The sequence below is a fragment of the Bidens hawaiensis genome, unplaced genomic scaffold (genome assembly GCF_021521415.1).
Source record: "Bidens hawaiensis isolate Kalapana, Puna unplaced genomic scaffold, B.hawaiensis_p1.1 tig00016156_1, whole genome shotgun sequence".
Lineage (NCBI taxonomy): Eukaryota > Viridiplantae > Streptophyta > Magnoliopsida > Asterales > Asteraceae > Bidens > Bidens hawaiensis.
The window spans coordinates 459,045-531,133 of record NW_027492471.1 but is presented as its reverse complement, the minus strand read 5'-3'; the positions used below and the strand labels follow the sequence as shown (position 1 = coordinate 531,133).

The window sequence follows — 72,089 nt, the reverse complement described above, 5'->3', positions numbered from 1 at the left end:
AGTTAGAGTGGCACTTGATTTGGTTATTGAGAGAAGAAAGCTGCGGTATTGTCGGTGCCTGGTCCTATTGTCTTCCTTTGGTATTGATATTATTATTGTTATTGTTTTAGGGTGTATTGTTGCACATGTGTATAATTGTATGTGTAGTTATTGATTGGTTGCCTGTTTGAGTGTTGTATGTTGGAATCATAGATTGATACTTGGTATGATTTGAATGGTAATTTGTAGTTACGGTTAGGTACTTAGGTCTATCGGCTTCCTTCGGTATTGATATTATTATTATTATTATTATTTTAGTGTGTATTGTTGCACATGGTTATAATTGTATGTGTAGTTATTGATTGGTTACCTGTTTAAGTGCTGTTGTAAGTTAGAGTAATTTTTGATATGATTTTAATGGTAATTTGTAGTTACGGTTAGGTACTTAGGTTTATCGGCTTCCTTCGGTATTGATATTATTATTATTATTATTTCAGTGTGTATTGTTGCATATGTTTGTAATTGTATATGTGTAGTTATTGATAGGTTATGTATTTGAGTGTTGGTGTAAGTTAGAGTGATACTTGATTTGGTTATTGAGAGAAGAAAGCTGCGGTTTAGCCGGTGCCTGGTCCTAGTGTCTTCCTTCGGTTTTATTATTATTATTGTTATTGTTTTAGTGTGTATTGTTGCATATGTTTGTAATTGTATCTGTAGTTATTGATAGGTTACCTATTTGAGTTTTGTTGTATGTTGGAATCATAGAATGATACTTGGTATGATTTGAATGATAATTTGTAATTACGGTTAGGTACTTAGGTTTATCGGCTTCCTTCGGTATTAATATTGTTATTATTATTATTTCAGTGTGTATTGTTGCACATGGTTATAATTGTATGTATAGTTATTGATTGGTTACCTGTTTGAGTGTTGTTGTAAGTTTGAGTAATATTTGATATGATTTGAATGGTACTTTGTAGTTACGGTTAGCTTTTTAGTTGTTGATTGTTCACTGGCTATCACGATTAAGATGTAGTTTTGTTATACTGTTGTGGTAGTATCTGACTTTATTAGCTAGTTGGATTTGACTGCCGCTGTTGTCTTGCTCTTTCAACGGTCGTTTGAATTCACATGACGTGCGCACGTTAACATATCGCACCATATGTAGATTAGTGCACGTATTCACAATTGTATGTATAGTTATTGATTGGTTACATGTTTGAGTGTTGGTGTAAGTTAGAGTGATACTTGATATGGTTTGAATGGTAATTTGTGGTTACAGTTAGGTACTTCGGTTTATAGTCATCAATTCTTTACTGTCTAGTTTGATATATAAGATGTTGTTTTGTTATGCTATTCTGGTTGTATCTGACTTTATTAGCTCTTTGGATTTGACTGCCATTGTTTGCTTTTTCAATGGTCGTTTTGTTTGCTTTTGATTTTGCTAAGTTAGGCGGAATCGTTATTACTTATTAGTCACGTTATGCGTTGTTAGCGAATCATATTTGAGATGTTGCTGTTTATAAATTCAAAAGAACGTTTCTTTTCTGGTGGGCCAGTCGATTTTGGAAACGACTTTCGAGCCATATGTAAATTTAAATGCTTTCTGATTCTCGATGTTTTTTTTCTATCTATATTTAATCTCTAGTGACGATGAGGTTTATGGTCGTCGATTCTTTACCTACTCACTTAATGCCTAAGGCTTAGTTTTGTTACACTATTGTGGTTGTATCTGACTTTCTTAGTTCACATTTTGCGTACTACGTGCGTGCGTTTATAAATTCAAAAGAACGTTTCTTTTTTGGTGGGACCGTTGATCTTGGAAACAACTTTCGCGCCATATGTAAATTTATATGCTTTCCGAATCTTGATGTTTTTTTTTCTATCTGTATATGATGTGTTATCTGCTTTGAGCGTTCTTGTAAGTTGGAATAATGCTTGATATGGTTTGACTGGCAATTTGTAGTTACAGTTAGGTTTATAGTCGTCGATTCTTCACTGGCTAGCTCAATGCATAAGATGTAGTTTTGTTATAGTAGTGTGGCTGTATCTGACTTTATTAGCTCTTTGAATTCGTTCGCTGCTATAGTTAGAAAAAAAATATGGTGGTTTGCTGTTTGCTTTTCAACTGTAGTGTTTTTTGGCCTTCAAATATGCTAAGTTAGGTGGAATCGTTATTAGTCACGTTATGCGTTGTGGGTGAATCATTTTCCACATGTTGCGTACTACGAGCATGCATTTATAAATGCATAAGAACGTTTCTTTTCTGGCGGGCCAGTTGATTTTAGAAACGACTTTCGCGTCATATGTAAATTTATATTTTTTTTGAATCTTGATGTTTTTTTTCCTTAACTTTATTTAATGTAAGTTAGAATAATATTCGATATGGTTTGAAAGGCACAGTTATGTTTGTAATCACTGGCTAGCTCAATACATAACATGTAGTTTTGTTATACTATTGTGGTTATATATGACTCTATTAGCTCTTTTGATTGTAAATTGTTTGCTGTTGTAATTAGATGCACTCTATGGTCATTTGCTGTTTGTTTTTCAACGGTCGTTTTTGTTTGACTTTTGAATTTGCTAAGTTAGGGGAATCATTATTAATCACGTTATGTGTCGATGGTGAATTGTTTTTCACATGTTGCATACTTTGTGCACGTGCTTTAAATCTAAAAGATTCTTAATTTGCTGGTGGGCCAGTCGATTTATAGAATCGATATTTGCTGCTATATGTAAATTTAAATGCTTTCTGAATCTAACTGTTTTTTTTTCTCTCTATTTATTATTTTTTTTGGTGCATGAATTTATTTTTGTCAACTATATGTTGCTATATTGCTATTAATAATGTCGACTGATCCTCTAGTTATCTTAGGTTTTATTCTTTTTCTAGCCGAGTTGAAATAACTTCCACTGGTTTAATATGGTTTATTTCTTGCAGGGTGATCAATAAATTAATGTTGGCGATCTGAGGTATCCTTTCATTTGTTGGAAAATTCGTGAATTAAAATTAGGAAAAGTTAATTTATGTCGATATGAAACTGTGATTTGGCTTTTTATTGATCTAAAGAAGTAAAATTTAAAGAGATCGCTTCTCTGGAAGCAACAAAAAAAGGTTTTCTTTTACTCTTTTCACAATGATGATGTACATGATCAGTGATGATTTTTTTGTTGCTAATTTTTTTCATTTGTATGCAGACAAGTGTTTGACAGTGAGAGTTATTGTTTATCGTGGTTGACTGACAACTATATTAACGTTGGTATATTTCCCCAACTTTGTCTTGTTTTGTATCACCTTGTTAAATTATATTTTTATTGGTTATGTATTATTTTTTGATACAGAATAGGCAAGTTTTTTAAGATACGGCGCTTGGAGATATGCATGGAGCGGTGCAGACTGGAGGCCGGTCTCCAAAACCCTTGAATAGTCCAAATGGGCCAGCACAATTAAAATCTAGTTCAGATAATGTACAAAATATTTCATCACATGCAAAGAGTAAGAAGAGAGAGCATGTTCACAATTCAGAATCCGTGAAACGTGAGCGTTTATCTAAAGGTGATGATGCGGATTCTGGTCAAGTTAGACCCGGACATTTATTGAAAACAGAAATTTCCAAAATTACTGATAAAGGAGGATTGGTTGATATTGGTGGAGTTGAAAAACTAGTACAGCTCATGCGACCCGAGAATACTGAGAAGAAACTAGACTTGGCTTGCAGAACCATGCTTGTTGATGTAATATCGGCTACTGACAGATTCGATTATTTAAGTCGCTTTGTTCAACTCAAAGGCTTGCTAGTCTTAGATGAATGGCTTCAAGAAATCCACAAGGGCAAGATTGGTGACGGTAGCCCTAAAGAGAATGATAAATCTGTTGAACAGTTTCTCTTTTTTTTACTTTGTGCACTTGACAAATTGCCTGTGAATCTTCATGCTTTACAGACGTGTAATGTTGGGAAGTCTGTGAATCATTTAAGAAGCCATAAAAACTCTGAAATTCAAAAGAAAGCCATAAGTTTAGTCAGCACATGGAAGAGACGTGTTGAAGTTGAAATGAATATTATTGAAACAAAGTCTAGTACACTTAGAAGTGGTTCTCTTCCAAATAAGCCAATTACTCTAGAAGCTGCTCATGCTAGTGGCACTAGACGTATTGGTGGCAGTTCTTCTGAGGCGGGTCCCAAGAGTTCTACTTCACAACCTCCGTTAAAATCTCCACAACCAAAACAAAGCTCAGTTGAACCTATCACCAAATCACCAACATCTCCTGGGTCCAGCAAATTGTCTCAGTCATCAGCTACTAAAGAGGGAAGAAGTTGCAGTTCAAGTCAATCTCCAAATAATAGTCAATCATGCTCTAGTGATCATCAAAAGCCCGGGGCTTCAAGTGCAAGTAAGATTTCTAGTAGTGATCTTCAAAGTAAAAACCCGGGCAACGGTTTTCATGGGTCTGCAGTCCCGGGATCTCAAAAGGAAGCTGGAAAAATTGGTTATTTGAGTCGGAATCTTGCATCTGAAAAGGGATCACCAGTTAGAAATAATACAGAAAGAGTATCTGATGTGGCTCCTGTAGATAATGGAAACAGCTCAAGTCTCGTTGTGAGGTTGCCAAATACTGGTCGAAGTCCTACAAAAACCGCCAGTTTGGAATCACCTGAAGATTCCTCTATGGCACCTGGGAAGGGCTCTCTTCCGGTACCTTCCACAAAACAAGATCAAAAAATAAGTGGGAAAATTGATTCTTTACAAGGAAATGTTATATCAAGCCCAAGCCCAAGCCCAAACGTGGGTAATGATTTGTCTCGGGGGAAAGAAGGGCTGATTGTCCATGATGGAGAACATGGTAAGAAAGATGCAACCTTTGGCAGTGATTCAGCATCAGGGGTTACACCAAAGTCAAGTAAGCTATATGAGCCTTCTTATAGTTCTATAAATGCATTGGTGGAGAGCTGTGCCAAAATTGCTGAAGCTAGTGTGCCTCCATCAATTGGTGATGATGGTGGAATAAAGCTTCTTGCCAGCGTGGCGGCTGGTGTAATGTCGAGATCTGATGTGTCACCTGCATGTTCCCCTGAAGAAGGTAATCTCGTTGTGGCTATTGGTGACAATAATAATAGTAGTAATAATAATCATAATAATGATACAGGGTCAGTGAATATGGAACCTGAGGTAAAGCCTGCTGGTTTGATGGACGATGCTAAAAATATAAAGCCTAGCTGTAGAAGCTCAGTAGAAGAAGACAAGTGTGCCGATATTAAACCGGTGAGAAACACTGTGGGCCCGCTAGATGCAGCCGCCTCAAGTGTAAAAACCGAGACCAGACAGATCAATGAAGAAACAGATTCTTTGCCATCTTCAGATGTGCACGAGGATGAAACAAAATTGGTGCAAACACGGTTAACCGATCAACCCGTACCCACCACTTCTTGTGGTGATGTTTTGTTAAAACCAAAGTCTGAAGAGGCTGAAGACAAAAAAGCCAGTGAAAATATGGATTCCGGGACATCTGTTAGTAAACGTGTGCATGAAAATATGGAAAAAGACGATAAAGCCCCTGTAAAAGAGGCCACTTGTGTTGAAGACCGTGCAGTAAAGTTGGACTTTGATCTGAATGAGGTTCTTCCTAGTGATGATGCGATACAGTATGAATTTGAAAATGCTGGTGTTCATGCACCCAGCCCGTTACATTCTAATAATAAAAATTGGTCCGGTTTGATTACCGTAACTGCTGCTGCAAAAGGACCGTTTTATCCTTCCAAGAGCTTATCAAGAGGTAAGCCCGAGCTTGGTTGGAAAGGGTCTGCTGCCACCAGTGCATTCCGTCCAGCAGAACCACGAAAGGTAGACGTTCCGGTTCTTGATGACCGTACCAGTAAACCGGCTCGTGCTTTCTTTGACTTTGACTTGAATGTTGGCGCCGATGATGCGGGTCCACACAATGCATCATCGGGACTGGATCTTAATCTGAATGCATGCGAGGAGACTCCTGAGGCTGCCCATTTGTCTGTCAGTACCAGCAGTAAACCTTCCAGGTCAGCGCTATCTGGCTTTGACCTAAACGGTCCGGGCACGGAAGAAATTGGTGGTGAATCGGTAACTTATTCTAAAAACAGTATGCAGTTTATGCCCGGTGTCCCAAATGTCAGAATGAATAATATGGACACCGGACACTTTTCAACTTGGTTTCCACCAAACAATTCGTACCCAACAATTACAATCCCGTCTCAAAGAATGTTGACACCTGTAACTTCCACCTCATCACTCAATCCTGAAATTTTCAGAGGGCCCGTTTTATCATCATCTCCAGCGGTTGCGTTTCCATCTACCGTGCCATATCAATATTCAGCTTTCCCATTCGAGACCAATTTCTCGTTACCTTCGATTTCAAATACATTTTCTTCAGTTTCAAATGCTTACGTCAATTCTTCGTCATCTGGTGGTGGGCCCATTTGTTTCCCAGCTATCCCCTCGGTGGGACCCAACGGTGTGGTGTCAATGCCTTACTACATGAGTCTACCTGGCGGTTCGAGTAATGTGGGTCCCGATGGTAGAAAGTGCGGAAGCCAAGGGTTGGATCTAAACACGGGTCCGGGAGATGATAAGGTGTCAACCACTTTGAGGCAGTTACCTCTCGGTGGGGCCGATGAGCAGTTAAGGATGTTTCACCAAATGGCGGCTAGTGGTGGTGGTGCACCAAAGCGGAAAGAGCCTGATGGTGGTTGGGACGGTGATAATAGGCTTAGCTACCAACGCCCACATCGGCAGTAGGAAACATGTTGTAATGTCAGGTGAGTTTTTTTTTAACCTTTTCTTTTCTTTCTGCTCATTTGTGTCGATTGTTACGTTTTTTCAAGTGTTTTGATTGAAACTAGTAAATAACCAGCGCGTTGCGACGGAAGCGTTGATACACGTTAACCAGCGTGGCGTAATGAAATGTTGACAAAGCATAAAGTTACAAAAGTTTGTCTACGCTTTATGGCATATTTGGTTTTAATAAAATTCATATCAAAACGTAGATAGAAATAAGGATGTATCTATACAAAAGTAAGTTGTCGTGAAAAAACATAATTTATATATATTTAACCATATGTTTTGGTCGCACATTATATATATTTAGAAACATTGGCGTCTGTATTTAAAATTTAGAGTACATTACGATGTGAAAAAAAAAGTTAAAAATATGTTACATTTGACCTAGATCGGTTTCGAACAAAACTTATACCGACACGTAAAGATAAATGGTCACGTTGCAATGGTATATTCGAAATTTAAGAAACATATTATTTTCAAAAATAAAATATCTGTAATATTAATTATAGAAATAATATAAAATATGCCATAATGTTGAATAACTCTTCCAAAAAATAGAAAATAATAGAATATGACAACATAAAATAATACTAAAATCAAACTTTAAAATGAATTAAATTGTAACTAACTCAAGATGCTTTGTACACTTGTGAAAAAGTAATTGGTTTATTTCATGAATAGTATATTTTGTGAGATAACTACCATATGATTTTTAATATATATATATATATATATATATATATATATATATATATATATAATGCTATTTGCAGGAAATCAATGTGGCTGGAAACCGCCCTCAGAGGTTTTATCGAGGGAACCGCGTCGGCTTCCTGCATATATTCCAGCAGTGTTGTTTATGGTTGTAATGCATAGGGTTTGAAATAGTTTTAACAGAGTGTGGCCTGTGTTAGTGTTTTAACTTGTTGCGAAAAGCGTTTGCCCACCTGAAACATAACCTGGGAATTGGTTATAACCGATATATGTAGAGTTTCTTCTGGGTTTAGTTTATTAAATTTTATTCTCCTGTTGTTTCTTGTCAAGTAGTTTTTATTCATTCGTAACCATTGACTTGCGATCGGGTTTGTAACTATAAGACCGAGCTTCTTTCTTTGGTCCGGGCTTTTATCAACATAACCTATTACCTAATATATCCATCAGTCTTATAAAATATAGTTTTCTCTAGTGGTGCACAAATCAGGTTTTTCTAATACCCGGTTCCTGGTGTGGAATTGGGTTCGGGTACGACTGATTATTGGAAAATCGGGTATTCGACATACCCGGGTCAGGTTCGGGTCCGAGTATTGTTTCTAAAACCATGTTGTATGCATCGGGTTGGGGTCGGGTGTAGAACCGGGTATTCTAGAATACGGTATTTGAATGTACTAATTTCAGGTATTGAAAAACCCCGGGTATTTTTCCGGTATAGATTGAGTTTTTTTAAAGGGTCGCACTTTTTCGGTGTATTTTTTGCGTTTCGGGTATGGAACCGATTGCGGTTTCTAGGCACAAATCGGGTCCGGGTTCAGATTTTGGTACTAAAATGCATAATCTATCGTACTCTACGGGTAGGGTCGGGTACGTGTTTGGATAGTAAAAACCTGGTTCCGGTTTCTTTAGACTCGGTTCCGGGTTCGTGTTTGGATAGTAAAAACCTGGTTCCGGTTTCTTTAGACTCGGTTCCGGGTTCGGGTTTTTTTGTACGCCTCTGGTTTTCTCATTATAAAATATGTATTTGTAATTCGCTTGTTGAACGATGTTTCTTTGATGTTCCTTTATACATGGTGTTTACTTATTCGATATTTTGTTTAACCATCCGGTCTGATGCGTGACCTGTATGTCGAAGCTCTCGCCCTTGTCGAGGCGAACTACTAAAAGGCGAGGCGCTGCAGTCGAGGCATGGATCGCACCGTTGTATATAAACTCTCTTTGGACAAATTATGCATCAAATTTTTACACTTAAAAGTTAAATCATTAATATTTACAACAGTATCATTCAACCAGAACATTACAATATAGATGATATAGTTAACGCGGCCTTATAATTTAACTTCTTTCAACGTCCACATTTTCATCGTCCTTGTAATACTGCAACAACGGCGACCTTGGCAATGAAGACGAATCCGAGTTCATAACTTCATCTTTTGTCGCATCCTCGTTTGCTTTGCCCCACATCACCGTGTAGAACCCAATCGATATTATCGTTGCTCCAATCACACTGAATATATATATATATATATATATATATATATATAAAAGTTAATAATCCTCATTAAGTTTGATCATGATTAGTTGATTAACTAAAAGTTCATAATACCTTCCAAGATAAAGGTCGTCCCCGAGGAACATAACACCCATGGCAACCGCTATAGCAATCGATAACGGTTTAAACATGGCCACAAATAACGGCCCTTTTATGCGCAAAGCCCACGTGTGGACACTGTTGTTCAAGCCCGAACCGAGCACACCCTGCATAACTCAAAAAACCAAAAATCCATATCTAGACACCACTAAACCGATTACGAAAAATGTGAATATTGACTCGTTTGGGTACTTACCGAACACAAAATCGAGGCTAAGGCTATATTGGGCTTGATCCTCCAAGCACTTGAATCCGGTTCACTAAATGCTCCCACAACCGCAGCCAAAAGGCTCACTATAAAGTTGTAAAAGAACACCACCGTTAATTCTGCTGGATACTCCTTCATGATTTGTGTCTGCGCGTTATATTAATGTTTTAACATAGTTGCGTCAAATCAGTCTTATTTAGGGATTACAGAAAGTCCCAAACCCGAAACATCCAGGACAACTAATTAGACGTGTATTCAAGTATACGGAAGGGTATGGGATTAACTATAAAAATGTTCACGAGTTTTTGACTCGTATGGTATTTTATATGATACAAGCTTGATTACCTTACACTAGGGGTGCAAACGAGCCGAGCTGCTCGTGAGCTATTCGAGATCGGCTCGTGAAAAAGTTCGAACGAGACGAGCTTAAACAAGCCCGAGCCCAAGATCAAGCCTAAAAGAAAGCTTGTTTAAAAAACGAGCCCGAGCTTGAGCCAGCTCGCGACCCTAAACGAGCTTGTCATTTATATATTTTTTATAAATATATATATATATATATATATATATTAATATATACATATATATTTAACAATAATTAATTGATATATATAGTTTTATGAAAAAAATAACTAAATTACATGTATTATTATATATATAAAGTTATAATGAAAATAAATACACAAAGATAATTATAAATATATAAAAGTTAATTAATAAATACTAAACGAGCCGAGCTCGAGCTTGAAAAACTACAAAACAAGCCGAGCTCGAGTTTATAAATAAAGATCGAAGCGAGCCAAGCTCGAGCTCTACATAAGTTAAACGAGCCGAGCTCAAGCCTGGTCGAGCCCGAGCTTAGCTTTTTTGCACCTCTACCTTAAACTGATCCATACCCATTAACACACACCGAATACATATTATAAATTCTTATAACATTAGAAACTTCAAACTAAGGAAAATATAGAATTACTAGAAGTGTAACTAATATTTAATATTTAATGTCGATTTTTTGGGTGAGTATAAAATCCGAGTTTCGGGTAATGACTAATGAGAATCTCAACATGTAAGATCATAAACGACTAAACGAGTATACCCGATACACATGAAATCGGTCACATACCCGGCCCATTATTGTCCTACTCGACACAACTAGGCGGTTAGTGTAGTAAATAGTAAATACTAAATAGTGAAACTATACCTGCACTATGTACCATAAGGGGACTAATATGTACTCTGAGGTCAAAAAAAGCCCACCAAGAGCCCAATTCGATTGCGTACCACCATGCAAAACTGATGGCGAATTAGCCCGCGACGACGTTTGACCCCAAATAAGCTTGGGTCCTTTGTAAAGTGTGACAACAAATGCACCTGTCACGGAAACAACTGTGCCCACTAACTTTGCGCGACAACTTTTTTCCGCAAAAGATAGCGTCTCCATCCTGTTTTTTACATTAAAAAAAAATGTTTATATTAAATCATTGGACACTAGATAAGCAATATTCTCACAAAAGATAATAAAAGTAAACTTGATTACTTCAAGTTGCATAAGTTTGTATATAAGCAATATTGTCACAAAAAAGAATTGTTATATGTATTATTTTAAGTAACTAAGCAAGTGGGCTAGGCATAAACTTTTTATCCGGACCCACAAATTAATTCAATTATACACGGTCAATTTCAATTTTCAAGATGTGACAAATGACAATACAAATTTAAATTTAAATTTAAATTATTGTTTGTGTAGTAGGATAAAGCAAACCTGAAAAGGACTGCAAGGATGAAGGTAAAAGCAGGAACAAGATTGCTGATGGCGGAAGCCAGCGTTGGCGAACTGTAAATAATTCCGGTGTATCCCATGATTTGTGACGTACACCTGAGTATAAATCATGCATATTAATATTATGACTCCAAAATTTAAAAGAGCTTTTATGTTGATGTAAAAAAAAATATATATTTTAATGATTAAATTCGTTAAAAACAAAAAAAGAAAAAGAAATTACCCGATGATCCCAAGAAGGCCGATTTTGCTAACGATCGAGATATTCACCGGAGGAAGCACTCTTGATCTGTTCATCCTCAAAATATATAAATAATAATAAATTAATAACAATAATATACAAAACAATATTATAGTAAGAGACAATGACAGAACCAGAACTTCTTTATCTTAAGCCGGTCAAAACATATTTTTTATAAAAAATGTCAAATAAATAATAATAATATACAAAACAATATTACTATAGTAACTGACAGTGACATAATTAGAACTTCTTTACCAGATCATAAGCCGGTCAAAACATATTTTTTCTAAAAACTGTCAAATTTTATATATGTATAGAAAAATCCAATAAATTCTCGTGGCACGGTTAGTGGACCCTCTTGACCATTCTCCGGTTCCGCACCAATAATAATAATAACAACAATAATAATAATAATTGGTTAGTAAATAAGTTACCTGATGGAGAAGAAGGGTGCAGGAAAAAGTAAGAGGGCAGCGACAGCATAGGAATAAACGACAAAAACATGGTAACTCATTCCTCGGAGAGTGGCGGCTTTGTACAAGGTGTTGAGTCCAACGTTGGTGCACTCCATGGTGACCATGGCAACGAATGGTAGGACATCATGGTACATGAAGTTTTGTCTTTGGTCGCCAGTCATGGTTTAAGGAGTGTGTCTTGTGTTATGTTGGGAAAGTGGTAAGAGAGCATAATATTATTGGGTGTGTAGTGGTGCTTATTATTATTATTATTATTATTATTATTATTATAAGTTAGAATAAGTAAAGGTTACGTAAGATGTGACAACAAGTTGCTTGTGGGACAAATAAGTGACTATGAAAGTTTGTACAGATGCCACTCAATTATCAACAATGCTAACACTTGCTACAAACATTGATGATTCACGCAACCAAAAAGGCAAAAACTTATTGGTAGATTTTTTTAATATTTTATTTAAACGATAAAATTTCTTTTAGTGTGCGTCAATTGGACTTGTACTTAAGATCTTCATTTTCATCCACAACCCCATTGGTAAAACCGGAAGATGATGAATTTAATTTTGTGATTCATAACTTTCAACTCTCCTTTTTAGTATAATTTCGGTGAAGATTATTGTGAGCTATTTGAGATCATTTGAATAATATCTCTAATTGCATGTTGCTTAAATGAGGTTGATCATGAGTTGAAATTAAATTTAGCCTAAATTTTGTATACTGAGCTTTATTAGGCTGGAGATGTCTAAATGACACTATTGTTTATTATTGTTTGTAAAATAGTTAGTAAGTTTTGAAAGTTTTCTATTTAAATTATTTAAATTTAAAAAGTGTTTCAGTTAAGTTATTTAATTTTTATATTTTATAGAAATTATAGGTTTTAACATGTTATTTTTTCATAATTAATGAGGAAAACTTTTATCTTTAAAAAAAAAACTTTTTTAATGTTGATGTGGAATGGTGACATGGATTATAAAATTGTATTTTTAAAATTTTTAATATAATTACATATATTACAAATCTTGACCATCACATCTTTCTTCCGATCAAAAGTCCTAAAACATTAGTTTGAAATTCAAAAAAAAGTATAACGTCGTTAAGTCCTTTTTAACAGGGACCATTAGGGTCAAATTTTTTAAATTTGGAACCACCGGATACAATAAAATGAATATCAATTATTATCGATCAATACCGGATTATTAAAATCCAATAAATCTAATTGAAAAACTTGAACCGAAATTATACTTGGGTCTAAGTTTGGATTCATAGATCCAGACTTTTAAAGCCCATTTTAGGCCCAAATAATAGATTTTCCTTTCCATGATTATATTCTCATTGTCACAAATTAAGTGAGCAATTAATTATGTATTATTTATTCTTTTCATCAATACAATTTTTCAGGAACCATTCAATTGATAGTTGTTTAACAGTATGATATTTGTCATTTCCAAAGAGAAAGGTGACATGTTTAAATCCTTGGAAGTGCAAGGTCTTTTGAGTAGATTTTAAGTGAAAATTTTAGTTATTAAAAAAAAGGTTATATTAAGTTACTTTTGTGTTAAATTACATTCTTAGATCTTACACATAAGTACACAGCGTGCCTTACCGTATGCACTAGGTCAAATCTCCATATAGAAATATTTTCTTGTACTTGTAAATTACATTACGAGATCCTACATATGTGCCTTACTATGTGCACCATCGACTTTCATATCTTCATGTGAGTATATGTGCACGAGTGGACTCATACCCACCATATTGTAATATAGAAGGCGACAAAACCATATGACATTTTTTAGATCAATTTCACTCGAGGAACTTATTAACAAAGGGTCGTACGAAAGAAACTTATGCAAGTGATGTACACATCTTCTTAAAACAAATGAGCCCGTGCAAATCTATTTCGGACACATGCAATTCTCCACACAATCATTAATTGACAAGTTGTTCTAGACAACGTTGAACTTCACATGCATTCGAATACCTAATAGGTTTCGAACACATACTGACGTGTACACATATATACAAACATGTAGAACACACTAGAGGTAGCAGAGGCAATGTATAATGTATATAAAGGAGGGTGGGGTGGGGTTTATAAGCTATAAGTTATAATTCACAAAGAAAAAAAAAGATTTAGTTACAAAGACTTATTGAATATTGTCAAATTAGTTGTGTCATGACCTGGTGGTCCCCTTCCATTGTCACCTTCCACTAAAGTTTTTTAATAATTTTTTACTTATTTCTTACTTTTTTCACTTTTGTTTCTTATGTTTTATTTTATTTAAGTCAATATCTTAATGTTTTGTTTGTTCTTTTATCTTAATTATTTCACTATTTAACAAGTTAAACATGCTAATTCTTCTTTTATTAAGATCTCCAGAAACTATTTAGAAAATGAAAGTATCAATTTTTAAATGTAAGTATTCCCAACCAATCAATAACCCTTCCATGTTAAAATTTTTTTCATAAAAAAATTGTACAATTTTTTTTCAAGTAAAAGGAAAACTTATTAACATTTAGCTTCTAATTCATTACTATTTACAATGGTAATGTTACATTTTGATTTAACTTCTCTCAACATCCACTTCATCCTCATCCTTGTAATACCGCAACAAAGGCGATCTTGGCATCGAAGATGTATCCAAGTTCATAACTTCATCGTTTATCGCAGCCTCTTTTGCTTTGCCCCACATCACCGTGTAGAACCCAATCGATATTATCATTGCTCCAATCACACTAATATATATAAATTAATTAATTCTCATTAAGTTTGATCATAATTAGATGATTAACCAAAAGTAAATATAATCATGTTACCTTCCAACATAGAGGTTGTCTCCAAGGAACATAACACCCATGACAACTGCTATAGCGATCGATAATGGTTTAAACATGGCCACGAATAACGGCCCTTTTATGTGCAATGCCCACGTGTGGACAACGTTGTTCAAGCATGACGAAAGCACACCCTGCAAGACTCAAGAAAACCAAAAAAGTTAAAAAATAACCTTCTTTAGACATCACGAAATCGATTAGAAAACCATGGAAATCGGCTTTATTAGTGAAAAGTGAAAACTAGGTGAAATATGTATAATATGTAACTCTAATAATAATTCTGTACAAAACTCTTCTATATATAGATAGGAGAGTTATACTGAAATGTATAAGTACTCAATAACCAACGCTCAGTGAACTGTTCGTGAATCGTTTGGCGGGTAGTAAGTTTATGTTCGTTCATTTAACAAACGAACCAACATGAACAAAAAGTTTGTGTTCATTTAACTAAAAGATTGAACATGAACACATGTTTCGTTTGTTCATTTATGTTCGTAAACGTTTATTTATGTTCCTTGATATATTAATAGAAAATAATTAAATTTTATTTGTATATTATAAATTATATCACCCGAATATGCTTTATATTTGTTCGTTTGTGTAAACTTATGTTTGTGTTTGTTTACGTATCTTCATATGCGTTCAGTTATGTTCAACCGTTCGATTAGATTTTAAATTACGAACATGAACATGTTCATTCTTAAATGAACGAACATGAACACAAATATATGTTCGATTAAGTGCTCATGTTTATGTTCCTTTGGCTCGTTTAGAGGCCTATACTCAAAGGTCCTAATGCTTAACTAACTATAGTAACTAACTACTAACTGATAAATGTACTATGCTGATATGTTCTAATAATTTGGTCACTCACCGAACACACAATCGATGCTAACGCCATATCAGGCTTGATCCTCCAAGCACTTGTATCGTGTTCAGTAAACGCCCCGACAATTGCAGCCAAAACGATCACTATTAAGTCGTAATAGAATATCACTGTCAATTCTGCTGGATACTCCTTCATGATTTGTGTCTGCATATTATAACTAAACTTTAACTACTTTTACTTACACCTAAAGATGCAAAAATGGGCCAAGACTAGTTATAATAAATTTACGCGTACCAGCACTATGTACCACAATGTGATCAAAAGGTTCGCGGTGGTTAGTAGAAGGCCACCGAGAGCCCAGTTTGGCTGTGAATCACCAAGGGAATTCGATGACGAATTATCTTGTGAAGACCACTGGCCCCAAATAAGCTCGGGTCCTTTGTAAAGCGTGACAATAAATGCACCTGTCACGGAAACAATTGTACCAACTAACTTTGCACGAAAACTTTTAGTCGAAAAAGATACTGTCTCCATCCTATTTTGGACCATAAAACAAAATGTATCACGATTCGTGTTTTCGTAACTCCACAATCCATCAATTTTTGTTACACCAAACGCAAACCTGAAAACGACAGCAAGGATGAAAGTAAAAGCAGGAACGAGAGTGCCGATAGCGGATGCCAACGTTGGGGAACTGTAAATAATTCCGTTATAGTTCATCATCTGCAACATAAACCTGATCACTAAAAGCTATATTAAGTCAACCAATAAATGGTCTAAAAATAATAATATTAATATTATTGGGCCGGCAGTGACGAATCTTGAAGAAAAGTTGAGAGGTAACGTGGGTAAAAAGTTTTTATTCAGGGATAGCTGATACATAAAGCGACGAAGAAAAAATATTTGTTTTTCACTAAAAACATACTTCGAGCACGGGTTACCCTCAATATATGCTAGATCCGCCTCTGATTAGGCATACTTAAAATTCGTCAACGAAAAGCATTACCCGATGATCCCTAGAAGGATGATTTTACTAACAATCGAGATATTCATTGGAGGAAGCACCCCTGATCTGTTCGTCGTCAAAAACATAATATTATTATTATTATTTTTGAACGGCAACTTTCATTCAACAGGACTAAACTAGCGAAAAGCTATAACCAACATAACCAATTATTATTATTATTATTATATTAATACATTTTCTGCTGAATTAATAAATTGGTAATATTCTAGTCATTAAATAGAATTATTTACATATGAAGGTAAACGGGCAACAAGCTAAGCTGTGACGGTAAATAAATACCTGTTGGAGTAAAAGGGTGCAGGAAGGAGGAGGAGGGCAGAGACAACATAGGAGTAAACAAAAAAAACATGGTAACTCATTCCTCAGAGAGTGGCGGCTTTGTACAAGGTGTTTTGTCCGACGTTGGTGCACTCCATGCCGATCATGGCGGCGAATTGTAAGGCATCTCTGTAACATAAGTATCTTCGGTCGTTGGTGATCATGTTTGCTGGAGTGTGTTATGTTGCTAAGAGGAAGTAGTGACCACTGATTGATGTGTGGTGGTCTGGTGGTTATATAACTTATTTATTTATATATAATAAAGAAGAACAATTATTATGATATATATATAGATGCTTATGTGTGACATACATTTGACAATGAAAGTTTGTTATATATGATGTGACTCAATTATTAATCATGCTAACATACACTAAAACTTTATGATTCACCTAACCTAAAGTTAAACTGATTGGTGGATATAAAATTTAAAAAAAAAACTGGCCAAACTAATAAAAGATACTAACGTTTTCAATGTATAAACTTTTATTCGTTTGAATACGAGAGTGATTCAGGATTTTTCATCAGTGGGGGCAAATTTGGGTTGGTTGAAATGACTTGACCTAAACAATGTTTCACTATGTGTTATCTGATTAAATATGTTGGACGAGTAAACTAAACGGGTAGATGGGGGTTGGATAAAAGAAAAGCCTCCTGATTGAGATTTCGGGAGCGAGTCTGGCTGAAGACTCTTCTGTAAACTTAGCGCTTCTCGGGAGGCAACCCGGTAGTATGTTTTTGTTTTATTTTTATTTTTGGGTTTTCTTGCTTTCTTGTGTTGGCTGTTTCTTGGTTTTCTTTCAGGTTGCTCTAGATGATATTGGATGGTTGATGATACATGGTTTGATTCACGTGTGGGGAGGCTATTTGCTTATTGATTGCCGCTTTCGTTCGTAAGTGAAAGCTTGGTAAAGAGCACTGGAGTGTGAGGCTTTCGTTCGAATTGGAGGGCACGGAACACGAGTCGCAAGGCAATATCGTCATACTTACCAGGGAAGTTTGTTCCACTTTACTTATATTTAAATGTGCTTTAATTTTTTTCTTTTTCCTGTCTCATTGAGGACAATGTGATATTTAAGTGTGAGGATGAGAAACTGACGTTTTCATATTAAAAAAAATCAAAAATTTTAAAAATTTATGATAAAAAAAAAGTTTAAAAAAATATATTAAAAAAAAAGTAAAAAAAAAGTCCCGAAAATTTTTGCAAATAATGGAAAATGATAGAAAAATTTGAGATTGATCTTTTAAAACTACTATTTTATATTATATTAAATAAAGATAACGCACTAAGCTTGGGATGTGTTGGTAGGCCCAACTAGCTTTGATAGTCATCTTTAGCTAATTTTATATATCTAATAATTTGAAAAACGGTGAAACCGAATTTCGATGCTTAGGGAGTAAAAACTTGGAGATGGTAAGACTTAGATGCATTCAAACCAGCACACCACCACATGTCCATCTTTTTACGAGCTTAGACATAGTTATATACTTTAAGGTGATATAAAAAAGAGAAAAAAAAAAGAAAAAAAAGTATATTATGAAAGCTATAAATATTCCAAAAGTTGGTCCGAAAAGCAAAAGAAAGAAAGTTATGTATTGTAAAATGCGAAAGAAACATTCTCAAAAAATAGAAAAAGAGGCCAAAGTTGTCCATACGAGACGGGACTAAGAGTTTACGTGTTACCAAGGGGATGGTGACTCTGAGGATACACTATTGGGGCTCAAGGTTTTTAGTCAATAAATATTTTTTAGGGATATATAGGGTAAAGTCCAATAATATTTAGGGTATGCTCGTACGGCCTCCACATGACCATTCATCCATCAAATTTCACCGAGTGCATCTACTTAGTACCATCAACGAGTTCTTGGCTTATGGTGATTTGTCAAACCAGTTTGCTTTGACTCTAGTTTTTCTAGCTCTCTTTGTCTGAGATGGGGTAGGTGTTGTCGTGGTTTTTGAACTTAAAGCGCTTAATGCAATTGGGGGCTTAATTGACAGGTGGCTGGGTTTAAGTGGACAACCATATCGGCAATCGTGGTTTTTGCGTTTATCTATGCTTAAAAGATAACCAATATGTTTTAAAGATCAGTTTCAATTATGATTTCATTGCAAAATAACTTTTTCAGTGACGAAAAAAGTTTAAGTGTGCGGATATTTGATATGGGCTAAATTATTTATAAATATTATAAGTATTTCTTACACTTTGAGCCACTTTTGGGTTGGTTTTTATTAAGTTTTACTCCTAGTCGGTTCAAATTTAATATATAATAGTCTCGTGAGACAATGAACTAAAATGGAGTATTTGGTTTTTTGCTAAACTAAAGACCAACAAATAATATTAAAAGTTTTATGTATTTCTATTTTCACTAATAATATTAAAAAAAATAGAAATCGATTTTTCCTAAATGTAAAATTTACATTTAATATATTAAATGATCTTGAATGTTAATAATTGTTTGTGTGTATATTGTGATGTAGGCCAAGAGTGGACTCCAAATAAAGTGAATGAATGAATGACATGCCTCAAGTTGTTGGTTTTATTCAATTATTAAATAATTATGCCATGATGAAAGAATCGGATCAATAATTATGCCCTAGCGTCATCCCGGGGCCCGTTCGAAATTTTGCTAGTATTGCCAAAGGGGTATGTACACGAGCCGGAGAAAAAAACTGAGTACGGGTCGAACCAATGAATCAGATCATAATTTCGGTCTTGAAGACTACCATACAATATCTTATGACCCTAGGTAAGAATCGGATCAATAATTATGACCTGACGCTACCCTGGGGCCCGTTCGAAAATTTCTCCACTATTGCCAAAGGGTATGTACACGAGCCGGAGAAAAAACTGAGTATGAGTCGAATCACTGAATCGGATCATAAATTCGGTCTTGGAGACTACCATACAATATCTTATGAACCTACGTATGAATCGAATCAATAATTATGTCCTGACGCTACCCCGGGGCCCGTTCGTAATTTTGCTAGTATTGCCAAAGGGGTATGTACACGAGCCGGAGAAAAATCTGAGTATGGGTCGAACCACTGAATCAGATCATAAATTCGGTCTTGGAGACTTCCATACAATATCTTATGACCCTATGTAAGAATTAGATCAATACTTATGCCCTGATGCCTCCTCGTAGCCTGTTCGAAATTTTGCTAGTATTGCCTACACGAGCCGAAGAAAAACTAAGTATGGGTCGAATCACTAAATCGGATCATAAATTCGGTGTTTGAGACTTCCATACAATATCTTATGACCATACGTAAGAATCAGATCAATAATTATGACCTGACGTTACCCTGTGGCCCGTTCTAAATTTTTGACACTATTGCTAAAGGGGTATGTACACTAGCCGGAGAAAAAACTGAGTATGGGTCGAACCACTGAATCAGATCATTAATTCTGTCTTGGAGATTACCATAAAATATCTTATGACCTTACGAAAGAATCGGATCAATAATTATGCCCTAACCCCACCCCGTGGCCCGTTCAAAATTTTGCCAGTATTGCCAAAGGGGTATGTATATGAGCGAGAGAAAAAACTGAGTATGGGTCGAACCACTAAATCGGATCATAAATTCGGTCTTAGAGACTTCCATACAATATATTATGACCCTACATAAGAATCGGATCAATAGTTATGCCATGACGACACCCCGTGGCCCGTTCGAAATTTTGCAAGTATTACCAAAGGGGTATGTACACGAGCCGGAGAAAAAACTGAGTATGGGTCGATTCACTGAATTCGGTCACGCTGACTTCAATACAATATCTTATTACCCTACGTAAGAATATGATCAATAATTATGCCCTGACGCCACCCCGTGGTCTGTTCGAAATTTTGCCAGTATTGCCAAAGGGGTATGTACACGAGCCGGATAAAAACCTGAGTATGGGTCGACCCACTGAATCGAATCATATATTCGGTCTTGGAGACTTCCATACAATTTCTTATGACCCTACGAAAGAATCGGATCAATAATTATGCGCTGACGCCACCCCGGGCCCGCTCGAAATTTTGCCGTTATTGCTAAAGGGGTATGTACACGAGCCGGAGATAAAACTGAGTATGAGTCGAACCACTGAATCAGATCATAAATTCGGTATTGAAGACTTCCATACTAAATAAAAAATCGAAGGATAATCGACACGAGTGTTTCCACAAAAATAAAATTGCAAACTTATTATTTTTTCAAAAACTGAAGGAAATAAATAATCAATCATGCGTTAGCTACCACTTCATTATAATCGTTTGAATGTTTTTTTATCCAATTTTGAATTCTTAAAAATTACAACAATTCATCCTAAACATGATAATGCATAGGATAGTCGACACAAAGTTTTGATTTAACTTCTTTCCATGTCCACATCTTCTTTGTAATACCGTAACAATGACAATCTTGATATCGAAGATAATTCATAACTTCATCGTTTAACACGGCCTCTTTTGCCTTGCTCCACATCACCGTTTAGAACACAATCGATGATATCATCGTTGCTCCAATCAAACTGAATATATAACAAGTTAAACCCTTACACGATAGGATGGCAGGGTGGTCGGCCTCAAGCCAGATTTTTTTTAATTATGTATATTTTATGATAAAATATTTATTTTTAATGTTTAAACTCGATTACTCAGCTCATTTAAGCCTCTTTTGTATAAATTTTTTTCACAACCCAAATCATAACTAAGTTAGTCAATTTAAAATTTTAACTATTTTACTTAGTGTCCAAATTTTTTTCGCATTCAATCAAAAAAAATTTAAAAATTTTTGAAGACGGCCCTGCTAACACATTAAGTTTGATCATGATTAGTTGATTGACCAAAAGTTCATAATACCTTCCAAAATAGAGGTCATCCCCAAGGAACATAACACCCATGGCAACTGCTATAGCAATCGATAACGGTTTAAACATGACCACAAATAACGGCCCTTTCAAGCGCAATGCCCACGTGTGGGCACTGATGTTCAAGCATAAACCAATCATGCCCTGCAAGGCTCAATAAACTCAAAAAAAAAAACTTGCTTTGACGCCATGTAATTGATCACATAACTCTAAAAATCGGCTTCGTTTGGGCACTCACCGAACACAAAATCGAGGCTAAGGTTATCAAGTCGTAAAAGAACACCACTACTAGTTCTGCCGGGTACTCCTTCATGATTTGTGTGTGCGTGTTATATTTAACTTTTAATGACTAATTACTTACATTACATGTGTATTGTTGATTCTGTTCGCATACTCAATTGGAAATGTCTCATTCCCGTCCCAATACCTATCGGTGTTGGGTAACCCTTAGGTATCAGGTAAGCCAAGCCTGTTAGTTTGTTAAATGTTACTCACTATAATTTTCAAATATACCTTATAATATTTTAATCTTATATAATTTTAATACCCGATGAAACTAGAAATATATAAAAAAAAAGTGAATTAGTATATTATTATATTGATCAAGGACAAATTATAATAAAATGTTTACGGGTATGGTTAAGTTAACGGGTATGCATGTTTTTAGATAATCAGGCATGGGCATCATGATTTGAGTTTGCTAGTGAGTGAAGTGTACGTGGATGTTATTTGATATTTTGAGTCGTTTTTTAGGATGGACTTAAGATCGAGTTTCAGATACCTGCACTATGTAACACAAGAGAAGCAAAGTGTCCTCGGCGGTTAGAAAAAGACCACCGACAGCCCAGTGTGGTTGTGAAGTACCAAGGGAAACCGATGGTGAATTAGACGGAGAAGACCATAGACCTGATATAAGCTTGGGTCCTTTGTAAAGTGTGGCAACAAACGCACCTGCTATAGAAACAATTGTGCCCACTGATTTTGCGCGAAACTTTTATTTGATAAAGATAGTCTCCATCCTGTTTTTGCCATAAAAACAAACTATACACTATATTATAAGCAATATCGTCACAAAATAGAATAAAAATATGATCAACAAAGTCGTTGGTCCAATTTCATTTTTTTCTTGTTCTAGCCGAGACTTATTTACTTCAAGTTGCCTAACTTATGATACGTATGTTTAAGGGTGTAAACGTGTTGAGCTCGACTAGGCTTGAGCCAATGCTTGTTTAAGTTACGAGAGCTCGAGCTTGGCTTGATTCGACTCTACGTACGTGTTTATTTTTTAGGTACTTTTTAAACATTATAGAATCCATTAGATCTGATGGTTGGTTGGTATGAACAGTACCGCCACTACATTTTTATATCTATACTAAAAAAAAGAATTAATAGATTGATACGTTTTTTCGTCAGATCTAATAGATTGTATAATGTATGAAAAGTAATTGTCGACCACCCGATTTAATTGACGGCCACAATTTATAAAAACTAACGAAACACAGATTGCGTGGTTGTGAACTCCGGTCAAGATCTTCACCGGAGGAAGCACCTCCAAAACTCTAGTGGTTGCCCACTCCTCTGCTATACTTGAGAAACCGATTCAAACCAAAGCGATATCAACTGGATTTTGTGATCTTACTCACAAACATTTATTTTATTGTTTTTTTTTTCTTTTTCCTATTCACTCACACAATTATATAGAATGAAGAATAGTAACCCGGCCTCCATAAATAGAGAGTTACTATTACTCTCAAGTTTCCACTGTATATATTAGAGTATAAAGAATGAGGTGTTGAAGCTAAACAAAGAAAGAAAGCTATATTTTTCTTCATATTTTATAGATAGAGGATAAAATAGAGTGTGAGATGTAAAGAAACCCACTTTCTCTTTAAAAATATGAAATAAAGAAAAAAGTAAAACACTCTAGAAGAAAACTTGATTGAAATTTCCTTCCATAAGACAACCATTCATTTTTCCATCGCCACCCCCACATTTACCAATTTCAACCCCACAATCATCACCAATTTTACAAGTTCAACGCCAACACCAACTTCACTTCCACCCACACCATCAGTACCTTCACCTCAAATTTCAGCATTTTCGATTTCAACGCCAACACCATCTTCACTTCCACCCACACCATAAGTACAGCGTCACCATGTGATTCGGGGATTTATCGAGCGCAACTGGCGCCTGATATTCTCTGCCATAGGTTTGGTCCTAGTTGGGTTGATAGTGTGGGGGTGACTGCCACAATAGCTTCTCATCACAACCACCCTTCAAAGCCTACACAGAGTGTGCCAGCGCCATCTGTGCCTGAACCAGACTATTTTTCATCTTTGGATTATCTTACCACTTTTAACCTGACAGTCAGCTACAACCCGGGAGAGAACCGAGGGTTCCCTAACATTGGCATTGATCACGGGATTCAGACCCTCATTCACCGAAGAGGTCTAGATTCTAAACATTCTGAGAGATGGCCGGTGTTCCGCGAGATGCGGGTTAAGGCTATTGGAAGCTGATTTCATAAACGTTGCTAATGCGGAATCCAACTTCTTGCACCCGGAAGTATTCCTTCTGAACTTCCCTGCAACCTCAGTGCGTTTGACTAAGGATAATTTACTCATACTAAATGGAATATTCGCACAACCCGGAATTTATGTTTTTGTTGCAGCTCTTATAGAGTTCACATACGTCCAAGGTGGGATTGAATACCTAGTCAAGATGTACTTCTATCTTTAATCATAGCATGGAAGCTTCCTGGAGCATTCAGAGGGTTTTCAAACCCAAGTTTACAATAGAAGTCCAGCTTGACTGGGGTTTTAACCCCGCCCTGGATTGATATGAACTCAATCTGAGCTTCAACAAAAACCCAAATTTGGGGTTGTGCGAATATTGCTTTTAGTATCAGCAAATTATCCTCTGTCAAAGGTGTGGAGGTGGCAGGGAAGTTCATAAGGAATACTTCCGGGTTTTGCACCCGGGAGTAGGATTCCGCATAAGCACTGTTTGTGAAATCAGCTTCAAATAGCCTTAACCCGCATCTCGCGAAACACCGGCCATCTTCTGTATGGTTAGACTCTTGACCTCTTCGGTGAATGAGGGTAAGAATCCCGTGATCAATGCCAATGTTAGGGACCCGTTCTCTCCCGGGTCGTAGTTGATTGTCACATTGGAAGTGGTAAGATGTGCGATAGATGATAAATAGTTTGGCTGTGGCACTGGTGGTGATGGCACAAGCACAATCGGTTTCGGTTTCGAGTGGTGATGAGGAGAGACGGTGGCGGTCACTCCCCAAACTATCAACCCAACTAAAACCAAGCCTAGTGCATAGGAGATTAGGCGCCAACTGCGCTCGAAAAATCCCCTGGTGAGGCTGTGATGATGATGCAATTGAAAATGTTGAAATTTGAGGTGAAAGTACTGATGGTGTGAGTGGAAGTGAAGATGGTGTTGGCGTTGAAAATGAAAATTGTAAAATTGGTGATGAAATTGAAACTAAAGATGATTGTGGGGTTGAAATTGGTGAATGTGGGGGTGGCGATGGAAAAATGGATGGTTGTCGTGGATGTTGTCCTACGGAAGGAAATGAAGTTGGAACAAAGATATCACTTTCTAAAGAAACAAGATAATCGAGTGCAGCCATTTGTGACGAATGGTTTTGAAAGAACCCGAGTTCCAATGGGTCCTCCTCCAACGTCTCCTTTCTCACCTGTTGATAAAAAAACCGTTAGCTTACAGTTACATATGTTTCAGGAATTATAAGGGTAAACTAGTAATTTTAGTTATCATTAGATAATCGGTTTTACGAACCAGATTTAGGAACTCAGCAGCTAAACTCGCCATTCGTCTTTCACCACCGTAAATTTCATATAAATTTGAATATTTCGATCGATTCTTAACGCGCGTAAAATCAAAGCGGTTTCTTCCGATGTCATTGGGCACAAACCTTCTTTTCTCTTGAAATCAGAGTTGATTTCTTTCTCTTTCCACCATGTATAAGCATGTCTAACATTCGAAAATGAGCAGTTTGATTAATAAAAAAAAAACTGGTTGACAAATAAAATCGAATCTTGCAACAAAAATCACCTCATTAAAAGCGACCTGTTTGAGGAATAATAAAAAAACAACACTTGTCGAGCTAAAATCGAATCTTGTTTCAAAATCACTTCATTAAAAGTGACCCATTTGAGAAATAATCAAAAATACAAAACGGGTCAAAATAAAAATCAAATCTTTTTTTCAAAACTCACCTCATTAAAAGTGACAAATTTGAAGAATAATTTAAAAAAACGGGTCGAAATAATAGAATAAAATCGAATCTTGTTTCAAAAATCACCTCATTAAACTGACCCATTTGATTAATAAGAATAAAATAAAATAAAAACGGGTAAAAATAAAAAAACAAATCATGTTTTCACCTAATTCCTCAATCTGTGGAGTGAACTTCAAGCCACTAAAATTGACCCGACAACGCAGTTTTTGAATCTCTAGAGGGAGACCGTTGTTCGCAAGGCGGGCATCGGTTCTATTTAAGTGTACAACTTTAAACCTTTGGATAAGTGGAAGAATCTGCGGGCCGTTAATAATTTGATACGTTAGAATCATTGTCCGTGTCGAAAAGTCAAACTTAACATGATTATAAGAAAAAAAAACTAAAAAAGTAAACCTGATTAAGATAATAAGAAATGTCAGACCAACTAATCGGTGCTAATGAGCGAAAATTTCCACGTTCGACTCGTCTCTTAAGCCTCGGAGGAAGCTCTTTCAATATCTGAACCTCGTCCCTCAACGATCTAATGAAATGATCAACATCAAAGATGTCTTCAAAGTCACTGGAGATTATAAATTCAAAATCTCAGAATTTATGTAATTACTAATTATTAACTAGTTTGACTAGTGGAAATGGTCAACTTACCTAGGATCCGCCCAAAATGATGATTTATCCAATTCGAGAACAATAAGTGTGACATTTAAGTATCTAGCAACTGCAACCATGTCACAGATCTGCATATCCAATAACAAATTAGCAAGTTGATCACTTGTAATTAAAACGGATTAAATAATAAACTTACGGCTCCTCGCATTTGATTTAGTCCTCCGTTGCAAGAAACCATTAGATAACCATTGTTCTTGTAAGCCCCTGCAATAAACAGAACCAAATATACAGCTTTTTTAACTCAAAATCTATAATTTACCGCCAATTCAACCATAAATTCATACAAATACATAAAAAAGATTACTAAAGAAACCGAAAATCTTGAAATTTGACACAAAAAATAATCATTCAAGAAACTAAAAAGTTTGAAGCTTAACACAAAAATTCATACAATAAACCAAAAATCTTGAAACTTGACACTAAAAATCATTCTAGAAACCGAAAATCTTGAAACTTAACACAAAAATTCATTAAAAAAAACCCTTTAAACTTGACTAAAAAAATCATTCAAGAAACCAAAAATCTTGAAACTTAACACAAAAAAAAATCATTTAGTAACAGTAAAACTCCAAATCTTAAAAAACTGGATTATTCAATGACTAGATGCAAGCATCAGAAAATCATGAAACTTAACACAAAAAAATCATTCAATAACAGTAAAAAAAAATATTTCTGGAAAGCGAAAATCATGAAACTTAACACAAAAATTCATTAAAAAATTCAAAAAATCTTAAAACTTTACACAAAAATAAATAAATAAATAAAATAAATCACCAAATCTAAAAGGCTTGAACTATTCAATGACTTGTTGCAAACATCAATTCACAACCAAATAAGCAAACAATCATAATTCAATAACTTACTCTTGGGTAGAAGATAAACTTTGGTTTCCATAAAAAAATCATTCAAGAAGCCAAAAAGCTAAAAATTTAACACAACAAATCATTAACAAACTAAAAAAACTTGAAACTTAACACACACACCAAAATATAAAAAAAATCATTCAGTAAGAGTAAAACTCCAAAACTAAAAGGCTTAAATTATTCAATGACTTGCTGCAAACATCATTTCACAACCAAATAAGCAAACAATTGGAATTCAACAACTCAATAAACAATCCAAGAACTTACTTTTGGGTGGAAGATAAACTTTGTTTTCCAAGAAAGAATTTGAAGAAGCAGAAGCAGAATGAATATTATTATTATTATTATTAGTATCTCCGTCACCTCCGTCACCTAGATCTGAACCATCACCGCACTTCCGCCACCTAGATCTGAACCACCACCGCACTTCCGCCACTTCCAGTCACCTCCGCCACCTAGATCTGAACCACCACCGCACTTCCGCCACCTAGATCTGAACCACCACCGCACTTAGAGGCGGATCCAGAAAATTTAGCTATGAGGGGCACAAAATGAATCGGGTAAATAATAGCTCTGTTCAAAGAGAATAGCATCAGCCAACAATTCTTAAGGCCTAGGGTTGAATAAACTGGGTTGAATAAGCTTAGGAGGCACATGGGTAAACACTCCTTAAAAGTTAGAATGCATATTATATTATATATATATATATATAGAGAACAAGGTTATATATACATGTATATATATATATTAGCTGGGTGCCCGCACGATGCAGTGGGGGCGCGCGCAACTCCACAGTGAACGCATAGTTTGTGTCGGTACATACGTCACCTGGTGATAGTGCACACGTATCCTAAAATTGGACCACGTAACTCGTGCAAAGCCAGTAGCGTGTTATCAAATATTGAACACTCGTAACCCGGCGGGAATGCACGTTACCGACATGGGAACATGCTTAACCAACACCACGCATGTAATTCATGGTGATTAACAGTGTAGGGTGCTACGTGGGACTGGACACGCATTTATCGGGCCCGGTATATTTAAACAATGGTATCTGCGTAACTTGTAACGAAAATCAAAATGCAAACATTAAATATACATTAATTTGAAATACATCATTTTTCTAAACCAATCTGTTTTAGCCCCAAACCTGTTCTGAGTCGACATCGTTCTGACCTGGCCCTTTTCAACTTGAACCTGAACCAAATTAACCATTTTTTTTTTGTATTGACTCATTCCTACCCTATTGTACTTTTACAAATGACCTGAGCTCGCCCGACTCAACCTGCTACTCGGTGCTAAATCGTAAGCGCGTAACATGTTAACGTTTTAAAACCAAAAAAAATTATAGCAATATCATACTCAAATCAAAGAGAATAAAATGTTTGTTTTTATGATGTACTTTTTTTGAAAAAACATTAACGTGTGAAAAAGTTATGGCCGTTAAAAAGTCGTGGGGTAGTTGGTTTTGATTTAGGGGTCATTTGTGTAACTATTATTAAACTTTACAAAAAAGGTAATGAAGTTGAGGGACTAAGTTGTAAGTTTATGTTAAAAGAAAGAAAGATGTAAAAACTTAATTACCCTTGATTTCTATCATTTTTATGCATCATGTGTTGTATATTAAGCATTGAGTTTGATACCTCTTAAAATTTAAGAGGTCCCTAACTCATGCTTTATATATAGTATAGATAAGTTGCATTCTGTACCCAACTCTTTAATTGTTAAACACACTATCAACAAGAACCGTTGTCACTATTATGACCTTCAACGACGAAACCAAAATCTTCTACTCGAAGATTGACAATATACTTTTTGTTTATAATGTTTAATGAATTTACTTATAGTATAGTTGATAATAATCTAACAATCATCACAATATATTTTTTGTTAATATATATTTCACCAATTTAATTTTGTAACAGTAGTTAATATAATTTAAGGGTCAAAAATATCTTCCAAAACAGACAATTTTTTTACACATAGTAATACTAAAATTAGCTTTAAAAATAAAATCTCTCTATATAGTAAAATAATAGTACATTCTATATAATAAAATTATAACAAAAAAGTATTGAGTGTGCACTCTTTCATCTTCTTCTTTCTCACGTTTTCACAGTTTGCTCAACATTGTCGGACCGCCCAATGTCGGCCGTCGGAAGGTAAGGACCTCCTTGTGAATTCGTTGATGACGGTACGGTGGGCACGGATTGATACTTGAGGAAAACTATACTAATTCATACCCGTAAACGCGGCATTCCCGTAGCCGAACGGTGGGCACCGGCCCACCGTCGTAATACATTGGATCCGCCTCTGACCGCACTTCCGCCACTTCCAGTCACCTCCGCCACCTAGATCTGAACCACCACCACACTCCCGCCACTCCCAGTCACCTCCGCCACCTAGATCTGAACAACCACCGCACTCCCGCCACTCCCAGTCACCTCCGCCACCTAGATCTGAACCACCACCGCACTCCCGCCACTCCCAGTCACCTCCGCCACCTAGATCTGAACCACCACCGCACTCCCGCTACTCCCAGTCACCTCCGCCACCTAGATCTGAACCACCACCGCATTCCCGCCACTTCCAGTCACCTCCGCCACCTAGATCTGAACCACCACCGCACTTCCGTGCCTAAACCTGAACCACCACACCTCCATCACTCTGTCCAATGAACCACCGCACCCCGTCACACCCACCGGCACCACACATGATTCTTGATTTCTTGGTCAATTCTTGAAGAGTAGGCCAAATATGGATGTGGGTTTGAGGTAATTTGATCTTTTAACTTAAAGATTGTTGGTGGGTGTGAGGGGTTGATTAATGATTGGGGTATTGGAGTTCAACTTTGAGGGTTTTTAGGTCTTGGAGGTTTGGAAACCATCTAGATTTCCGATCATGTTTCAAGGGTCCTTTTAGTGGTTGGTTGTAGCTTCGGCATCATTTCCCGTGGTGGATTATTTGATGAGGTTGATATGTCTAAGACCCTAGAAAATTGTGTGGGTTCCTCCCTAGATGCGGTTGTTCGGTCTTCGGGGGTGTTTGGCCATGTTCTTTTAGGGGGTTTCATTGTTGCCCGGATGGACGTGCGGGGTCAAAAGGGATCTCTCGGTTGATTGCGCATATAAAACGACTTCACTTGCCGTCGGATGAGCGGAAAGGGGCCCTATAGGACGCCATTTCCATGGATTGTGATTTATTTATTTCGGTTGGGGAGGCTTTAAAGGCCTCAGAACAGTGGTTATGTGTGGTGTGTATGCGTCTAAATGCTCTTACACGGACATGTCATCATGCTGATGGGGTCACCAAGTACAAAAAGGGGGTGGGTGATGTGGAGGAGTTTATTATGGGGATTGATAAACCGCATGTGATGAGGGATGTTGCTCCCTTGGTAGGGATAGTGGTGGATGAGGTTCTCCTTGACCGCGTGTTCTCTCTTCCTATCACAGTTGTTAAGAACATTCCTCATAGTTGTCGTATGGCGTTTGCTCAGGCTTTGACGTGGCTCTTGTTAAGGTGGTTGTTATGCCAGAATCTGTTGAGGCGTGGGTGAGACTTTTCTTGTTACCGCGGTGCACGTTGCGAGTTTCCGTACCTTCTAAACGTAAGGAGCGCAGGTCCGGCAATAGAAAGTCTTTGCAATGTCATAGTATTCAACATGCACTAACAGCTTGGGGTGCTAACGATGGTTTTGATGCGCTTATTGTATCCCTTTTTGCCACACCCATAGGGGTACTTGAGTCATGAGGAGCCTCTCGCTAAGCACGTTGATGTTGTGGTATGCGCAAATGTGAAACAATGTTTACGAAAAGTGGCTGACGGGCATTTCACTGTCGCCATTAAAATATTATGCTCTTCAGGGTTGTACCTTTCGGCAATGATACTTTGAAATCGTTAGTGGCTAAGTATCCTAAATTTCCCCCCTCGGTTATGCCTGCTTCATTGCTTTCTGAGCCTCATTTTTTTGTTGATGAAGATTGTGTGCTTGGGTGCATTAAATCCTTCCCTAAAGGGACCTCATGCGGACGAGATGGATTTAGGGCACAACACATTTTTGATGCATTTTAAAGAGGGGTCGCCGATCGATTTTGGGTTACTAAAGGATACTACTTCGATGGTTAATTTATGTTTGGGGGGAGATGCCCGAGGGATTTGGCAGAGTTCATTGTGTCGGCTCCTCTCACACCGTTGCTCAAACCAGACAATGAGACTAGACCCATTGTCGTAGGTGTCATTTGGAGAAGATTGATCTCTAAGGTGGTTATGAGGGGTGTTGGGAAAGAAATTACTGTCACACCCCTATCTAAGGCCTAGGAGTATGATCAATAGTTGGTACCACAAGTGTAAGTAAATCAGAGTTGCATTCGTTTAGCGGAAGACTTGTAAAACTTGTGGATTTAAGTAGTAAATATTTGCAATACAAAAGTCGGGATTATAAAAGATTCCCGAACTATTTCAAAAGATTACTTGTTATATATTACAAAACCACCATCGTTTATATATTTAAGTTTAACAAAAGATCCGAGCCATCGGATATATCAATAGCGCTTCGACACTCCAAGCGCTAAACTTGTTCACCTGCAAAATGTAAGAAAATACGTCTGCAACGAATGCTAGTGAACATGCTGACGCAAAATAATTTCTTTTACTTTATTACCCCTCGAGACTACGCCTTTCTCGGCCCAACGTGGCTTAGGAATAACAAAGTCAAACAACACATTATAAACTAGAGCCTCTACGCTAGGTCACCTCACAAACACCGCAGCGTTCGACTTAGTTAAGTACCCGTAAATATACACAACGGTCGTACTCCCTGCAGGAGAGCGTCCTACGACCAAGGGTGGTGCGATCATGCCCATACATCGCATAGTACCACCTATGTAAGGATCCAGACATACGTATACCACAGCCTGAGGGCTAGGTTTATACCCATAGTTATAACGGTTTTAGGAACACATAGTTCCTTGTAAACAATTTCATATAACAAGTTTGACTCATTTGAAAACAAGTTTAAAAGTTTGGGGGCGTATTCACCTTGTCTCTTTAGGATCGGCTTCACTCACCGTCCAATGGTCTTTCCCTTTCTTTATCTCGCACCAATAGTACGAGTATAAATATTTGTTAGTCGGATACACGATCCGGCTTAAGACCTTTAGTCTTCTATCTCAATCCTCGATTGAACCTTTAGTTCAATTCTTTATTTACTTAAAAACCTCTTGTTTAAAAGTAAATTATAAACCTTTAGTTTATATGAAAACCCGACGTTTCTTCTTCTCCAAGAAACGTAATCTTTTCTTTTATTATTTAAGAATACTCTTTATTCATTAAATAATATTCTCATAACAAAGAATATATACATATATACTTGCAAATACGCTTCATCATGTCCATGAATGCGGCCTGAGCATTAGTAAGTCCAAACGACATAACCGTGAACTCATAATGTCCATACCTTGTTCGGAAAGCAGTCTTTGGAATGTCTTCGGACTGAACTTTAAGTTGGTGATAGCCGGAACGAAGATCGATTTTTGAAAAATAGCTAGCACCTTGAAGTTGGTTGAAAATATCATCGATACGAGGGAATGGATATCGGTTTTTGATTGTGACTTTGTTTAACGCACGATAGTCGATACACATTCGCATGGAACCATCCTTCTTCTTGACGAACAAAATTGGCGCTCCCCAAGGCGACGAACTCGGTCGAATAAAACCTTTTTCTAATAACTCATCGAGTTGTTTCTTCAAATTCTTCATTTCGGTCGGCGCTAAGCGATATGGAGCTTTGGCGATCGGAGCAGTACCGGGTATGAGATCGATCCTAAATTCTACTTCACGATCGGGAGGGATTCCGGGAAGTTCATCAGGAAAGACGTCGGAAAAGTTAGAAACAACAGGGACGTCTTTGATTTCTTTTGGCTTAGACTCTTCAGTGACGTAGGCCATGAATGCGAGACATCCTTGATTTAAACATTTGTTAGCCCTAATCATGGAGATTATGCTAACTTGGCCAGCGTCTTTATCCCCTTCAATTCGAATCGTTCGTTTATCGGGGGCTTGAAGTTCAACGGTTTAGCTATTGCAAATGATACGAGCATGGTTATCGGATAACCAATCCATACCAAGTACAATATCAAAACCGGCCAGACTCATGGGCAACAAAAAAATAGGCAAAATATAACCGGCTAGAAGGATTTTTTCCGTTTTCAAGGGCTTCGGAGATCTTAACGATTTCGCCACTAGCAGTCTCGACGCTTAGAGTTTTATCTAATTTTGTTAATGGTTTGTTTAATAGACTACAGATGCTATAATCTATAAAACTCAAATTGGCACCCGAATCAAATAAAACTCTAGCATAGATGTCGTTGACTAGAAACGTACCGGTTATGGTTTCCGGCATGTCAGCGGCCTTCTTTGTGTCGAGCACGAAGACTCGAGCGTTTCCTTTCTTTTTTTGGCCACTTCCACCCGTACCACCAGCAGCAGGTTTGTTCTTTGGGCACTCAAAACTTAAATGGCCCATTTCCTTGCAATTGAAGCAAGTCATCTTTTTCTTCCAATAATTAGCAGCATCATGTCCCGTACGATTACAGGACTCACAAACTTTAGGAGACGGGGCAAAGTTGCGTCTACCCTTGTGGTACCTCCTACAAGTCTTGCATGGCGTAGAGTTGTTTCGGTTTACGCCCCTGCCTCTTAAGTTGAAACTTCCTCCAGTCTTTCCTTGAGCAGCTGTTGGTGTCACCTTTTTATCCTCTTCCTTATTGCGGACCATGCCGCCCATCAAATAACCGGCCAACTCCATAGCCGAGTCAGCGGTTTGAGGTAGGTGAGACCTCACCATGTCGCGGATTTCCCGCAGAAGTCCCCAAATATATCGGGTAACTTTGCTGGATTCCGGACTCACCAGCTGTGGAACTAAACAACAATACTCAAGGAACTTAGTATTGTACTCACGAAGATTTGTCCCTACGACCTTATGATTAAGAAACTTTGTTTGGATCTGATCAGTCTCGTGCATGGGACAAAACTTTCCCATCACCATGGCTTTAAACTCTTCCCACGTTAGGCCGTACATCACATCTCTACCTTTACTCATCAATAGCGCATTCCACCACTCGTGCGCTTCACCTTTGAACATGAGAGCGGAGTATTGAATTTTCTCCTCCTCGGAACACTTGCTCGTAGTCACAATGGTTTCCATCTCCTCGAGCCACCTCATAGTTGTGATGGCTCCCTTGTCACCATGGAACTCTTTCGGTCCACAGTACTTAAAATCTTTGAACGTACACCCACTTATTTTCGACCTCTTAAACTTTTGCCAAACACCTTCGTCGACATAAGACCCATGATCGCTCTCTTCATCACGAAATGGTTTAGGACGAGATTTAACGGATTTCGATGGATGAACGGAAGGGTTAACAGTTCGGGAATGTCTAGATTGTCGAGATTGAGATCTAAACGCGGATTCTTCCCTAACCGCATCTTTAATCATCTTTTGGATTTTATTCATGTATTTCTCGGGAATTTCTTCCTCTCGCTTGTTTTCAGGGCCTTTCCCCTTATCTTTTATCTCTCTCTCTCTTCGAGCGTTCTCATTATTGCCACCATCTTCAGTTCCTCAAGAACTTCTTCACAACCTTCGATATTTTGTTGCATTTTCGAATGAGTGTTTCCCCAACTTTCTTCTTTTTCTTCTCTTCCTCGTCTACCTTCTTCATCCAATCGTCGGTTTCGTGCAATGCACGATCCAGATGTTCTTCATACGATTGAGGGATTATATTGGGGTATCCATACTGCGGAGGTGGGTCACGGTAACCCAGAGTCACCATCTCGTAATGATTCCTCGGCTCTGGATACGGAACATAGTCCATGTTGGATGAAAGGTAGAGGTAGGTCTTTGCAGCTTGATTTTGCTTTCGGATCTCGTCGGCTTGCTCTTGAATTGATGGAATTTCTCCTTGGAATGGTGGGAAGCTTGACGAAGCTTGATTCCTCAATTTTTCAAGATGCTGGACATATGGATCCACAGAGCCATAGCTTGCGTTTTGGGAAGTGAGTGATCCTTCCATTAAGCTTGACGTCTCATGAAGGTTATCAGGATGCTCTTCTTCCGGTTCCTCTTCAGTCTCTTCCTCGGGATCCTCCTCTTCTTCAGGATCCTCCTCTTCATCGGGGTCCTCTTCTTCTTCCAGTTCATCTTCCTCCATGGGTTGTGTGGTTTCATCGTTTATTGATATCATCTGGAAAGTCTCAGTGGGCATCATTATTCTCATCCTGGGTCTTCGGGACGGCCCTTCTCCATTGTTTGGTTGGTAACTAACTTCTTTGAAGGTGGAACTTCCGGCATGCTACTCTTGTTGTTCTGAGAGATATTTGATCCACTCGGAGGATCTTGGGAGTTTGGCAGGTATCCGGCTGGATAGTATTGTGGTATCTCCGAGGGTTGGTAAGTGGAAATCTCCGTTGGATGGTACATCGGAATTTCGGAAGGTTGATACATCGGTAATGTCGGTGGGTGGTAGCTTGAGTGTCTTGATGGCTCAATTCCTTGCTTTGGTGGACTATCGGGAACATTTATTGGGTAGTGCCTGCTTCCGGGATAGTATACCGGTTTGGACAAGTCGTGTTCTACGTCTTGGTTGAAGTAAGCTTCATAATAACCCTCGCTCATGTTGTCTTCAGGGTAGGGTTCGGCAATTCCAGCTTCCTTTGCCTTGCGCACAAAGTCTTCGATTTGAGCTTTGAATGACATCTAATATTATGGGTGGTTTAGAATGTAGAGTGGAAAAAAAAGGTTACCAGCCTATCTTATCCCTAAAACACATAATCAATTATTTCCTATACTTGGATCGAAGTTTGTGTATTGTTTTATGATACCCAATTCGCTAAGATCGATGGCTCTGATACCAACCTGTCACACCCCTATCTAAGACCTAGGAGTATGATCAATAGTTGGTACCACAAGTGTAAGTAAATCAGAGTTGCATTCGTTTAGCGGAAGACTTGTAAAACTTGTGGATTTAAGTAGTAAATATTTACAATACAAAAGTCGGGATTATAAAAGATTCCCGAACTATTTCAAAAGATTACTTGTTATATATTACAAAACCACCATTGTTTATATATTTAAGTTTAACAAAAGATCCGAGCCATCGGATATATCAATAGCGCTTCGACACTCCAAGCGCTAAACTTGTTCATCTGCAAAATGTAAGAAAATACGTCAGCAATGAATGCTGGTGAACATGCTGACGCAAAATAATTTCTTTTACTTTATTACCCCTCGAGACTACGCCTGTCTCGGCCCAACGTGGCTTAGGAATAACAAAGTCAAACAACACATTATAAACTAGAGCCTCTACGCTAGGTCACCTCATAAACACCGCAGCGTTCGACTTAGTTAAGTACCCGTAAATATACACAACGGTCGTACTCCCTGCAGGAGAGCGTCCTACGACCAAGGGTGGTGCGATCATGCCCATACATCGCATAGTACCACCTATGTAAAGATCCAGACATACGTATACCACAGCCTGAGGGCTAGGTTTATACCCATAGTTATAACGGTTTTATGAACACATAGTTCCTTGTAAACAATTTCGTATAACAAGTTTGACTCATTTGAAAACAAGTTTAAAAGTTTGGGGGCGTATTCACCTTGTCTCTTTAGGATCGGCTTCACTCACCGTCCAAGGGTCTTTCCCTTTCTTTATCTCGCACCTATAGTATGAGTATAAATATTTGTTAGTCGGATACACGATCCGGCTTAAGACCTTTAGTCTTATATCTCAATCCTCGATTGAACCTTTAGTTCAATTCTTTATTTACTTAAAAACCTCTTGTTTAAAAGTAAATTATAAACCTTTAGTTTATAAGAAAACCCGACGTTTCTTCTTCTCCAAGAAACGTAATCTTTTCTTTTATTATTTAAGAATACTCTTTATTCATTAAATAATATTCTCATAACAAAGAATATATACATATATACTTACACACATATATATGCATCATAATATTCAATAATCAAACTTTCATTTGTTTCTTTGTTATGTTTTCTTTTCTTTTCTTTTATCGAGGTATCGAGTATAACCTCGACTTAAGGCTTAAGCCTTGAATGTAATATTGGATTATATTGTATTCATTATTACGCCTAACCTTAGTGGCGTATAGAAAACCCTAGAGAAATGAGCAGCACTCCGACGCCGCTTTACTTTTCTCGATCATTTTGATATGCCAACTTCAACACTCGTTAGCACGTCTTTCGGGACTCTTTACCAATACAACAACGCCTTCTTGATGAAAGAGGGTGTAGGGCGGCACAACTTCAAGGAAACATCGGTACACAAACAAGATTCGAGGCATGCTTATCGAGGAAATCGTGGCACGTTTTACGAGGATTTTTAGAGAGAGAGTGGTATTTGTAGAGAGAGGTTAGAGAGCTGGGTTTGGTGTGCAGAATGAAGTGCCCATGGTCGCTATTTATAGACCTCAAATTGGGTCCCATCGCGCTACGCGATAGGTCCCTGGGTAGGCCTATTGCGTACCGCGATATAGTCCTGATGACGCAGAGGTGTAGGCCTGCCACGTGTTGACACGTGGCGGACGCCGCTCCACGTGGCAACACGTGGCGGCAGTGTTGCCACGTGGCAGCACATGGTGCCACCGTGTGCCACGTGGCACACGTGTCACACATTGTCAGACACCCCATCGCGATACGCGATGGGAGTCTCTTCTGACTCATCGCGTAGCGCCATGGGTCAGGAAACCAGAATTTTCATTTTTAACCATCAACTTTGGAATTTGGCAATTTTAGTCCCTATACTTTGGATAGTTGATACTTTGAAATCGAAATTTTCACGGTGTTACAATTACTAAATACCTTTGCGACTTTCAGTTTGGGTGGGAGTCCCTAGTGGTGCAGAGGCCGTTCTTCATAGCGCGAATAGGTTTTTAAGTAAGTTCCATTCTGATGGGTCATTGGCTATGCTTACTATTGTTTATTGTAATGCCTTCAACTTGGTGGATAGGACTGCCCTTTTAAATGAGGTTCGAGCCCGATGCCCGTCTATTTCCTTATGGGTGAACTTTTTATATGGGCAACCGGCCAAGCTATATGTGGGGGATGGCCACATTTGGTCCACCACTGGGGTTCAGCAGGGGGATCCTTTAGGACCTCTTCCTTTCGCCTTATATCTGCACCCACTTGTTCATCTAGTCCAGGATTCCTATAAGCTTCTCTTTCATGCTTGGTACCTAGATGATGGTACAATTATTGGAGACTCTAAAGAGGTTGCTAAAGCTTTAGATATTATCAGGTCGGAGAGCCCCCGCCTGGGCCTTGAACTTAATGTTGACAAAACAGAAGTGTTTTGGTCGTGCAATGGGGTTAAGGTGCGGGAGGGGGTGTTTCCCTGTGAGATTGGAAGACCAGTGTTAGGTGTGAAACTCCTCGGGGGAGCCGTTAGCAGGGATGTCGGGTTCATCAGCGGACTTGCTATGAAAAGGGCTTCGAGGGCTGTGGAGTTGATGAGCTACCTCCCGCGGTTGCGGGACCCTTAATGCGAGCTTATTTTGCTCTGCTCATGTATGGGAGTTGGAAAGTTGGTGTTCGGCCTCAGAACATGCCAACCTGTGTATGTAGGGTTCTATTTTTGACAATGGCCTTCGGGGGGGGGGGGATTGAGGATATCGTGGTTTGTGGTGGTGCCTTCTTTGGAGATTTTCAATGGAGGTTGGCATCACTTCCGACTCGTTTTGGAGGTTTGGGTTTATGTTTAGCTTCAGACGTATCTACATATGCGTTTGTGGCATCGAGGGCGCAATCTTGGGAATTGCAAGACCACATTCATCGAGGTTGTGGTATTGATGGGTGCGATAGATCGGTTGCACATTTCACTTCTTGAATTTGATACTAGCGGTTTCTCTAATAAAGACACCTCCCCCCCCTAAAGCCCAACAGGCTTTGGCGAGTGCCATTTATAGTGGAATCATCCAGAGTTTGGAAATGAAGTTTGATTTATCCCCTCGTCAAAAAGCGGTGTTTGAGTGTCTTCGGGCTCCTCGGGCTCAGGATTTCTTAAGTGTTCTCCCTATTGAAGGATTGGGCCAGCATATGTCGGCTTTGGAGTACCGGGCCATCCTGAAGTATCGGTTAATGATCCCTTTGTTCCGGTAGATGATTCGTGCCCGGTTTTCCGCAAGGTTTGTTTGGATTCTTTTGGCGAGCATGCAGTTCATTGCAAAGAGTTGCCTGGGTTTAAGTACATACATGATTTGGTGAGGGATGTTCTATGCGATGTTCTTAAGCGGGCCGGAATTTCAGCTAAAAAGGAAGCCCGTGTAAACTTTCTTACGGATCCTCTTAAAGGAAGATCCACAATACGACCGGTCGATATTCTTGTGTTTTGGTGGGTAGGGGGAAAACACGCTTGTGTCGACCTCACATGAGTGTCCCCTCTTGTTGGACTTAGGAGCAATGAGTTTGTAGCAGGTCAGACAACATTGAAGGCGACATCGGGCAAGGTTGCTAAACACGAGAGAGCCTGTTTGGAAAATCAAACACGTGTTTATCCCCTTTGTCTTTGACACTTTTGGTTTCTTAGCTCCGAATGCCGTGGACCTTTTGAATAGAGTTCAGAAAGTCGTGGATAGTAACTTATCGGCCCATAAGAACCGAAACTTTGTTTTTACTAGGATTTGGTTTGATATCCAAAAGAGGGTTGCGGCGCAGCTTGTTGCCCGCTTACCTGCCACTTCATTTTAAATCGTTTGGTTGTCTTTAAAAGATCAACATGAATCAAGACTAATGGGCTTGGATCTTTTATGGACATGTTACTGCTCACATTCTAGCTTGTGACAACACATTCAAACTACTACTATTACTATTAGACTTATCTCCACCACCCATATTATTCAAATTCCAACTACTCCTCTATTCTCAACTACTTAACAACATATGATCCAATTCTTGTCAAAACACAAATTAACAAATGGGTATTGGATTTGGTGATGTGGGTATTTGATTATTTGATCAAAAACTCATTTTTTTTTGAAGGAATCAAGAAATGGGTGTTATGAATCTTGTAAACGAGCCAAGCAACGAGAAATTCTTCACTCGGTTTGACTCAGCTCGTGAACAGCCCTACTCCCATGCCGCTCATAAAGAATGGTCTTAGGCCTATTTTAGTTCATACTCAATTACTCATACATTATCTTTAGAAAGTACAAATATAGATAACTCTAAAGATGACCTCGTTGAATCGGGCTTGAACTCGTTGAAGTGGGCCTGGACTCATTAATTTGGGCTTTTAAAATTGGCCTATCACCCACTTTGAGTCCAAATAATGTTTATTGTGATGGTTTGTAGAGCACCTGTTCACGAGCCGAACCGAAGCAAGCGAAGGCTTGCTCGTTGCTTGGCTCGTTTACAACCGAACCAAATCGAACGACTGAAATTCAAACCGAGCAAAACCGAAACGAGCCAAAATCGAATCGAGCATTTTTCGATCGAACATCAAGCGATTTCAAGCATTATTTATTTCTTTTTCACTTTAAAGTTTTCAATAAGAAACAAGTTTAAAGGTTGTAAATTATATATTTTATAAATAAACTAGTAGTTTTTAGACAAACGTGTAATAGATAGTAAATTTTTATTAAAAGTAAGTTTGAAGTGAGATATAATGATCATGCAAATACACTTCTAGTTTTCTAAAAACAAGGAAACAAATAAAACTATAAAATTGATGAAATATGAAAACTTTTAAGCGCTTGAAAAAATTGTAAGCTTATATTTATGTGTATTGTCTATATATTTATGTATTTGTTCATATATAATTATATATAAAATAAATTAAAAATATTCAAGCCAAACCGAACCGAGTAGAACTTTGTTTGTTGCTTGGCTCGTTTTCAAACCGAACCGAGCAAAGCGGCTCGTTTACAATCGAGCGAAAAAACGAGCGAGCGTTTTCCGAGCGAGTTCGAGCGACGAGCGGTTTGGACGGACCTAGAACACCATGAGTCCATGACATTATGAAACGAACAAAATTTGACAAAGTTACAATTACAAAATTAAGTGTAGAAATCATTAATCATTCAAAAATCCTTAAATATTATTATTACTATTACATATAACAAATAAAAAGACAAAATCGCCTTCAAAATAGCAAGTTTATAACAAATCTATTTTAAATACCTTTATTCGTTGGTAAGAGATATAGGCCAAAAGGTTGCCTAAGTATTAGTGTATCGACCACAAAGATGCCTAAGCGTATTTCAAGTTTTTATGGGCAACTTGTTTAGGCTTTAGAATTGACTAGTGGTGCCTTGCCTATTTGTTATTGGTTACGCCTATTTTTGTAAGACTATTTTTTTCATTTGTTTTTATAAAACATATCCCCGGACCCAGATGATACCAAAACTATAGAGGTTTGTTAATACCGAAACTAAGATCACATTAAAAGAACCTGTGTTCCACCACACCTAACCTCAATGCATCATGTGGTTCATCCTTTTCGGATGATGCTCCGAAGTGGAAGAGTTGGATTCACTAGTTTTATTTGAGCGAAACCCCTACAATAATCATTTTTATACACCCTTTTCCAACCTTGTGCACTATTTCCGACAAATGACCAAAATAGCAACATTTTTACGTCAGATTCGACGGAAACAAGATCTGATCCGACGAAATAAATCCGCCATTTATAAATTGCCACGTGTAGGAAAAATCAGGCGGTTCCGACCAATTGAGAAAGTTTCCGACGAAAAAGAAAGCCACTGACGAAAAAATAGTCGGATACGACTATGCAGTTGTTGCTTCCGTCGGATCCGACTATTTTCCCCCGTCGGCAGCTTCCTTTTTCCGTCAGATTTGAATGTTTCTTTATGTGTTGTTTATTTATAATAATGGTTTTGTTTATTTAAATTATAATTTAATCTATACGTAATATATTTAATATGGAGAAAGTGAATATAAGTCTGCCACACATCTAACTTAGATACGAGTTTAATAAAAAATACATAGTTTTGACAAAAATCAATTAAATCCCTTATTTTAGCTTTATCTCATAAATGCCAATTATCTATAAATATGCGTTATCGACACCTCATGTTGTTTGTCGTCCTCATTGCGCAAGACCCTCCAAATAGACAGCTTTTCATCTTTTACAATGTAAGGTCCGGAATAACGCATTTCATTAGTCGTCTTTCTGCTCTCCGTTTCTCCATCAAATCTGATTATTTATTTTTATTTTTATGATTTCTTCGGCTCATAACATTCTATTCAAGTTGGATACATTTTCTATATACATTTGGCAAATAATACAAAAGAAAATATTGATATTTGAAATAAAAGTACTCGTGAAATGAACTACATGTGTTTTAATAAAATCTCCATGATGACCAAATGTCCTTTTGTGTTGATCGGATCCATTAGCTACAGATTTGCTTCAAAAGCTTCCTAATATCCCATTTATCCTAAAAACACATTCATATACTAGGTTATAAACCCGTGTAATACATAGTGCTCGATATAAAAAAAATTATGAAATTAAAAGAAAACTGTAGTAAACATATACATTATTATATATGATGATGATAATGTTACATTTACAATTAACAACTGTATAGCTACAAATACAAATCTCTTAAGACATCTTTCTATATAACATTAAATGTCCTATTATTCGTAAGATTACTATTTTTATCAACAATTACAAGTTTTGTTGATAAAATATTAGCATACAACCAACATGCCTCTAAAGCTCATACATATATCATGATGTATATTTGCTTAGTTCTCCAACCATCAAGAAAACACAATTTTAAAGACTTAACACCTGCACAAAAAAATAATAATAATAACTTAGATTTATAAGTGTAACCTACTCAGAATTCAATCTTTGTGCGCCAATACTTCAACTTGAGATGGCAAAACCCTCTTTTTAACTATCTTTTTGCAATAAATATGGCTAGGGGATCATTTGTAAAAACTAACATTTGGGTTACATGTGAACGTTTAACCAAAAGTGAATATTTGACTAATTACATAGACCTTGTGAAGAGACGTTTAAAAAATCAAATAAGGGTAAAAGGTATCTTCGCTATTCTTTCTAAGTAAGAGTTTTCACAACTTTCTATGCAAACGTTTAACCAAAACTAAAAATTTGACTTGTTACGAAAACCTTGTGAAAAGACGTTTAAAATATCCATGGTAAAACAGTCCTTTGACCATCATTTATTAAATAATAATAATAATAATAAACTATTTTCACAACTTATTGCGAAAGGACTCTTTCAGCCTTGAATGGTGACTAAATCCCAATAACCAAAACACACAAATTTATATATAATGAAAATGAAAGAAATTTATAAAATTGTTCGTATATTTTAATCCCACAAGAAAGTTAAATCAAACTTTATGACATTTATGTAACCTAAAAGTTGTCATTCAAATTTTGTGTATTCCTAACCTAAAGTGTCCATGCAACAAAGGTACTTTATAAATTTTTGTAATAAATCCTAACTGAGCTGTTTGCAAAGTTAGTAGCTACAAACTGATATAAAATTCTGTATAGTATATTTGCTGCAATTAGTTAGAGGCTTTTAACAATTTCAAGCTACACATTTGACATTTTGTATATCAATTTTGCTGTGTATTTTTAAGCAAATACTCTGTAACGGACAGAGTAATCAATCCTTATGAAAGTTTAATGGTTTGAGTGTGATGGTGGACTTGGAATTTTTGTGGGTGTTGGTTGAGGATGGCATTGGCTGACTGGCACAAGCAGGTGATTGCATACTGAATATGAATCAGTTTAATGTTTGAGTGTAGAATTTGGTTATTGGCAAAAGGAAAATTGTATTTTAATAACCCCTGTTGAATGATATTGGCCAATAATAATCCCTATTTATTTTATCGTCACTGGCGGTCCCAAATTCAAAAAAGTTGCCCCCCATTAAAAAGGACTTAATGACGTTATACTTTTTTCCGAATTTCAAACTAACTTTTTAGGGCTATTAATCGGAAGGAAGATGTGAGTCGAATGATATAAAACTTAGCTCCAAACAATGATCCAAACGACTTGAATTTGGTTAATTGTAAGTTCAAACACCCGAATTGAAGTATTGTTTCGTCATTTTGAAGCACTGTTTTGAACTAAGTTTTACACAAATCGACTCGTATCCTCCTAACGATCAAAAGCCCTAAAACATTGGTTTGAAATTCAGAAAAAACTATAACGCCGTTAAGTCAATTTTAACGAGGACCATTGGAGACCAACTTTTTGGGTCCGCCAGTGATGATAAAATGAATAGGAATTATTATCTGCCAATACCATTTAATATGGATTATTAAAATCCAATATTCCTTAGCAAAATCACAAAAATTTCAAAGATATGAATGCAATGGGTGGGTCACCCCATATCCAGGAAAAGAAGAGAAATAGAGTGTGTTGTGGATGTTTAATAATCGAAGTTGGTAACATTTTGTTCCATGTGATTTCTTATTATTACTCCCACGTGCATGCTCTTTTATTGTAAGACATTTGTGTATTCTTTTTCTTTTAAATTTACTAGTATCATTTAGACTAGTTAGAATTAAAAATAGATTAGTTACTTGTTTAATAATCTATGATTATTAGCTGCTGAGCACATATTATATACGTGTGCTCACATGATATGGTTTTAAGCGCTAGCATGCTTAGATCTATAATATACTGTAAAATAATTAATAATAAACGCTTGATGAATTGTTTAGTATTCATTTTTCGAATTTTTTATAAATATAATTATAAAATATATAATCTTGTATCATGGGATTGAACCCTTCCGGTTCGTTTATATATACGTCCAATTCGTTTAAAAGTATTTATCACTAGCATTTGTATCCGTTGAACATAATCAGAATTAAATAAAATAAATTACTTATATACAATATATCATGCATATGCGGGCCTATGCTAGACTCAGTTTGATTAAACTTAACAAAAATTAATCAAGCGGGAATTAACGTTAAGAAATCATTATTAAGCATTGTACGGAACATGACCTGTTTAACGGAGTGTCACAATTACCTGCCACTTCATTGTAATCGTTTGAATGTTTTTTAACCAATTATGAATTCTTAAAAATTACAACAACATAATTCATCCTGAACATGATAATACATAGGATAATCGACATGGAGTTTTGATTTAACTTCTTTCCACGTCCACATCATCTTTGTAATACCGTAACAACGGCGATCTTGACATCGAAGATGAATGCGAATTCATAACTTCATCGTTTAACACGACCTCTTTTGCCTTGCCCCACATCACCGTGTAGAACCCAATCGATATTATCGTTGCTCCAATCACGCTGAATATACAAGAAGTTAAACCCTTACATACATAGCCGGTTTGGATAGGAGAGTAGGGTGGTCAACGGCCTCATGGTTAAATTTTTTTTAATATATGTATATTTTATGATAAAATATTTACTTTTAATGTTAAATTCAATTATTCAACTCATTTAAGCCTCTTTTTTATAGTCAATAAAAAAATAAATAAATCTCACAATCAAAATCAATACTAAGTTAGCCAATACAAAATTTTAATTGATTAAACACAACAAAAAGCTCTTTTACTTAAGATTAAAATTTTTTTTCGTATTCGGCAAATATTTTTTTATATTTCTCGAAGACGGCCCTGCTAACACATTAAGTTTGATCATGATTAGTTGATTGACTAGAATTTCATAATACCTTCCAAGATAGAGGTCGTCCCCAAGGAACATAACACCCATGACAACTGCTATAGCAATTGATAACGGTTTAAACATGGCCACAAATAACGGCCCTTTCAAGCGCAATGCCCATGTGTGGACACTGATGTTCAAGCATAAACCAATCATGCCCTGCAAGGCTCAAGAAACTAAAAAAAAAACTTGCTTTGACGCCAAGTAATTGATCACATAACTCTGAAAATCGGCTTAATTTGGGCACTTACCGAACACAAAATCGAGGCTAAGGCTATATCAGGCTTGATTTTCCAAGCACTTGAATCTTGTTCAATAAAAGCCCCTACAATTGCGGCTAAAAGGCTCACTATCAAGTCATAAAAGAACACCACTACTAGTTCTGCCGGGTACTCCTTCATGATTTGTGTCTGCACGTTATAGTTAACATTTAATGACTAACTACTTACATATGCGTAATTGCGTATTGTTGATTTGGTCGCATACTCGATTGGAAAACTATGTCTCATTCTCGTCCCAATACATATCGGTGTTGGGTAACCCATAGGTATCACGTAAGCTTGTTAGTTTGTTAAAAATTCCTCACTACAATTTTCAAATACATCTTATACTATTTTAATTTTTATATAAATTTAATACCTATGAAACTAGAATATAAAAAAAATAGTGAATTAGTAGATTATTATATTAATCAAGGACAAATCAAAATAAAATGTTTACAAGTATGGTTGAGTTAATGGGTATGCATGTTTTAGATAATCAGGCATGGGTATCATGGCGAAAGTTTTTAAAACTTATCTTATACCCGCACTGATTAATGATTTGGGATTACTCGTGAGTAAGTTTCGTTGATATTTAACATTTCAAGTCATTTTTTAAGATGGATTTAAGATCGAGTTTCATGTAACGAATAGTTTATTATAAACCAATATCAATAAAACCTGTCATATACCCGACCCAATGGATGAAACTATACATGCACTATGTAGCACAAGGGAAGCAAAGTGTACTCGGCTGTTAAAAAAAGACCACCAAGAGCCCAGTTCGGTTGTGAAGTACCGAGGGAAACTAATGGCGAATTAGATGGAGAAGACCATAGACTTGAAATAAGCTTGGGTCCTTTGTAAAGTGTGACAACAAATGCACCTGCTATAGAAACAATTGTACCCACTAACTTTGCACGAAAACTTTTATTTGATAAAGAGAGAGTCTCCATCCTGTTTTTGCCATAAAAACAAACTATACACTATATTATAAGCAATATCGTCACAAAAATAGAACAAAAATAAGACCAACAAAGTTTTTGGTTCAATTTCAATTTTTTTTTCTTGTTCTAGCCAGGACTTTTTACTTCAAGTTGCATAACTTATGATACGTATGTTTAGGGGTGTAAACGTGTTGAGCTCGACTAGGCTTGAGCCAATGTTTGTTTTATTTACGAGAGCTCGAGCTTGGCTCGATTCGACTCTACACATTTATTTTTTTATGTAATTTTTGTACATTATACACTCCATTAGATACGGTGGTTGGTTGGCATGAACAATACCGCCCCCACATTTTATATCTATACTAAAAGAAAGAGTTAATAGATTGATATTTTTTTCCGTCAGATCTAATAGATTGTATAATGTATGAAAATTAATTGTTGACCACCTGATTTAATAGAATTCCGAATACATATCGCGTGGTTGTGAACTCCGGTCAAGATATTCACCGGAGGAAGCACCTCCAAAACTCTAGTGGTTGCCCACTTCTTCGCTATACTTGAGACGCTGATTCAAACCAAAGCGATATCAACTATGATCTTACTCACAAACATTTATTTTATTATTATTTTATTTTTGCTTTTTTCTACTCACTCACATAATTATAAAGAACGAAGAATAGTAATCCGGCCTCCATAAATAGAGAGTTACTATTACTTTCAAGTTTCCACTATATATTTTAGAGTAAAGAATGAGGTGTTGAAGCTAAACAAAGAAAAAGAAAACTATATTTTCCTCCATATTTTATAGATAAAGGGTAATAAAGAGTGTGAGATGCATAAAATATAGAAAAAAAAAAGTAAAACACACTGGAATCTTAATAATAGAAGAAAATTTGATTGAAACAATTTAGAAGGTTACTATTCATTAATCTATATATTTTGTGAGTGTAAAAATGAGACAAACAAAAAATTGTGAGTACAATGGGGGATAAAGATGGAGAATTAGATGTGAAGGGTTTTTAAAAAAAATAAACAAACCTTAGAGAAAACTGTGTTTTTAAGCTAATTATAAACATGGAGATAAAGAGATTCTGATGAGAATGCTCAAAGCTACGACGACGCAACATGCTAAATTTAAATTTTTGAATAAGTAGAAACAAACCTGAAAATGATTGCAAGGATGAAGGTAAAAGCAGGAAGAATATTGCTGATCGCCGAAGCCAATGTTGGTGAACTGTAAATAATTCCAGTATACCCCATGATCTGTGACGCACACCTGATCATCACTACTTATATTAATCATTTATTATTACTCGATACACATAATCAGCCGAATTAAAAAAATTAAACAAAAAACGTTACCCGATAATCCCCATAAGGCCGACTTTGCTAATGATCGAGATATTCATAGGAGGAAGCACTCGCAACCTGTTTTCCATCAATAAATAAATAAATAAATAAATAAAAAAGGATAAACTATACTACAATTTTTGTTCTTTTGAATATCCATTACGTCTAAAACTCAATACTTGCTAGAGACGAAGGGTGCTGGAAGGAGAAGGAATGCGCCAAAAGCATATGAGTACACTACAAAAACATGGTGACTCATTCCTTGGAGTGTGGCCGCTTTGTACAAGGTGTTGAGTCCAACATTGTTGCACTCGATAGTGACCATGGCGACGAGTAGTAGCACATCTCGATAAAAGAAGGATATACGATCGCCGGCCATGTTTGAAGGACTAGATCTCTTGTGTTATGTTGCTATGGGAAGGTGATAAGAGAGCATAATATTAGTATGTAGTGGCCGGTTACTTTTTTTAAAGAAGAACATTTAAAGATTACCTAAGATAATGTCAACCAGTTGGTAGTGGGAGTATGGGACTTATGCTTTTGACAATGAAAGTTTGTACATATGCTACTTAAATTATCGGCTACTCCAATATTAATCACTAAAAAAATGAGTGAATTGCGTGGATGATTTGTTTTTAACTCTTTTATAATAACACATATGCTACTAGTTTGTTTGTTTTTTTTTGTTTTTTTAAACAAAAATCAAACAAAATTCTACGTTGAATTAATTATATGCAAGTTCAACCAGGTGAATTAATTTTAAGCAATTAGCAGGCAGGCTAGTTGCTTATTTATCTTGTAATTCTTTTACGAATAGCTAAACGTTTAAAAGTACCTTGGTTTGGATGAATACTTAGTAGTGTTTAATTTTCGGTTTTGGATTGTTTGATGATTGGTTTATGCTTTGGTAAAGTTTTTATTGCTTTTGGTTAATTATGATGCATGTGCATATTTGGTGTTAATTTTGATCAATTTACTATTTCACGTGTATTTTGTTGAGAGTCTTTCCTTGATAGATGCATGTTAGGTTGATTACTGTGTGTTTGTGGCTAGTTTGTGGTATATTGCTGACATATTCCATAGGAAATGCGATTGAGAGTTTAAAGATACCTAGTATTCTATCATTTTTGAGGCCGTGAGGTAATTAAATGTCGTATGTTTTTGTCTTTTGTGGGTTTGGGTAGTGATATTGTGATTACAGATATATAGGTAATTTAGTCTTTGGGTAACTTAGCATAGTTAGGTGATGTGAGACTAAGAGGTAAACTAAATTGTTAAATTGTTGAGCTTTACATGACGTTTAGGGTTTTTAGGTATCGCTAGTGAGACTGGAAGGTGATCTAGTGTGCCTTAGTTATTCTTTAATGTCATATTTGTAGAAACCCGTTACTAGGCATAGATTCAACTTTGAGAGTTACAAGTTAACTAGTAGGATTCCTTGCCTAGGTGTTTATTTCGCTTCAGGCTAGTAATCGATAGAGGTTAAAATCGAGAGTTTCCATAGTGTCTTGCAGTTGGATTTATGGTCTTACTTGCTTTCTACATTGCGATCAGTACACTTACCTTTCGTGTATAGTTTTATTAGCGAAACGCCGAAACCTATTTGTAAAACGCGATTAACTTCTAATTGCATAATACCCCCTTTTACTTCTCATTTTTGTTTATTTAATCCGTAAGAATCATATCTCAAACTCATCAATAAATAAACCACTAACATAAATAATAACATTGCATTTTATTCAAAAACTAAAGGATGTTACAACTTACAACATTATATTGATGAGTTTTTTTTTATGTTCTCTCCACACCCGAATCATCCTCATCCCTGTGATATTTTAACAATGGCGATCTTGACATCGAAGATGAATCCGAGTTCATAACTTCATCGTCTACCGCTGCCTCTTTAGCTTTGCCCCACATCATTGTGTAGAATCCAATTGATATGATCAATGCTCCAACTACACTGGATATATATTAATATATAAGTTAAGGCACACACATTGGTTACTTGATAAAACAATAGTTCATAATACCTTCCAAGATAAAGGTTGTCCCCAAGGAACATAACACCCATGACAGCCGCGATAGCAATCGATAACGGTTTAAACATGGCCACGTATAACGGCCCTTTCAAGCGCAATGCCCACGTGTGGACACTGAGGTTCAAGCATGAACCAAGCACACCCTGCAAGGCTCAAGAAACTCAAAAAACGAGTTTAGACATCATGAAATCGATTTAAAAAACTATTAAAACCGGCTTCATTTGAACACTCACTGAACACAAAATCGAGGCTAGGGCTATATCGGGCTTGATCTTCCAAGCACTTGAATCTGGTTCGGAAAAAGCCCCCACAATTGCAGCCAAAAGGCTCGATATCAAGTCGTAAAAGAATACCACTGCTAGTTCTGCCGGGTACTCCTTCATGATTTGTGCCTACGCGTTATATTTAACTTTTAACAACTTACTTACATCTGTGTATTGTTAATTTCCGTCTCATACCCGCTTTGAAAATTGTGTCTCATACACAGATGAGTACATATTGGTGTTGGGTATATACCCGTAACTATCAGGTATACCTTTAGTTTGTTAGCATTTACTCATTAGAAGTACAAATACAAAATATTTTTTTTTTATTTTATCACATGATGAAATTAGAAATATAAATATATATAAAAATTAATGAATTAGTAAATTATTATTTTACTAATCAACAAAATATGCATGTTTCAAGTAAAGCCGAATACTTGTACAAGGTATTTAATAATTCAAGTCGGTTTTTGGGTCGAGCCGGGGGTTTTACCGGAAACAGTCTCTCTATCCCCATGAGGTAGAGGTAAGGTTGTCTACATCTTACCCTCCTCAGATCCTACCATAGCTTTGCTATTAGTGGGATATACTGAGTACGATGATGACGATGAAGTCAGTTTTTGGGGTGAATTTAATAATTCACGTAGTTAGCAGCTTGTAATTAATTATAAATAAATGGGTATCACCAAAACCCGCTATATATACCCGGTCAAGTGGTTGAAATTATACCAGCACTATATACCACAAGGGGAGCAAGGAGTAGTCGACGGTTAGGAAAAGACCACCTAGAGCCCAGTTTGATTGTGAGGAGCCGAGGGAAACCAACAACGAGTTAGACTGCGAAGACCATAACCCGAAATAACTTGGGTCCTTTGTAAAATGTGACCACTAGTGCACCGGTCACGGATACAATTGTGCCCACTAATCTTGCCTGAAAAGTTTTATTTGATAAAGATAGGGTCTCCATCCTGTTTTTGCCGTAGAAAACAAATCAAAACAAAACAAAATAAAGTGTTTTTTTTAATTATGGGGTATGTTTGAGATTGTTAATGTGGGGGGGGGGGGTTTGACGTCCTTTCTTTTTAATCACAAATAGGGCACTAGTTTTTATTATTGGTGAATAAGCATATGTGTGTAAGAGTTGGTTAGAGAATATAAGAGTGGTGTCATATCAAAAACCCTTATTTGTACTTGTTAATGACGAATAAGGTTAATATCTTTTGATATTGGCGAATAAGAGTGGACCATTGCTATTTACAGTTGACATTGACGAATAAGTCTATAAATTAGGTTCTATAGGTTGTAGCCCTTATTCGCCAATATTAATCGTAAATAGCATTGGTTCACCCTTATTCGCCACTATCAAAAGATATTAACCTTAATCGTCAGTATAAGTACAAATAAGGTTTTCTTATATGACACCACTCTTACATTCTCCGACCATATCTTACACACCTATACCAACTTTACTTATTCACTAATAATAAGAATTAATACCCAATTTGTGATTAATAAGAAAAGTCAAGCCCCCATTGATTAAGAATTTCAAATATACCCCACTTTTAAATAAAAATCAACAAAGTGGATGCTAGATAAGCAATATTGTCACATAAAGGAATAAAAATAAGAGTGACAGTTTTTATTCCAGCCTCATATGGATATATTTGTCCTTATTTGAAGTAAGAATTGTTTACTTCTTGCAAAAATTTTGATGTCTAAAGGAGCTTGACTGGGCTTTTCTTTTAACTTACGATAGCTCAAACTCGGCGTATTTTAAAACTTAGTTGAAAAAGACAATGACCAGAACCTATAACACAACGTATAGAAAAACCCAGACAAAAAACATAATGACCAACCTATAACACAAATACACAACATATAGAAAAACCCACTGCTTTTTAAGTTTTCGTATAGAAATATTATACTCATACTAAAAGATAAAAACCCACTCGTTATTATGGCGATCTTTTTAATAATGCCGTTCCAAAAAGCTGGTGAAGCATTAGCTTAGGCTCAAGCTTATGATTTGACTTGAGCTCGAGCTTGTTTAAGCCAGTAACTATAATTAAGCAACTGAGCTAGAAAAATGCCAAATTTAAATATTTGTATAAGTATGAAGCCTACCTGAAAATGATGGCGAGGATGAATGTAATAGCAGGAACGAGATTGCTGATGGCGGAAGACAACGTTGGCGAACTGTAAATAATTCCAATATATCCTATCATTCGTGACGAACACCTGATGACCGCGACAACCTAAATTAATCATTATTTTGTACTATTAACCGGACTTAAAAAAGTTTTCAACAAAAAACATTACCCGATAATCCCCAGAAGGCCAAGTTTGCTAACAATCGAGATATTCATTCGAGGAAGCACCCGCGATCTGTTTTTTGTCACAAAAAAAAACTACATTGGTCACTAAATCTGAACAAAAAACCACTAAGTCCACCCGGGTTTTAGGTCCCACCTTGTGTTACACCAAAGAGTTGTTCTGCTCTTCTGGTGTCACAACGACTATTAAGTGGCAGCCAGCGGTATGGTTTCCCGGGGGAACGTCCAAGCCAAATTATGAAGCTAGCGTGGATCAGGTTAAGACAACATATTCTGGCTAGAGTGGGACAACAGAGCTCCACGAATTTGGAGAGTGTGGTGCAGAGGCGGATCCAGAAATTTTTGCTACGGGGAGGCACACAATGGATTGGGTAAAAAAAGGGTCGGGTGAAGGAAAGCATGGCTAGTCAACTAGAAGAACCATTCTAGAAGCCCAGAGCATGATAAATTTTTTGGGATACAAGAAAGCATAAATTGATAATTTTACACACTGTCCTTTAAAAGTTAAAATGCAATTAAGTTGTATTCTGAACCCACCTCTTTAATTTATATCACTAAGTACTTAATTATTACGGCAACTAGTCTCGGGACTATAAGCTTTTAAATGGAGGTTCAAATACATGTTAAGTCAACTATACGAAATACTTTTAAATATTTCCTAACATGCTATAATAATTTTTTTTAACTTAACAACGTGGTATAAACATATACATGAGTGAACAAGGTTATTTTAAAAAAAAATAACATGTAATTAAACCTTACATTACACAAAAGAATGAATAAACAAAATAAAAATTACATGTATATATTTCCCTCAAATCAGTTAACAAATAAAGTAATATTAAATAATCTTTGATACATAATCAAAGTGTGAAGATTGTTTTGAGTGGCCATATAGACTTTTTGATGGGTGTAAAATGATGTTTAAATGTTATTTTGTACTTCAGTTGGTAAAAAAATTTAAAATCATAATGTGAAAAGGAATATTAGAGTCACGTGAGTACAAAATGCAAAGAAATATATAAAGACAAAACTAATAGATAATTACATAAAGCCATCGTCTAAGAAAACTATCTCATCTCTAATCTTTTTTACTTTAATTACCTACGGTGGACCGTGGACATTAACTGATTATTGACTTATCATACACTATCGTGTACATGTAAACACAACACTCCAGCCCACCGTAGTAAAGCCCTAAATCTGTCCCTAGTGTGGTGGTCTAATATGCAAGAAATTCGTCGTTTAAAAAAACAGCAAGGAGAAGAAGAGTGATTGAATATATACCTATTGGCAAAGAAGGGTGCTGGAAGGAGGACAAAGGCAGCGACCGCAAAGGAATAAACGACGAAAACATGGTAACTCATTCCTCGGAGAGTGGCGGCTTTGTACAATGTGTTGAGTCCGACATTGACACGTTCCATGGTGACCATGGCCACGAATGGCAGGACATCTCGGTAACAATAGTCACGGATCATATGTAACGGAGTGTGTTATGTTTTGTTGTTGCTATGAGAAAGTTGTAAATGATTGGTGTGTAATGTAATGTAATGTAGTGGTGGTTGGCAAATGGCATATAAAGAATGGCATTAAAAGGTTATAATTATTATGAATAAAGTATGCAATTATTTCCTTGTGGGACATACATTTGATATTGAAATGTTGTATACAAGTATATAAGTTATATATGCCATTTAATTATTGATTATGCATATGCTTTTTGTGCAAGCCAATCAATGTGAGCGGTAGGTGGGATGGGCGAATTAAAAAAAAAAAGTTAAACAATAACCTTTAAACTTTTAACTATTAAACACACATCTTTTTTTCTAGACCCACTATTTTCTAATTTAAAACCTAGGAGAAAATTAGCACATTAAACATTTAACCAAATTACTTTAATACTAAATTCTTATTAGTGACTATTACCATTTACCAGAATTGAACCATAAGAGGACTTTTCAAAGTCAAATTCGTTGATCAGCTGATTAAACAGACTCAGCCTAAGCACTCAACGAACGTCGACCAGCATTCAACATCAATAGTAGCACTCGATTTTTTATAATTAAATTTGAATTTCGATCATAAGAGGAATCCCAGGCTCCCAACACATTCCCTATCTAATATAATTACGTAAAAATCATTATATTTTTCTCTCGCACTTTCAATTAAATAATATTTTTTATACATTTATTATTATTTTTTTCTCTTTCACTAATAGCCATTTTCTATAAAATGTTATATTAAAAAATATACATTTTAAACCCAAATTTAACTTTCTCATGTTACATTTCCTTTCTCCTCAAGACATAATTACTCATAATCATACCATATAATTTACAAAACTTACTCACATATTTATAGGGAACAAGCTACGATCACTCTAAGTAATTTACAACATTGCAATCATTCGATATCTATTATTGCTAGTTGTTACTGTTTCTCGATAAGCCAAATTTGAAAAGCCAAACTGAATGCTACATTTTTTTGAATCTTGAATAAATAAATACCTAAACTGAATGCTACATTTTTTTTGAAAAGTCAAATTTTATAGAAAAAATAAAGGACAACTCACAAGAAGCAAAAAACTCAAACATATAACAAAAATAAAAATAAACGACAATATAGCATACACATTAGGGTATACCACAAAAGAAAATTAACAAAACTAAATTTGCACCACTTCTTCTACTCCAAGCTAACCCTCTTGCTTCGTTGTTTCACCCAAAGAAATGAGGTAGATTTGATTTCGTTTACCATGTTATTCAACAAGAAAAGTTTTTTTTTTAATAATGATATTGTTCCTAGTTCTCCATATTAACCAACAAGTAACGATCATTAACGTTTTAACGCGAAAGTCAAAAAGTTTCTTTTCAATTGAATGCTACATGTCCACCACTTCTTGAACTTGAAATTGATAATTAATCAACAACTTTGTTTTGAAGAACTTGTGAACAAAGTATAGCAAGAAAGAAGCTTGTCAGATTGTCAATGATGTACTGATGTACATATCTTTTGAAAACATATGAGCCCATACAAGCCCATTTCCCATACATTATTGTAATCATAGGCTCTCACATACAAATTCAAAATTCAATATTTTTTCTTTAAAAAGTTGTACACTTATTTGTTTTTCAACATAAAGCAAAAAAATATCAAAAAACATGTAGCTTCAAAATCATTACTATATACAACAATGACGTTTTAAGTTATAACCTAAACATTATATCACGCAATTTTGTTTTAACTTCTCTCCACATCCACATCATCCCCATCCTTGTAATATTGTAACAATGGCGATCTTGGCATTGAAGATGAATCCGAGTTCATAACTTCATATTTTATCGTGGCCTCTTTTGCTTTGCCCCACATCACCGTGTAGAACCCAATTGTTATTATCATTGCCCCAATCACACTAAATGTATAAACGTACAATTAATCAACATTAAGTTTGATCATTATTAGTTGATTCACTAAAATTTCATAATACCTTCCAAGATAGAGGTTGTCCCAAAGGAATATAACACCCATGACAACTGCTATAACAATCGATAACAGTTTAAACATGGCCACAAATAATGGCCCTTTCACACGCAATGCCCACGAGTGGACAATGTTGTTTAAGCATGAAGCAAACACACCCTACAAGATTCAAGAAATAATAATTACGAACAAATTGTTTAGATACTAAAAAAATCGATTACAAAACTTTGGAAATCGCCTTCATTAGGGCACTTACCGAACACAAAATCGAAGCTAAGGCTATATCAGGTTTGATCCTCCAAGCACTTGAATCTGGTTCCGTAAATGCCCCAAAAATTGTGGCCAAAAGACTCACTACCAAGGTGTAAAAGAACACCACTGTTAACTCCGATGGATACTCCTTCATGATTTGTGTCTGCGTGTTATATTTTAACTTTTAACGAGTATTGGTATTTGGGTACGAGATTAGCTAAAAATAGGGTTTTTTAAGACTTTAGAAACTTATAAGATTTAGGTAATGAACCCGAATACCTGGATAATGTACCACACCGGGACCAAGATGAATTGTGCGATTAAAAAAAGGCTACCGAGAACCCAATTTGGTTGTGAAGCACCAAGGGAAACCGATAGCGAATTAGACGAAGAAGACCATAGACCCCATATAACCTTAGGTCCCTTGTAAAGTGTCACAATAAATGCACCTATCACCGAAACAATTGTGCCTACTAACTTTGGACGACAACTTTTATTCGAAAAAGATAGCGTCTCCATCCTTTTTTTTTCCATTCCATTAAAAGTAACTTTTTATCTGTCTAGAATTACAAGTACAAAAACATGTCACATATGGCAAGTACAAAAGAATCGAACCTGAAAATGACGGCAAGGATAAAAGTAAAAGCCGGTGTAAGAGTGCTGATGGCGGAAGCCAACGTTGGCGAGCTGTAAATAATTCCGGTATATCCCATCGTCTGTGCCGTAAACCTGATAATCAAATGCTCAAAAGTTATATAATAGTGTTCTTATTATTGTAAAATTCCTCAACAAAAAACATTACCCGATGATCCCTAGAATAATGATTTTGCTAACGAGCGAGATATTCATAGGAGGAAGCACCCCTGATCTGATCATCGTTAAGAAAATAATTAAAAAAAACATTCTTACGGACCGTCTTTAAGGATTTAAATATTCGGACTGTCCAATAGGTCCTAACGAGTAACAAAACATATAAGTTTTTTTTAATGAAGATTGACATTATGACAACACACATGGCTAAAGGCAAAAAAGAAATAAAAAAAGCTACGTCAAGATCATACTAACTAGGCGTGAGCAGAAAACCGAATTAACCGAACCGAAATCGATTTAACTGAAAAAACTGCATCGAAAAAACCAAACCGAAGCATTAACCGATGGTTAATTTTTTGTTTTTTTGAAAAACCGAATTTTCGGTTTCAATTCGGTTAGCCATTTTTAAAAAACCGAATCGATTGATAGTGATAAGCATTATCAAAATTATGATGAATGGACTAAACTTTGGAGATAAATATGATGATGAATGAAGATTGAGACTAAACTTATGATGTTTTTTTATTAAGAACTTTGTTGAATTTTAAACTTTATTTAGCAACTTTGTATTCGTATAGTTCCACGTAACACGTGCCTCTTTTTGTTTTTTAAATTCAAAATGTATGTTGTACTATAATACGTTCTTATACTAGCTTAAAATATGCATTTTCATTTTTATTTTAATTTTTTTTTCAATGTCTACACAGAATTGAAAGACAAAAACCGAAAATAACCGGAAAACCAAAAACCAAACGTTTGTATATTCAAATGAACGATTACTTCGGTTTCGGTTTGGGTTTCATCTAAAAACCGAACTAAACCAAACCGAACCATGCTCAGCCATAATACTAATGTCACTACCTATTTTTAACGGGGACCACAAACCAAAAAAAGATGAGAATTGTGAGACTACCGGTGGAAATAACCGAGGTTATATTATTATTATTATTATTATTATTATTTGTCAACATTGAAAAGATAAGATTATTTTAATACAAGTTGTCAAAATTAAATACCATAATAGCTAACCGCTAACTAAAAATTACAGGACTCAGCCAAGGGTCCGACTCACACACCCCATGCTAATTGATGAGTAAATGAATACCTGTTGGAGAAGAAAGGCGCGGGAAAAAGAATTAGGACGACGACGTTGGAGTAAGCAAAAAAAACATGGTAACTCATTCCTCGGAGAGTGGCGGCTTTGTACAAGGTGTTGACTCCGGTGTGGGCGCATTCCACGGCGACCATGACCGTGAATTGGAAAACATCTTTGTAGCATGAGTATCTTTGGTTGCTAGTCATGTTTCATAGAGACAATGGTACAATAGTTGACAATGAGTACTGAGTAGTGGTTAGTTACTTTTGATAAGAAAGAACAAATAAAGCTAGCTTACGTAAGATACGACAAATAGTTGTTAATGGGACATACGTTGGAAAATGACAATGGAATTTAAGTTGGTAAAGATGCCACTAGATTATTATTGTTTAAAGAGTACACTTTGGTTTTCGTTCATGTGTCTTGTTCAAATCTGCGATTTTAATCTAATAGTTTTTAAACTTGCAACTTTCATCCATGTGGTTTCATTTCGCTTGTAATTAAACCCGACCCACTAACCCCGCTAAGTCTGGTCGTTAAACCTATTAGCGTGCTCCTCACGTGAGGGACGGTTTTTTTCTTTTTCTCCCAAATAAACCCTTACCCTCATTCATGGGGATTCGTTTGAGTTAAGAGCATTTGTTGATGCTGATTGGGATCGATGTCTTTCGACTAAAAGATGTGTTTTCCTTGGGGATTCTCTGGTTTCATGGAAGAGTAAGAAACTTATATTGTTTATAGGTTGACTATTGAAGCATAATATCGTTCTTTGTGAAGTGATGGCAGATCTTAATATTGATTTGTCATTACTATGACAATGTTCTTGTTATTATTTCAAATAACCCCGTTTTTTATGAACGTGTTATAAACATTTTGAAATCAATTTACAATTTCTAACAAAAAATTAAAATAAAATTATGACACGTGTTGGAAAATTGTGTATGGTGATTTGCTTAAACCAATTGGTTATATATTGAAGATAATTTATTGTTAGAACCAGGTATTCTAAAACCGAGTATTTGAATACTCTATTTTCGGTTTTTTTTCGGACATGCATTAGATTTTAAGGGGTACACATTTTAGGATTATTTTTTCGGGTATTTTTCGTGTAATACCGGGTATTTGAAAAACCCGGTTCCGGGTATTTGTAAAACCCGGTTCGGGTATGGAATCGGTTCAGGTTTTTGGGTATTACTGGTACAAACCGGGTCCGGTTTCGGGTACTAGTTTTGGTACTGAAATGTATGCCCTATCCATACCCTACAGGTAGAATCGGGTTCGGATATTAAAAACACGGGTATACAAAAACCCGGTTTCGAAATTTTTTTTCCGGGTATGGTTCAGGATTCGGGTTTTTTTTCAGCCTCTAGGTTTACTAACTGATTCTTGGGCTGAAGATTAAAATGTGGAGTTGTGGGCTAAAGGGAAGCTGCTGGATCCATTAGAATACATTGGGCTCAAAGAACTAGATGGGCTTAAAGCAGCTGAAGAATATAGGCTATGAGTGTTCCTGTTTAGATGTTTTGATTTTTGATAGTATTCTGAAGTTTGAATAGATATTGTGTTGTATTGTTTGAAGTCTGAATCTGATTTGTTTTTGAAGTTGTTTTGTTTTTCATTTAATTCAAATCTCAAGTTATCATCGGGTCAGATGGAGTGAGGGTTGAACTGAGTTCAGTTCAGGACGTGTTATTTAAAAAATAAAATTTTGAACATTGTCAAAATGAGTTGTAACTAAAATGGATACGGGTCAAAAATGGATTGTCCGATATAAGCATAATCAAACATTTTCACTTAAAGTTTATTGCTTAAGGGAGAGTGCGTAACGGTCATGTCGTTGAAAACTATAGCATAGATTTATCTTACTTTTTTATAAATGGAACAAGAGACATAGGTCACGCATTCGAGCAAGAGCCTTTGTCTTTCTTCGCTATATCATCGCAAAACCATGAAAGGATACCTAATTGGGAATTAAATATGGAAAAGCCTGTCTAAGACAAATATTTGTCTATTTTCACCTAGGAGCAATGGGATCATCGTGCTTTTACTGACGGATCACCGACGACTTTGTAAAATGTTTTATTGAACAAACATTTAAAAGGATTATGACTAACTGGATTGTCGTTGATCAGTTGAAATATTACCGACGAAAATTTGTTGTCAGTGTCATTGTAGCCCCAATATTCATGTAATGTACTTTGAAAAGACAAATTCGTTATTAAAAAGTGTGGTTCGTTAAAAAACAATTTTATAATAAAAGTTTAGTATTAGAAAATAAAACAAATTAAATTTTATTTTTTGAAGTTCATCCATTTATTTTATCTTTTGTATAGTTTAACTGTTTAGAAATCAAAAATAAACTTATTTAAAAACATTAATACGAAGTATATCTTAATTTTATAAAAGAGAATAAAGTTCGATACGTTTAATTATTAAATTTACAAAATATTAACTATTTTAAGTCGACGACCACCACAACATTGGTACGATTTTTGGCCACCCATATGGGGTTCTCTCACAAAGAATATCTCTAACACCGTATAAGTCAAGAAATAACACACGACGTTCTCATGATTTTAATAATCCCAACTATCGTCTTTTGGTCGTTGTCGGTCTCAAATAACGAATTGGCTGCTGACGGCCCCAACTTTTAACGTGTTTGTTCCCAACGATCCGCGACTAACAAAATCCTAACGCCGTTAATTGCAGGTCGTCGGAAAAACATCTATGGTTGGAAAAGTCACATTTTTTTCCTTGAAAACACCACTTGAACACCGCCACCACCACAAACCAACCACCACCTCTTGAGTACCACCAACCGATTCCGACGATGGTTCTAGGATTCCAGCGACCTTAATAATTATGGTTTTTACTAGTAAAAAGGTTAGGTTCCTAAAGGTCTGATACAAAGTTACAAAGAGTTTTGAGACGAAAATATTGAGTTTTCAGGAAAAAAATCTGAGCTTTCCGGCCAAAAACGTTTTCCGGCGACCTGCAACTAACGGCGTTAGGATTCTGTTAGTCGCGGACATTTGGAAAGGAACACGTTAAAAATTAGGACCGTTAACAGCCAATTCATTAATTCAGACCGCCAACGACCAAAAGACGATAGTTATAATTAATATACAAACCAATACACCTTCAAGTTTTAAAGTACAAATCACCAACCTACAAACTTTTAACATGATGCTCCCTAGTGTTCATGTGATCGATAGAACCACACAATCATCTTCACGTGATCGACATTCATTTTTATATTGGTACTATAGTAGTACATGTTTGTTTTTTCTGAAGATTGAAAAGTCAATTCACGGCGAGGCTGTTGATTGAAGATTGAAAAGTCGAAATTAATTATAGGCAATTAAAGTTCACGGTGAGGCTGTTGATTGAGTTATCACGTGTTCGTTTAGAAGATTTTCCATGAATTTTATATTTTGTTCCTCTTTTAAAGGACGCGATTACAATAGAGAGAAAGTTTTGCCGCAATCTCATTTTTTATGGCAAAACTGACCCTACTGAAAACAAAACTATGATTCCTTGTCGTCGATAAGTTCTTGTACATGACCCGTTTAACTCTTTTCAGGAAGGCAATGGCTTCAGTGACAAGAGACTCAAATATATCAAAAGCAAATAGAGTTAAAACGTACGTTGATTATCATCATAGGCTTTCTCATGCTTAGAAAGTTTCTCTGATTGTGCCTTTAGCACGACTTGCTTATCAACAAACTTGTTGCCTTTAGCAAGTTTTTTTAGAACGAGGAAAACGGTGAAAACATTTTGTGTTTTTACATTTTTTATTAAAATTTGAGTTACGATTTTTTTATTACTTTTTTGTTATATTTTTTGAAGGGTTTTTTCTATGACTACAAATTCTTCTCGTCTTTTTTATTTTAATTGGTCTCATTTCGTATAATAACTTAACCCATGTATAGATATTTTTAGTAGAATATTAAATGTAGAAGACAAATCAATGACCGGTAGTGATATTTAAAAACCAGCATAGGTAAAAAGACATATCAACACTCTTGGAATCGTATACCAAACACAAGTGTAGACAACTCAATGAAATTAATGGCTCGTAGTGATATTTAAAAACTGGCGTAGGTGACAAGACATGTCATCAATACTGGAGTCACATACCATAATACCAAACACCGAGCCTCACCTAGGGAGAGAATGGAAAGGAGATGAAAGGAAAAAGACAATTAAATATGTTCCTTAGATTTTTTAGAAATGAAAGAAAAAGAAAGATAAATATAGTGTGTTTTCTAGTTTAATTTAAAAGCATTCTCATCTCATTCTCCATCTCTATCTATATAATTACACTAAAAAATACTATATTTATCTTTCATATTTAATTAAATAATATTTTTTATATCTTTATCATTACAGTTTTCTCTCTCCTCTACTCACAACCAATCCAACAAATATTAAAAAATAAATAGGGGCAAACAATGTTCCCCAAATGCTTCCCCAAATTTACAGAAAATCATTACATTTATATCTTCACCCAATAATTTACACTCACAATCACTCACAACCCCACTCTACAATTTGCAAACTCCCCACACATAACTATAGAGGATAAAAAAGAAAGGAAAACATGGATTTTAAAAAGTGAATAGGTGGGAAAGTGTTTCCTTCCAATTTGAAAAGAAAGAAAGCTACTAAAGAGATGGAAAGAGAATGAAAAGTAGAGATTCATTTTCTTTCCTTTCCTTTCTTTAGTCTAATGATCTCGGGAACACATTATATCACACCAGGCCTATTGGTCATGTTGTAGAGGGGAAAACGAAAGGAGAACAAGGGGACTCCCCCTTCCCGGTTGTGAGCCTTGTTTTGGGTTGGTTCGTTATGTACAACGGTGATGGGGAGAATGGTTGATTAATCAAAATTTTTTTATTCTAAATTTATTCGTTATGTACAACGGTGATGGGGAGAATGGTTGATTAATCAAAATTTTTTTATTCTAAATTTATATTTTTATCTGCATTAAAATTAAATAAGTAATAATTTATATTTTTATTCTCTTGTGTAATTATTGAAAGGGGTTATGGGGCATTTTATCATTATGCCACTTTTTGCAAAACAGTCATTGCTGATTGAGATGCCACGTGTCAAAAAAAAAACGTTCCTAAGTACTTACTTACCAGTGTGGTCTTACCAAGAATAGATGTATAGACGTGAAAATGCTAAAGGGGATAGAAAATCTCAAGAGATAATAGCATATAGTTGATGGCTCAGCTAAATTTTGTAAAAAAAAATATACGTAAACTTGTTTTGAAACAATTAAAATTTTGTAATCACTACGGGTGTTTAAGTCCCAGTTTAATATAAGGAATATTATATTGAAAGACTTCATTAAAAGAACGCATTTATGATGAATTGACATAATCGGTACTAACTATTGGTCATATGTCTAGGCCCCTGACGTGTGTGAATATATATATAAAAATTTAAATAAAAGTTCCACACAAATCGGGTTTTAAAATAGGTTTTCACCTACAACTAAACCACACACGCAAGGCAAGTGTACCTATCGTTTGTAATAAAGTGTCGGTAAGAACCGAGTATCAATCCATGGACACGGCAACTTTCTGGTACTAAATCTTTGTAAATGACCAACCGAACAAATAAATCTTGATTTGGATATTTAACTAATTAAACTAGCATACAATGAAAACAAAGCAAGTAAAAATACAAGAAAAACAATCAATCCAACAAACTACCTAGACAAGAATCCACTTTACTAACATGACAAAATAGCAATGATATAACAATACATCATGAATCTAAACATAAATACTAGATTTCAATAAAGCAACCTAATACCAACAAATAATCATCATGATGGGTCTTCAATCAAGAGATAAACATAGACTAACTTGTTTGTCAAAACAACAAAGTCTCATAAGAAAGCTAGCATGAACAACATTCTAACCACCTAAGATTACACTAAAGTAGCCAAATTCATGAAATTAATATAAACTTATGAAACTTTAACTAGCAAGTCAACACCAAGTCAAGAATCATAACAACACTCATCAATTTTCCAATATTAAGTGTAGGGTTTCATACTCATTAATAATTATATAACCAAGTTAATTTTTATTAGTCATTCCTAACTTAGTAATGTAAACAAAGATTTCATGAACATTCAAACTTTACAAACAAATATCTAGAACATAGTTTTCCAACATGAATGCCTAAACATTTGCAAAACTAACAAGGTTATGTAACATAACAAGCATGAACACCATCAATATCAACTTATAAATTCAACCATATTCTTGAAAGAAAACCATTTTACCAACATCATGCATAGATAATATATCACATTAATAAGAGTTTCAACATTGTCTAGATAGCCAAAGTAATTAGCCCATAAGGCTTAATACAACTACAATCAAACTAGAAATAAGCTTACAAAACATGTTCAAGAACAAAGGAATGCAAACTAAGATCAAGCGAGGATTGAAGGATGGAATGATGGATCTTGTGTTGGTGAAAGCCTCCAAGAATCCCCAAAAATTGTTGCACTTGGTTGGGAGAGAATCCCCAAGACTCCACACACCAAAATGAAGTGAAAACAAGTGTTTATAAGCTTCTGGTCAAAGTGCATGGTTATGCACAAAAAGTGCATGATCGTGCACTATTTTGGGTAAGTCAAACTTTCACTTTCGGCGGCTGAGAGTTGCAGGTTCCAAAAAAGTGCACGGTCATGCACAAAAAGTGCATGGTCGTGCATTTGCGGCACTAGCTAGTGCACTTTCAAAGTTGATGTGTCTTGTTCTCGGCATCGGATAGTGCACGGGCTTGTGCCCTCGGGAGTGCACGGTGGTGCACAAAAAGTGCATGATGGTGCAATTTCACTTTTGGCACGACAGTAGATGTGCACGGGTTCCAATAAAGGTGCACCATCATGCACATAAAGTGCATGGTCATGCACTTTGGCACGATATCAGATGTGCACGGGTTCCAATAAAGGTGCATGGTGGTGCACTAAAAGCTCATGATGGTGCAGTTTGGTCAGCATGGTCATACACTTCCTTAGCATGGTCATGCACCTGCAGCATGGTCATGCACCTGCAGCATGGTCATGCACTTTGGGCAGATTCTTGATTTTTGTCCGAAAAACACCATCTTTTCATCGTTTCTTCATCGGGCGGGCTCCCGGACCTGCAAATTCATAAATAACTCAATTAAGTACTAAATACAACGAATTTGCATGAAGTTTTACCAAAATAAAAGGATAATTTGATGCTAAAATGTGTAAAATTTATGTTACATCAAACATCCCCACACTTGAACTTTGCTTGTCCTCAAGCAAATGAAACAAACTCCACAAAAACAAGAATAACCCGCAAGCAATAAACATTCAAAGTTTTTAAAAGATTTACAAGCAAGCACTATTGATGTGTCCAAACAAGCCTATTAAAAATGAAGACATAGTCTAAAGAACATTACATTCGTTGCCATCACATTCCCACCTTGCAAACCTCACAATGTTCACTCATACACTCGGCTATATTTAGTGATCATACATGTAATGTTGTATGTTCTTTTTCTCCCAAATAAACCCTTACCCTCATTCATGGGGATTCGTTTGAGTTAAGAGCATTTGTTGATGCTGATTGGGATCGATGTCTTTCGACTAAAAGATGTGTTTTCCTTGGGGATTCTCTGGTTTCATGGAAGAGTAAGAAACTTATATTGTTTATAGGTTGACTATTGAAGCATAATATCGTTCTTTGTGAAGTGATGGCAGATCTTAATATTGATTTGTCATTACTATGACAATGTTCTTGTTATTATTTCAAATAACCCAGTTTTTTATGAAAATGAAGACATAGTCTAAAGAAACATTACATTCGTTGCCATCACATTCCCACCTTGCAAACCTCACAATGTTCACTCATACACTCGGCTATATTTAGTGATCGTACATGTAATGTTGTATGTTGAGAACACTTGATGCCAAGACGATGACCATACAAAGCATAGGCTTGTTTAAGGCTCAAATCTAACCGACACATACATAGCATAAAACACGAGTACTTGAGGGTTGTAATTTGGCTTAGGGTTAGGAATTTTTTGGGAAAAGTGGCTAAAAGGCTAGAAAAATCCGGAACTAAGCTAGCTATAAATAAAAACTAACTAAACCATGTGGTCTAAACGAACCGAGAGCTAACGAACCAAAAATTGCTCTTTGAAATCGAACTTCATCAATATGGGATGAACCAAATTTCTTATTCTTCTCTTCTTTTCTTGCAACATTTTTTTTTCTCTTTTTATTTTTTCTTTTTTTTTTTTTTGCTTTGCTTTGCTTTTTTTTCTTTTTTTTTTTTGCATAAAGACTATACAAATGAATACAAACTAATAAAACACTTTGGGAGATAGCATTGGCTTCTAATATTCCCAAGTGATAAAATACATAAAAATGAAATGAAAAACAAACTAACTTAGCCGAACCGGATTTCTAACCAAAAATGGGTGAAAAATAAAAGGCTTTATGGCTAAGTGGACGATAAAAATAGGGCGAAAAAGAAAAACACGGGAAAAGGCTAAACATGGGCTACTAGGGGAATAATGTGGGTAAGGGAAATATAAGTGAAAAAATGGCTAGACATGGGTTTATCCTAAATTCATCAAATGGTTTATACTATGTATGTGTATATGGTTTGAAATGCATGCCAAAAACAAGTTCTACTTGCAATAATCACTCGGCTCACTCAATTGCCCGCAAAACATGAGCAAAAACAACTGACGAGGCTAACTCACGGAAACGGGCGGAATGGGTAATTTTTGCAAAATAAGAATGTGAATCTTTTTGTTTGTCATGTTTAAAGGTATGTCTTTTTAAATATTTTCGGCTTGAATGTCTTAATGATTTGTGCTTCAGGATAATGCAATTAAAGTTTGAATTAAAAATTGCTTAATGGTTATTATTTGTTACAAAAAATTATTTAAGAGTTTTGCAAAAAAAAATTAATTTTAGACAAACAAAGTTCAAATTCCCTCCAGAAATCTGCCAAAACCAAAGATCCGGCAACGCGTGAAAGCATCCAAAACCAAAGAAACCAAAACATGTCACTGACATACTAACAAACACATTATAAACCCATCATATATAATAAAAGCATCCAACAAACATCATCCCAAAACCAACATAACCTAAACCATCAATATATAGTTTGCAACAAAACAAAGTACTTAAAAAAACACACAAATGGGTTGCACCAACGAGGGAAAACGGTGCAACCCTACATACTACCATAACCAAACACATGAAAATCCTAAACATGCTACATTTTGCAACAGTCGATAGCTAGACTCACAACCCCTTATTAACGGGTGGCTCTTTGATATTGAAAATTGTTATACGACCCGTTTAGTTTGATGAGTTTACCATGGGTTTGTAAGAAATTTATGGTAAACATAAAAAGTGTTTTTGAAAAAAAATAAATAAACGGGTCATGCCACCAACACTTAAATTTACCTGGACCAAACCTGATACAATTTATGTAGTGAAGAAGGCGATCATCTCGACATTTCTTTATACTTTTGATGTGTTCATATGACCATTGACACGCCTTGAACTGTGGTTGGTCCGGCTTTCTCCACGCCGTCTCCCGTGGTGTTTTTGATTTGGGTGGCGATCCACCATCATGCTCATCCATGGTCGGACATTCTTTATTGCAAGGTAGTGAATCGGATGTCACCATAGTCATTGGTTTGTTGGTGACCCCACTCACTTGCAAATTTTCTTCTTGGTGCGGTTCTTTCTTGACTTCCACGATTGGTTTTCCAAATAATAATGCTTCTAATTCATTAAGATCACCAATTGGGTCAAAATCTTCTTCATTCACTTCCATGAGTGGTATACCCAACAACTCGTCCCCAAACTCGTCCTCCCAAGAAGGAATAATATGAACCGGAGGTGGGACTTTTGCGGTACTTTGTGAGCTTGAAATTTGCACTTCGTCCATTATGGTCTTTGGTTCTTGAGCTTTCTCCAACACAACAATGGATGAGGATTTTGGTTCTTTAATTTCATCACCATCATTATCATCCCAATATACGGTGTGATTCGTGTTGCAAGGCAAACTCACCCGACGATAGTTAGCACAAAATTCATTGATAACAATATTTTGGGCCTCTAATCTACGGAGTTGTTCCTCGGATTCACGAGTATCGAGTATCGGTAGCGGTATCCCAATATCTTGCATGCCTTTTTTGAGCATCGCGTCCCAACATTTCATTCTTTATGCCCAATACTCTATAAATCCCGTGCTAAGATCAAGTTGGGAAGGTGGTATGTTGGGACCCTCAAATGGTTGTGAATAAGGGTAAGGTTCTTCATTAAAATCAGTGGGACACCCAGGTGAATAATAACAATCATGTGTGTGATGGGGTTCCCCACATATCTCGCACCAAACCTCCATGTGATAATTCCCGTCATCATAATTGTATCCTTCACAATAATCTCCATAGTAGTGCTGCTCCATAGGTATCACTACAAGAAACACTCAAACAAAAAGGATCACGGGCACCAAATATACATGAAGAAAAATAAAGTAAAAATGAATAAAGCAAAAGATATAAAAATAGAACAATAACACATATACACAAAGCGGCTACGGAAACAAAAAAGGTAACTAAAAAAGTAAAAGACACTAAAATTTGAAATAAAAATAAGATGAATAAAAACGAAATAAAGTAAAATTAAATAGATCAAAAATATAGACAAGGCTAAATCGAATACTTGGATCGTTCTCGAAAAGTCACCGTATCCCCGGCAACGACGCCAAAAACTTGACATGTGTGAATATATATAAAAATTTAAGTAAAAGTTCCACACAAATCGGGTTTTAAAATAGGTTTTCACCTACAACTAAACCACACACGAAAGGCAAGTGTACCTATCGTTTGTAATAAAGTGTCGGTAAGAACCGAGTATCAATCCATGGACACGGCAACTTTCTAGTACTAAATCTTTGTAAATGACCAACCGAACAAATAAATCTTGATTTGGATATTTAACTAACTAAACTAGCATACAATGAAAACAAAGCAAGTAAAAATACAAGAAAAACAATCAATCCAACAAACTACCTAGACAAGAATCCACTCTACTAACATGACAAAATAGCAATGATATGACAATACATCATGAATCTAAACATAAATACTAGATTTCAATAAAGCAACCTAATACTAACAAATAATCATCATGATGGGTCTTCAATCAAGAGATAATGTAACATCCCGAAAATTCTAAAATAATATTTAAATGTATTAGTTGCGTCGGGTGAAGTAATTGAGTTAGTGGGTAAATAATAATAAAAGGATAAGTAGGCTAGTTAAAGGAAATTAATCATGGACCAAAATGGAAAGATGGGCTTTGAGTTCATGGGCTTAAGGGAGTATAAATACCCCTTAAACCCTAATCCTTTCCATTTCCATCCATATTATCCATCTTATTCTTTCTACACCTCCATAACACACACAAACCCTTCCCTATTTACGGCCGAGAGAGAAAGAGAGAGATCCAAGACCAAATCCAAGCCGAATACCAATAGATATTGATTACACAAGCTAGATAAAAGATAAAGGTTGATAAACAAGTCAAGCCGTAGCCTATTAGCCGTATAAAGGTATGTCCTTGATCTTAAAGCTTACGTTTTTATGAACGGATAGCCATGAAACTTGAACGTAGACTAGATCGGATCTAGATAAAACATAAAGTTAACAACTTGATGATTAAAATGGACGTAATATACTCATGGCTAGATATGGTTCATGAGGGAAACCCTAGATCTAGCTTAAAACGTGTTAAAAGTGTAAAGATCCAAGCTTTATGCTAGAAATGGACTAGATCTTGATAATGGGATGTTAAAAGGTGTAAAATGGTTAAGGAAACTGGAAATATGAAGTTAAAAATGTGATTTTTAGACTGATTAATCATTTCTCGAGCCTGGACTGGGTGTATGGTTAGGAAAATCCGAGTTAAAAACCTCTGACATGAGTTTTCGGTCAACATGAGAACCTGGTCATTAGGAGATCTCGGTCAACGAGAGTTCTCGGCCAATGGGGTTCTCGGCCATGAGAGTTCTCGGCCAGGAACAATGATTCTTGGTCAACATACGAATTCTCGGTCAAAGTTGATGATTTCGGTCAATGATCTCGGTCCCAAGTGTTCTCGGTCACGAGTTCTTGGCTGAGTTCTCTGTCCTTGAGTTCTCGGCCAGTTAGTGACTCGAGGTGGACCTTGGGCCTGGCCAGTTAGGCCCAGTTACTTAATGAATAGATGGGCCAGATTTAGCTAAGTCTACTGGATGCTAAGCCCATTATCTTAAGCTTAACAAACAGCTCGACCCCAGCCAGGGGCTCTGCCCCTTGGACCTTGCTAGGGGCTGCCGCCCCTAGAACCCCGCTGCCAGGGGCGCTTCCCCCGGACCCCCGTTCGTTGAGGGTAATGATTTGACTAGAAACGTGAGATGAGTAGTGATAGTTAATTGATGCATGTAATTATTATACAGTTAGCCCTGCGCAAATAAAGAGAGGAATTTCGATTGACGGCGAGCGCATAAGGATCCAGGTGAGTTCCTAGCCCCATTTTCCTTGTTATGTTTTCGGGGCTGTGTGCATACTCGATGTGAAGTGTGAATACACTTACCTTAAGTGGTAATTGTATGCTATAGATGCTATATGAGGTAGTTATCATATAATGCTTGTCGGTGCGTGAACGATCTTCGGATATTGCACGTATTGCCAAGGGAAGAGATTAGTTCCTTACATGGATATTACATAATAGCTTATATACGGTGTTCCTTATATGGATAATATATTGAGCTCCTTCTAGGATAAGGTATAATGTTCCTTCTATGGATAGTATAGTGTTCCTTCTATGGATAGTATAATGTTCCTTCTATGGATAGTACATTGTTCCTTCTATGGATAGTATCATGTTCCTTCTATGGATAGTATAGTGT

General features: G+C 36.2%; 4 protein-coding genes and 2 pseudogenes across 7 annotated transcripts in view; 1 reads left to right on the top strand and 5 right to left on the bottom strand.

The window, feature by feature from the left end:
* LOC143550755 (uncharacterized) overlaps positions 1–7,819 on the top strand; it is a 9,009-nt gene extending 1,190 nt beyond the window's left edge. The window contains exons 2-6 of one of the 2 annotated variants that reach the window (XM_077041350.1): positions 2,921–3,094; positions 3,178–3,235; positions 3,322–5,059; positions 5,126–6,767; positions 7,563–7,819. In XM_077041350.1, the coding sequence (XP_076897465.1) occupies positions 3,358–5,059; positions 5,126–6,747 (3,324 nt within the window). In that variant the 5' untranslated portion in view covers positions 2,921–3,094; positions 3,178–3,235; positions 3,322–3,357 and the 3' untranslated portion in view covers positions 6,748–6,767; positions 7,563–7,819. Of the gene's footprint in view, positions 1–2,920; positions 3,095–3,177; positions 3,240–3,321; positions 5,060–5,125; positions 6,768–7,562 lie in introns of both variants that reach the window. The other variant, XM_077041349.1, reaches the window with a different exon arrangement.
* Positions 7,820–8,748: 929 nt separating this feature from the next.
* On the bottom strand, positions 8,749–12,119 carry LOC143550749 (WAT1-related protein At3g28050-like). The gene is made up of 7 exons (XM_077041345.1): positions 11,815–12,119; positions 11,360–11,425; positions 11,119–11,232; positions 10,558–10,798; positions 9,348–9,506; positions 9,107–9,258; positions 8,749–9,007 (listed from the first exon to the last, which is right to left on the bottom strand). Exons 1-7 carry the CDS (start codon positions 12,015–12,017, stop codon positions 8,836–8,838), a joined length of 1,107 nt encoding a protein of 368 aa, XP_076897460.1. The 5' UTR covers positions 12,018–12,119; the 3' UTR covers positions 8,749–8,835.
* Positions 12,120–14,354: 2,235 nt separating this feature from the next.
* Positions 14,355–17,093, bottom strand: LOC143550750 (WAT1-related protein At3g28050-like; annotated as a pseudogene). The gene is made up of 7 exons (XR_013138380.1): positions 16,824–17,093; positions 16,524–16,589; positions 16,140–16,253; positions 15,812–16,052; positions 15,563–15,721; positions 14,671–14,822; positions 14,355–14,589 (listed from the first exon to the last, which is right to left on the bottom strand). The product of XR_013138380.1 is annotated as a WAT1-related protein At3g28050-like (transcript).
* Positions 17,094–45,665: 28,572 nt separating this feature from the next.
* LOC143550752 (WAT1-related protein At3g28050-like) lies at positions 45,666–49,443 on the bottom strand. The gene is made up of 7 exons (XM_077041347.1): positions 48,995–49,443; positions 48,828–48,893; positions 48,628–48,741; positions 47,235–47,475; positions 46,510–46,668; positions 46,266–46,417; positions 45,666–45,880 (listed from the first exon to the last, which is right to left on the bottom strand). Exons 1-7 carry the CDS (start codon positions 49,192–49,194, stop codon positions 45,715–45,717), a joined length of 1,098 nt encoding a protein of 365 aa, XP_076897462.1. The 5' UTR covers positions 49,195–49,443; the 3' UTR covers positions 45,666–45,714.
* Positions 49,444–50,594: 1,151 nt separating this feature from the next.
* LOC143550736 (WAT1-related protein At3g28050 pseudogene) lies at positions 50,595–52,090 on the bottom strand (annotated as a pseudogene). The gene is made up of 3 exons (XR_013138377.1): positions 51,853–52,090; positions 51,091–51,249; positions 50,595–51,000 (listed from the first exon to the last, which is right to left on the bottom strand). The product of XR_013138377.1 is annotated as a WAT1-related protein At3g28050 pseudogene (transcript).
* Positions 52,091–56,597: 4,507 nt separating this feature from the next.
* Positions 56,598–59,320, bottom strand: LOC143550751 (WAT1-related protein At3g28050-like). The gene is made up of 7 exons (XM_077041346.1): positions 59,104–59,320; positions 57,991–58,056; positions 57,804–57,917; positions 57,468–57,708; positions 57,193–57,351; positions 56,944–57,095; positions 56,598–56,868 (listed from the first exon to the last, which is right to left on the bottom strand). The coding sequence occupies exons 1-7, from the start codon at positions 59,298–59,300 to the stop codon at positions 56,697–56,699; spliced, it is 1,101 nt and encodes a 366-aa protein (XP_076897461.1). The 5' UTR covers positions 59,301–59,320; the 3' UTR covers positions 56,598–56,696.
* Positions 59,321–72,089: the final 12,769 nt, after the last annotated feature.

Coding starts and splice junctions, on each gene's coding strand:
- LOC143550749 (XM_077041345.1), bottom strand. CDS start 12,017: ATGACTGGCGACCAAAGACAAAACTTCATGTACCATGATGTCCTACCA. Junction 10,799..11,118: donor ATCCTTGCAGTCCTTTTCAG/GTTTGCTTTATC, acceptor TGTAAAAAACAG/GATGGAGACGCTATCTTTTG. Junction 9,507..10,557: donor CCTTATGGTACATAGTGCAG/GTATAGTTTCAC, acceptor TATAACGCGCAG/ACACAAATCATGAAGGAGTA.
- LOC143550752 (XM_077041347.1), bottom strand. CDS start 49,194: ATGGCCGGCGATCGTATATCCTTCTTTTATCGAGATGTGCTACTACTC. Junction 47,476..48,627: donor ATCCTTGCAATCATTTTCAG/GTTTGTTTCTAC, acceptor TGGCAAAAACAG/GATGGAGACTCTCTCTTTAT. Junction 46,418..46,509: donor TAGCCTCGATTTTGTGTTCG/GTAAGTGCCCAA, acceptor TGAGCCTTGCAG/GGCATGATTGGTTTATGCTT.
- LOC143550751 (XM_077041346.1), bottom strand. CDS start 59,300: ATGACTAGCAACCAAAGATACTCATGCTACAAAGATGTTTTCCAATTC. Junction 57,918..57,990: donor ATTATTCTAGGGATCATCGG/GTAATGTTTTTT, acceptor TTTGATTATCAG/GTTTACGGCACAGACGATGG. Junction 56,869..56,943: donor GACAACCTCTATCTTGGAAG/GTATTATGAAAT, acceptor TTATACATTTAG/TGTGATTGGGGCAATGATAA.